Source organism: Salmo salar, chromosome ssa27 (genome assembly GCF_905237065.1).
Source record: "Salmo salar chromosome ssa27, Ssal_v3.1, whole genome shotgun sequence".
NCBI classification, from domain to species: domain Eukaryota; kingdom Metazoa; phylum Chordata; class Actinopteri; order Salmoniformes; family Salmonidae; genus Salmo; species Salmo salar.
The window spans coordinates 21,044,838-21,102,065 of NC_059468.1; the positions used below are offsets into that span (position 1 = coordinate 21,044,838).

Genomic DNA, 57,228 nt, shown 5'->3' on the forward strand with positions numbered 1-57,228 from the left:
CCTTTACACTGCTTCTACTCTCTGTTATTATCCATGCATAGTCACTTTAATAACTCTACTTACATGTACATATTACCTCAACTAACTGGTGACCCAGCACATTGACTCTGTACCAGTACCCCCTGTATATAGTCTCGCTGTTGTTATTGTCTATTTTTAAACTGCATTGTTGGTTAGAGGCTTGTAAGTAAGCATTTCATTGTATTCGGTGCATGTTACTAATACGATTTGATTTGATTTGAAATCAGGCTACCTGATGGCACTCTGAGAAATACAGAAAATTGCCAATCAAAATAAACGTTCTACCACAGCGACTATGATATTTTTGGGAAGCATATTTGATTCTGAATTCGGAGGTACAGTATAACGTTTGTATGTGAAATCTACGCTACATTGTGGGGGTGCAACTCAATAATAGGAAGGTGTTCTTAATGTTTTGTACACTCAGTGTAAGTGCAATCCAGCCTTAAGTCTAAGTATAAGTCATTTTTTTGTTACCCTGGAGTTGTATTGGATGTGTGTGAGTGAATCTTAAAACATCTATTACTCCTGAAAGCATTGTGGTTCTAAGAGGCCAGTGGGTTAGAGAGCACAGTGCTGGAAACACTAGGTGTTTGATTCCCACATAGAGGACACATATCAGGGTTTGGGTCAATTCCATTTCAATTCCAGTCAATTCAGAAAGTTAACAAAATACCAATTCCAATAAAAAAGTGTCCTAACTGAAAAGCATTGGAAGATATTTGGAATTGGAGTTGGAATTTAATTGTACTCCCTGAATTGACTGAAATTGAAACAGAATTGACCCCAAACAATCCACCTACTGAGGAAAACTACTCAATTTCGCAATTGCACCTTGTGCATTCTACTATTACAACTTTAAAAAGTAAGTTGAAAGCCGGACTCAGTTCGGGAGGAGGGGGGGCGTCCTCTCAGTTTGGGAACCACTGTGCTAAATTACCACAATTTTCATTAATTATCTTTAAATGATCTCTTCCAGATGAGGACAGGAGTGTTGCAGCCAACCTGTCCCAGAAGGTGCGTCTGCTATGTTGGATCATGACTGGGCCTAAGAACCTGGAGTCTAGAACCAAACACATCCGGGCCACCTGGGCCAACCGATGCAACAAAATCCTCTACATGAGTTCAGTGGAGACAGATTTCCCCACAGTGGGGCTCAACGTAACCGAGGGACGAGACCAGCTCTACTGGAAGACCATCAGAGCCTTCCAGTACATCTACCAACATCACCGCAATGACTACGACTGGGTCCTCAAAGCTGATGATGACACGTTCGTGGTCATCGAAAACCTCCGCTACATCTTGTCCAAACAGGACCCGGAGAAGCCTGTGTACTTTGGGCGAAGGTTCCGCCCGTTCGTCCACCAGGGTTACATGAGCGGTGGAGCCGGCTATGTCCTCAGTAAAGAAGCCGTTAGAAGGTTCATCGAGGGATTCGACATGGCAAAATGTACCCACTTTTCCATCATAGAAGACATGGCTCTGGGGAAGTGTATGGAGACAATGGGTGTGGAGCCGGGAGACTCCAGAGATGTGAAGGGAAGGCAGACGTTTCATCCCTACCCACCAGACAAGTACCTGATCAAAAAGCCACCCAGAAAACGGCCTTGGTTTCTCTTGTACGACTACTACAAACCCAGAGAGGTAAGCATACCCTACCACTAATCAACTGTTCACTTACATCAAGTACACTCATATCATTCTATTCTATTCTCAACTCTCTGGGTGGTTGTGATGCTCTCTCAATCATATGTATTATAGGAGAGTTGTCATAGGTGCTTAGGGTTTGGCATTCACAGTGTTATGACTGACTAGCTAAAGTAAATCTTTACTCATAGATTTACTCATGGCTTTGTACTTATTACAAATAAGTAGCCTTGCACAAATCTTGGCTTACGTTAGTGAGCATTTCTCATTTGCCAAGATTAACCATCCAAATGACAGGTGTGGCATATCAAGAAGATGATTAAATAGCATGATCATTACACAGTTGCACCTTGTGCTGGGGACTATAAAAGTGAACTCTAAAATGTGCAGTTACACAACACAATGCCACAGATGCCACAAGTTTTGATGGAGCGTGCAATTGGCATGCTGACTGCAGGAATATCCACCAGAGCTGTTGCCAGATAATTTAATGTTAATTTCTCTACCATATGCCGCCTCCAACTCCGTTTTAGAGAATTTGGCAGTACGTCTAACCGGCCTCACAACCGCAGACCACAAGTAACCACGCCAGCCCAGGACCACCATATCCGGCTTCTTCACCTGCAGGATCGTCTGAGACCAGCCACACGGATAGCTGATGAAACTATTGGTTTGCACAACCAAAGAATTTCTTCACAAACTGTCAGAAACCGTCTCAGGGAAGCTCATCTGCATGCCTGTCGTTCTCACCAGGGTCTTGACCTGACTGCAGTTCGGCGTCGTAACCGACTTCAGTGGATAAGTGCTCACCTTCAATGACCACTGGCATGCTGGAGAAGTGTGCTCTTCCCGGATGAACCCCAGTTTCAACTGTACCTGGCAGATGGCAGACAGCGTGTATGGTGTCGTGTCATCGTTTTGAACAGAGTGCCCTATGGTGGGGTTATGGTATGGGCAGGCATAAGCTATGGACAACGAACATAATTGCATTTTATTGATGTCAGTTTAAATGCACAGAGATACCGTGACGAGATCCTGAGGCCAATTGTCGTGCCATTTATCCGCCGCCATCACCTCATGTTTCAGCATGATAATGTACAGTCCCATGTCGCAAGAATCTGTACACAATTCCTGGAAGCTGAAAATGTCCCAGTTCTTCCAGGGCCTGCATACTCACCAGACATGTCACCCATTGAGCGTGTTTGGGATGCTCTGGATCGACTGACATGTACGACAGCGTGTTCCACTTCCCGCCAATATCCAACAACTTCGCACAGCCATTGAAGAGGAGTGGGACAACATTCCACAGGCCACAATCAACAACCTGATCAACTCTATGTGAATGACCTGTGTTGCGCTGCATGAGGCTAACGGTGGTCATACAAGATACTGACTGGTTTTCTGATCCACTCTCCTACTTTTATTCGGGTATCAGTGACCAACATATGGATATCTCTATTCCCAGTGTTAGGTTCTGATCTTTAAGAGTTAATGACTCCACGGACACCAGAGAAGCTTAACCAAGTTTAATTCTTCCCAAAGGGTCGATACTGCTGTAATTCAGACACAGACATGGCTTACCCCGTGGTAGTATTCATACCCCACTTTGGGTGGAGTCTCCTCCTTATCGCTAAACATAACATCATTCTTGCTAAGCAGGGAGCTAAGTGATATGAGCCTTCAATGGTTTCTCCCCTTATCAGTACTGCCACATGCGATTGTCTTCCCTGCACTCAGCACCTCCCAAGCTTCATTATGGCACCCCTCATGTCTCTTTTGTAACTAATGTTCCTATAATTCTGAGTATAACAATGTTCAAAGTTTCACACCGAATCCAACACCAGTCAAGTGAAATCCATACATTAGGGCTTAATTTATTTATTCCAATTGACTGATTTCCTTATATGAATTGTAACTCAGTAAAATCTTTGAAATTGTTGCATGTTGCGTTTATATTTTTGTTCAGCGTATAAAGTTTTATACAGGCTTAATACAGCCTTTCTTTCTCCCAGGGCCCAGAATGTTGTTCAGATCACACCATATCATTTCACTACATCCACAATGTACAGATGTACACGCTGGAATACCTCACCTATAATCTACGGCCCTATGGATACCAGTACAGGTACAAGCCTGATTCTGCAGCAACTGAAAGTAAGAGTAACACCATCATACCTGTCTCTGCCAAACACAGAGATAACACAGACAGACTACTGCACTGAAGAAAGTATGTATTACCGTGTAATGTTTAAATGCCAGAAACAACAGCTGACCCTGCCACTTTGTTATGGTATGCTGAGCGATGAGACTGGGGAAATGTAACCACTCAAATTCATCGACACGGTAGTTTTAAACATATTTTGAAACTATACATTGTTTGTTTACAAAGACTCAAATGACAACAACTATATTAAAAATAAAGTTCTAGAGTTGTTGTGAAAGGGTGAGACAGTTGTACTAAGCTCATAAGGCATTTGCTATTTATTGTATATCATTAATGAAATTTGATTTGAGAAGCAGGGAATCTTCCAGACTGTGCCTTTACGTGTAGGTTTGTAATACTGTCAAGTGTCAATCATTTCCCCTGTTTATGTCATTCAAAAGTACATATGATACTTATTGTAGCTGAAAGTGCTTATGATTTAAGGGCTCCATATGTTTTATTTTATTATATAGTTATTAAAACAAACATGTTTATTCTGTTGTGTGAGCTTCACATTTCCTTCTTTGCTTTTGTTGTACAATATTAAACAAAAATATATTTTACAGTCAAGTGTTCATTTTTTTACAACTTACAGTAAAAGAAAGGTTAACATGGTAGTTTGTTTATATGAAAATAGAAGTATCTATTTTATGTCTTCTACAGATTTCTGGAGGTCTAGCACGATATATTACATTCAGTTTGTTAGCGAAAGATGAAACTGAAATAGAACTGGACTAAATACAGCACACACATACAGTAGATATGTCATTTTATGTCATGAGAATCCTGACCTGTGAGAATCTGTTCAGATCACAGGGTTTATGGTTTGGAAGTTATTAAGGTGTCTTTTTATTGGACAGTTATTTGAAGCAACACAATGGGTAAAAACAATAGTGTGTGGAAATATACAAAATGTAAACAGGTTGAACATTTGTACAGTACAGGGGGTGGTTCACAGACTACATAAAGAACATACCAGAAATAAAGAGACAGTATACAGGTCCTCTTGGGAGCATCAGTGTAGCAGTGCTGTCGTTCGCCTGAGCTTTGGTCGAACTGTAAGTGATAGAAAGCCTATGTCCCGATTCTCCACCGTTCTGCGAAGTATGCACTTACACACTCCCCATCCTCAGGAGAATTGGGACGCAGCCATAGATAGATATGAGCCCATGTCCTCAGTGCATCCCTCTGACATTATCATTGGGGAATTTGCACACAGCCCTTCTCTCTTTAAACAAAGCACAACTGTCTGTTACGTGCGGACGCAAACGCTCCTGCACCCGGCCTCCGACTCAAACTGGTTTCCGTTACCCTGGCAACCTCCGTACCAGAACTGGGCGCAGGAGTTGGCTTCCGGGTCGTAGTACCACCTGACCACATACTGACGACACGGCCCAGGGTCCAACGGCTGTCTGCACCCCACCACTGGAACAGACAAGAGGTTTTTGTAATACTTTTTAATTAATTAATTTATTTTTAGGGGGTAGATCAGCTTTAATATTGCCGATAGATTGTAGCTTCCATCAATGTAATCGTCTGCATCATTTCCAATCGCCCATATATATATTTTTTTCCTTTATTATTTTCCCCTAACACTACCATCCCTCCCCTAATTGGAGTAAACTAATGGACAACAACTCTTAGGCTTCTCCTTCCAGATTATACACACTAAATACATTTTACGGACACAGTATATTTTACAATAGTTATCTTTTGTTTGTTTTTAGTCCCAGCCTTCAGCTCCACTCAACCCTCCCAACTATCTCTGAACACCATCCGGTTATGATTTCTATTTGTCATATATTTTTCAACTCTTCTGTGATGTTTCAGGAAAGTTCTGATTCTAAATGAAAAAAACATTTTTGCTAAGAGTATTATTATATTATTGATCGATTGACTATGACTTTTTAAATCACCCAGCAGTGCTATTTGCAGAATTAGCTCCAGGTATATGTTGCAGTTCTTCAGCCATTCCGGAAGCTGCCACCAACAAAAACTACATATGGACAGTAAATGATCTAATGATTCTCTTCTCGTCTCTTCTCTTCGGTTTTTGTAAGACTTTAAAAAGGCTTCTTCATCCTAATAACAAGTTATAAAGCATTACACTTGTTTTATAAATGCTTATAGGACTTTATACTTCAACACCATGGACTAACAGAGAGACAAACGGGTTAATACGTCTGTTTGTTGAAGATGTGACAACTGGTTTTGTAACATTTTGACATACCCTGAACAAGTAAACAGATCTGAGTCTACCAGGGGCGGCAGGTAGCCTAGTGGTTAGAGCGTTGGACTAGTAAACCAAAGGTTGCTAGACCGAATCCCCGAGCTGACAAGGTAAAAATCTGTCGTTCTGCCCCTGAAGAAGGCACTCTTCCTAGGCCGTCATTGTAAATAAGAATTTGTTCTTAACTGACTTTCCTAGTTAAATAAAGGATAAATAAATACCATAGATAAAACATTTCAAAGGAGTAATGAGGAAATGTTTCCCAATTAATTGTTTGTACAGTTCGAGATGTATCCTCCATAATGTAATTTCTCAAATGGTCATTCAAAAAAGAGACTCACCTGGTACAAAGATGTCTGGCAGAAGCTGGGTGGTCTTGGGGATGTACTGCCAGTTGGTGGGTGTCTGGGGGGTCTGGGGTCCCACCATAGAGATAACAGGGGGTTGCTGCTTTCCTCCTTGGCCCCCTGATGCTGCTGTCATGATGTCTGGGAGCTTGTTCAGGGGTACCTCGAAGACCGATGTCGTCTTGCCAGTGTCGATTTCGTTCTCGTTGAAGCCAGGGGATTCTGGGGCCCGTGAGGAGGGAGGGCTCTCGGTCTCAAATATTGGTGGTCCAGGCTGGAGAGGGAGAAATACACAGAGGAAGAAATATCAAATGACTACGCATTCCAGACATAGTGATCACTGCAGCAGTCATGGTAACAGACTGGATGGTAGAGTCTTATGCAGCTATTTACAGCCCTATGTAGTTTGTTAGAGTGTAGTTTATTAGCGTGTAGTTTGTTAGAGTGTAGTTTATTAGAGTGTAATACATAGTTCGTTAGAGTGTAATTTGTGTATTGGTATTGGTATGATAATGTGAAATGTCTACTTTCATGTGGTTTTGGCCATTGTTTGTAATGTCTACTAAACTTGTCCATTTGTTCGTCTTAAGTGTCTTAGTAAGTTCACCCCGTAAGTCCTAAAAGTGTTTTCTCTTACTCTTCTGTAATCGTCCTCAAAGTCGGGTATGCCCCCCCTGTCTGGGACTTCTCTGTAAACCTCAAGGGTGGGCATGGGGTTGGGGATGAAGAGGGTTCCATCGTTGTGCTCACAGATCTGGCTGAGCAGCGTTCTCTCCAGGGCTGTGCCAAGACAGACAGTTTAAAAGACTGTAATCAACCTCAAGTTAATTTCAAGCTATTAAAGGATTAAATAGTCATCCAGGGAGTTTCAAAACATAGAACATCAATCATCACCAGTCATAATAGAATGTCACTGGCCTGTTTCTCTAGCTAGTGTACAGGAACTCCACCACTCGGTTATGTATATAACCTTTGGTTTAAACTTTAAAGAGCGACTGAACACGTCGATTGGCACGTGTGTTTTTCTGTTGCTCATTAGAAAAATGCGATTTCAGTCTTGGAGGTGTGTTTTCTGACCGATTCTTCATTTGGTTAATGATGTTTGTCCCCCATAAAACACTTTATACGTGGAAGCCCTCCTCAAAATCCGCAGAATGAAGCTAAGATACAGTAACTCAAGAAATCTGTAATGCATTTTGAATTTTTTGCCGAGGATGTTTTAGTTGCACAATTTTACATCTAACGAAGGTGTTTGGTGCAGTATTTCTCAAGTTAAATGTGTGACATGTTGTCTTATGTTAACAAAGTCGGAGCTGCTGGGCAGGTCTGTCTCACTGTCTATGCTCCATTTTAGACGAGACTGACTTTATGACCCAAATGATCCTATTTTGACTTTGTAATCAATTTTGACACTAGAATAACTGTTTCTGACTTATATCGTTGACACAGGACATTTTCAAATGGATTTGTTGCTTTTTAAAGGCATCCGTTCTTTAAAGTATCTTATGGCAGTGATGGAAGGCATCACGATTAAGGGTGACATTTTCCCAAATGTAATTTTTAAACAGGCCATGCAGTGAGCATAGTTGGGATGTGATGAAACATGATCTATAACACTTAAAGACATTACAACTATAGTGCAACTATAGTGACAGCGTTTTGTGCAATGCATTTTCACACTGTTTGTTTATACTCAAATACTTCAATTTTAAATATAAAAGTAATAGTATTATCACGTTATTGTTATAAAGCAATTTTGGCACTGTTCCGTGCCGATCTACAGAAATCAAGATATCTCCTTCAGAAACCCCTTAATGGGGCTCTTCAGTAGAGTTGTTAGAATAGATCTGTTGTCTGTTCTTTTATCAATTTAAGCATATGTATTTAGATAGGCCGATGCCATTTAGATGGATTTAATGTTGTATTGACTGCTATGACTGTGGATGTAAATAAAACCGAACTAGAACCATATACTAGGCAGAGTCTAGCACTTTATCTAGAGTCTAGCACTTTATCTAGTCTAGCATTTTATCTAGTCTAGCATTTTATTTAGAGTCTAGCACCTTATCTAGAGTCTAGCACTTCATCTAGAGTCTTGAACCTCATCTAGAGTCTAGCACTTTATCTAGAGTCTTGAACTTCATCTAGAGTCTTGAACTTCATCTAGAGTCTTGAACTTCACCTAGAGTCTTGAACTTCACCTAGAGTCTTGAACTTCACCTAGAGTCTTGAACTTCATCTAGAGTCTTGAACTTCACCTAGAGTCTTGAACTTCATCTAGAGTCTTGAACTTCACCTAGAGTCTTGAACTTCACCTAGAGTCTTGAACTTCACCTAGAGTCTTGAACTTCATCTAGAGTCTTGAACTTCATCTAGAGTCTTGAACTTCACCTAGAGTCTTGAACTTCACCTAGAGTTTTGAACTTCATCTAGAGTCTTGAACTTCACCTAGAGTCTTGAACTTCATCTAGAGTCTTGAACTTCATCTAGAGTCTTGCACTTCATCTAGAGTCTTGAACTTCATCTAGAGTCTTGAACTTCACCTAGAGTCTTGAACTTCACCTAGAGTCCAGCACTTCATCTAGAGTCCAGCACTTCATCTAGTCTTGAACTTCACCTAGAGTCTTGAACTTCACCTAGAGTCTTGAACTTCACCTAGAGTCTTGAATTTCACCTAGAGTCTTGCACTTCATCTAGAGTCTTGAACTTCATCTAGAGTCTTGAACTTCACCTAGAGTCTAGCACTTCATCTAGAGTCTAGCACTTTATCTAGAGTCTAGAACTTCATCTAGAGTCTAGCACTTCATCTAGAGTCTAGCACTTCATCTAGAGTCTTGAACTTCATCTAGAGTCTTGAACTTCACCTAGAGTCTAGCACTTCATCTAGAGTCTAGCACTTTATCTAGAGTCTAGCACTTCATCTAGAGTCTAGCACTTCATCTAGAGTCTTGAACGTCATCTAGAGTCTTGAACGTCATCTAGTCTTGAACGTCATCTAGAGTCTTGAACTTTATCTAGAGTCTTGAACTTCATCTAGAGTCTTGAACTTCCCCTAGAGTCTTGAACTTCCCCTAGAGTCTTAAACTTCCCCTAGAGTCTTCCCCTAGAGTCTTAAACTTCCCCTAGAGTCTTAAACTTCCCCTAGAGTCTTAAACTTCATCTAGAGTCTAAAACGTTCTCTAGAGTTTTGAACTTCATCTAGAACCACATACTGGGCAGCGTCATGAAGTCTTCGATCAGATACATGTGTTCCTCGTCTGGGTCAGAGGCGATAGCGATCATCTCAGATTGGAACTCTGCGTAGAGCGGGTCTTTCTTATTCACCACCCCGATGACAAACATCTCAATGCCGGCGGTGTGGGCCTCCCTGGCGGCGTCCTCAGGCTGCACTGCGTCACGCCGGTCTGCCTGCCCGTCTGTTAGTACCACGGCAACTTTACGAACACCGGGCCGCGAGGCCTGGAACAGCTGGTTGGCTCTCCCAATGGCACTACCCGTAAAGGTGCCCTCGCCCAGGTACGGCATCTTCCTCACCGCAGCCTGAGAGAAATTACACGGACAGACAGACAGACAGACAGACAGACAGACAGACAGACAGACAGACAGACAGACAGACAGACAGACAGACAGACAGACAGACAGACAGACAGACAGACAGACAGACAGACAGACAGACAGACAGACAGACAGACAGACAGACAGACAGACAGATAGATAGATAGATAGATAGATAGATAGATAGATAGATAGATAGATAGATAGATAGATAGATAGATAGATAGATAGATAGATAGATAGATAGATAGATAGATAGATAGATAGATAGATAGATAGATAGATAGATAGATAGATGATAGACATACCAGGGGATGAAAGAGTGAGTGTAATTAACATCAGACAGAAAAAGGATACAGCAGAATAAACACAGATCTGCTTCAAGCATATCTAGGCTTTAGCTCAGAGGGCTAATACAGTTGTGACATGCAGGAGACCCGGGATTCGAACCCAGTCTGTGAAAGGTACTCATCTGCTTCAATACTACTGACCTTGATGTCGTTCTGGCTGGACTGCTGCGTCAGACTGACCACCACTATGTCCACATGACTGTAGAGGACCACACCAATCCTGCTGGCCTCGCGGTTCACAGACACACGGTCAATCAGGGTGTTCACAAAGTCCTTGACCACCTCGAAGTTCTCCGGTCCAACACTCTCTGAGCTGTCAATCACAAACACCAACTCCAGAGGACTCTCTCTGCACTTCACACCACAGCCTGAGAACATAAACATAGACTGTCTCTATATCAATCAATCAAATGTATTTAAAAAGTCATTTTTACATCCGCAGTTATCACAAAGTGTTTTCAGCAACCTGGACTAGAACCCAAAGAGCAAACAGAAGCACATTTGATTTATTCATGTTTATCTATTTAGCAAAGGATTGTCCAGCAATAGTAACAATTGCCCGTGCACTCTGTGCACAGTTCCTGTCACGTCCTGGCCAGTATAAGGGTTAATTGTTATTGTAGTTTGGTCAGGACGTGGCAGAGGGTATTTGTTTTATGTGGTTCAGGGTGGTGTGTTAGTTAGGAGGGCGTTTGATTTATTATTTCCGGGTTTTGAGTTATGGTCTATGTTTATGTATTTCTATGTGTAGTCTAGTGAGTGTGTTTCTATGTTGAGTTAATTGGGGTGGACTTCCAATTGAAGGCAGCTGTTTGGTGTTGCCTTTGATTGGAAGTCCTATATTAGTTGGGTGTGTTTGTCTTGTATTTGTGGGAGATTGTTTTTGCATTGCGTGTTTTGTTAGCCTGCAAAACTGTCATTTTTCGTGCTTATTGTTTTCTTGTTTTTTTCGTGTTCAACGTTGGTTAATAAATTAAGAAAATGAACACCAACTCTGCTGCATATTGGTCCACCTTTTCAGACGACGATTTCGCTATATCGTCCTCCGACGAAGAAAGCCGTGACAGTTCCTTAGAAATAATAAATGTTGGCTAACACTTTAACAATGGTGTTTATGTTCTGTAGATATGTATAGTCAATGAGCTGTTTTAACTCACCACAACTTTCCCTGATAATTTTGATGACTTCCTCTCTCTGTGGGTGGAAGAGGAAAACATTAATATATTAAAATAGGGTTGAGAGACATAACAAAGGTGCCATTATGAAACAGTATGGATTTTGTGCTCTACTCACTGTCAAGCCAGGATCCCCCTTCTCACCAGATTTCCCCTGCAAGTTTGAACACACGTTAGCGATCAACATATAAATGAACCATGAAATACGTTATTTTATAACCATGATGGGACCAGAAGACTATCATACCATGGGTCCTATAGATCCTGGCTCTCCAAATTCTCCCTTGTCTCCTTTCTTCCCACGGTCTCCAAGAATCCCCATGTCTCCCTGTGTACAGTAATATGACATCAGTATTGTTAAGAACATCAACAAGAACATTTATAGTGAACAGCAAATGGTTGTGTGTGTCCATGTTGGCATTGAACCGGTCTGTGTGTGTTTGGCAGTTACAGTCCTGTGTGGCTCAAGTTGTTGGTTCAATTCCTGCAGGGATAAAACATTGGTTAAGTTTCTACCTTTTCTCCTGGAAAGCCGTCCCCTGGAGGCCCCCGGGGGCCCTTTGGCCCCTCGAACCCAGGCTCTCCCTGAATGTCGAAAAAATACAAGACTAATGATTAGTATGATTAATCATTGCTAATGTTAAAACAGCTCACAATACTGTATACAGCAGCACACAGAAAATTGTGCCACATGTCAGATTGATAGTACCAAAACCAATTTCCCTCTAAACATACAGGTAGCTGCCAAAATAAAATAAACACTTGAGTAAAAGTATATTGAAAGCAAGTGCTTCCACACAGGTGTGGTTCCTGAGTTAATTAAGCAATTAAAACATCCAATCATGCTTAGGGTCATGTATAAATATGTACAGTTGCCCATTGTCTTGGCTACCATGGCTAGAAGAAGCATAGGGGGGGGGTTAAAGGGTGTGTGCCAGTCACCAGATCTCAACCCAATTGAATGGTTATGGGAGATTCTGAAGCTGCACATCAGAGAGCGTTTTTTCACTATCATCAACAAAATTGAATTTATTGTGGAAGAATGGTGTTGCATCCCTCCAATAGAGTTCCAGACACGTATAGAATCTATGCCAAGGTGCATTGAAGCTGTTCTGGTGGCGCGTGGTGGCCCAACGCCCTATTACCTGTAGTTCCCCACTTGAACATAGCACAGTCTTTTGTTTCTGGCACCATGAATGACATACTGCACTATAATTACATTGGCATTTAATTAGAATTGCAGTTGATATATTGTCACTATGACATAAGTATCCAATAAATTGTCATGCCCTGATCTGTTTTCACCTGTCCCTGTGATTGTCTCCACCCCCTCCAGGTGTCGATTATTTTCCCCAGTGTATTTATCCCTGTGTTTCCTGTCTCTCTGTGCCAGTTCGTCTTGTATGTTTTCCAAGTCAACCAGCGGTTTCCCCGTTCTACTGCTTTTTGCTATTCTCCTTTTTCTAGTCCTCCCGGTTTTGACCCTTGCCTGTTTCTGGATTCTGTACCTGCCTGCCTGACCTTTCTGCCTGCCTTGACCACGAATCTGTCTGCCACTCCTTCTGGACTCTGATCTGGTTTTGACCTTTTGCCTGTCCACGACCATTCTCTTGTCTACTCCTTTTGGATGAATAAACATTGTAAGACTCCAACCATCTGCCTCCTGTGTCTGCATCTGGGTCTCGCCTTGTGTCATGATATAAATATCACACCATTATCATCATTATGATCATTATCGCAGGCCCTACCAAGCCAGTCCAGTGTGATAATGAGGCCCTACCTTGGGCCCCTGGATGCCCTCTCCTGGGATTCCTGACAGACCAGGTGGACCTGGCTGACCCACAGAACCCTGCAAACACACAAACATTAGTTCAGTTCCACATTACAATTTTTTTTAAAGAAACTGGCATTGAAAAGAAACAAGAGATGTTGACAAAAGGTGTGTACAAGAAGATCTACAGCAGATGAAGGATCTATGCCGGGGGTAGGGGCTAGGCTAGGGGTTAGGTGTTAGGGGGTAAAGGGTGGGGGCAAGGGGGTAGGAGTAACTTGATACAGGCTGTTTCTGGACTAATCCTGTGTTACCAGTCATCACTGACCTTAAGTCCCAGCAGACCAATGCCAGGAGGTCCTGTTGGCCCTGGAAGTCCTGATGAACCTCTTTCTCCCTGAAACACAAACATAATATGAATTAATGTTTCATTGTACACATACAGTGCAGTATATACACTCATGCGAGAGAGAGAGTATGTATGTAAAACCGTGCATGTAAAACCGTGATTTATTGTGTGAAGGATTAGAGTTAACATTGTGTGTATAAGCTAAGTTCAGTGCTTACCTTAGGGCCAGGTAATCCTTTCCCTTCAGGTCCCAACTCTCCTGGTTGCCCTGGCAACCCTGGGAGGCCCTGTTTATCAACAAGAACAAGACTGGGTTCATGTGTTGCGTTTTCATTTTCAGTGCATACTAAATCTCTTATGAAGGCTATGAGGATCCTATGTAACTTAATAAACAAGGGATACTGGCAAACAGAGTGTGCAGTTTATAAATATATATTTATAATATTTCCCACACATCTGCAAGTAACTTCAGATATTCAAAGGCTTTTCTTATTTTGAATCCATTAATGTTGCCATTCGTATTTTGATAGCTTGGCTTGCCAGGCTTTTAGGGAGCGGTGCAAAGATACAGGGCTGGCGAACTAGACTAGGGTTTTTAAATAACTAGCAACATCAATAGTCCTACCTGAGGTCCTGTGTAGCCGTCTCCCTTCAACCCTGGTGGTCCAACAGGTCCAGGGTTCCCCCTCTCACCCTGAACAGGAGAGAAACACACACACAGAAAAATGTGTCATTGCAGTACTAGCTTGCTGCCAAAACCTTGGCAATAATGTAATAAAGCTAGGCTATGTTCTAGCTGTCCGTTGAGGTTACCTTCAGCCCAGCGATGCCCACTCCAGGGTCTCCTACAGGCCCAGACTGCCCCACTGGTCCAAGGTCGCCCTGTGGACAATAGGGTTTTAGTGCTGTGTATGACAGAGCATTAAATGCATGGGTGTGTTACTCAGTAGTCACTTTATCTGAGACCTGAAGACTTGAATTAGTTCCTAGAGCTACTGGCTAGGCTTTAGTTTACCAGGCTTATGGCGCGCAGGGGACCATGGTTTCCAACCCAGGTCAAGAGCTGATATTTTTAAGACACTATGGTGTGTGTGTGTGTGTGTGTGTGTGTGTGTGTGTGTGTGTGTGTGTGTGTGTGTGTGTGTGTGTGTGTGTGTGTGTGTGTGTGTGTGTGTGTGTGTGTGTGTGTGTGTGTGTGTGTGTGTGTGTGTATACACCTGTGTGTTTACCACTGACCTTTGACCCAGGTAGGCCCCTGCCAGGAGGACCTGGTAGACCCATCATTCCAAAACTGCCAGGCTCTCCCTGAACAGAAGAACAGAGACGTGAGATACATGACACCATGAACCTCATGGATGAATAACAAACAATAGCCAGGTAACTAGAGCAAACACACACAACCTGTTCCTCTGATATGTTGAACAAGCAGTCAAAAGCCACATCTCATATTATGAGCCAAATCTACTGTAAAAGAGCTTAATGGGAGTTTACTGATATTGTCATTATAAATATCTGGTTAAAAAATACCTCTCATAGCCTAAAAGAGATGTAAAATACAGTTATGGGTGGGAGAGCTTACTGGTGTCATTATAAAGCATATTGTTAATCTGTCTTCTTTATCTTTAATCAAACAATATCACACAACAGCCCCAATAAAGTAGTAAGCAATACGTATTTTTTTTAATCTTTATTTAACTAGGAAAGTCTGTTAATAACAAATTCTTATTTTCAATGATGGTCTAGGAACAGTGGGTTAATTGCCTTGTTCAGGGGCAGAACGACAGATTTTTACCTTGTCAGCTCAGGGATTCGATCTTGCAACCTTTCGGTTACTGGCCCAACACTCTAACCACTAGGATACCTGCTGCCTGTGTGCTTTGAAATCTGAGAATTATGCCATGAAGGCAAACACTGATAGTAAAACAAACTGCACTGTATTGAAGTGACTTGATGCGAATTGATGACACTAAAATGCAACCTGGTCTGAGAGTATTTCATATTATTTTGTACGTAAATCCGAGACATCCCAGATACACTGAACAAAAATATAAATGCAACATGCAACAATTTCAACGATTTTACTGACTTAGAGTTCATATAAGGAAATCAGTCAATTTAAATAAATAAATTAGGCCCTAATCTATGGATTTCACATGAATGGGCAGGGGTGCACCCAATGTGGAGCGAGGCCCAGACAATCATAATCAGTTTTTCCCCACAAAAGGGCTTTATTACAGACAGAAATACTCCTCAGTTTCATCAGCTGTCTGGGTGGCTGGTCTCTGACGATCCCACATGTGAAGAAGTCGGATGTGGAGGTCCTGGGCTGGCGTGGTTACAAACATGTTCTGCGTTTGTTAGGCCAGTTGGACGTACTGCCAAATTCTCTAGAACGACGTTGGAAGTGGCTTATAGTAGAGAAATTAACATTAAATTCTCTGGCAATAACACTGGTGGACATTCCTGCAGTCAGCATGCTAATTGCACGCTCACTAAAAACTTGAGACATCTGTGGCATTGTGTTGTGTGAAAACTGAACATTTTAGTGTCATTTTATTGTCCTCAGAACAAGGTGCAACTGTGTAATGATCATGCCTTTTAATCAGCTTATTGATATGCAACACCTGTCAGGTGGATGGATTATCTTGGCAAAGGAGAACTGATCACTACAGCGATGTAATTTTATAATTTATTTTTATTTCACCTTTATTTAACCAGGTAGGCCAGTTGAGAACCCGTTCTCATTTACTACTGCGACCTGGCCAAGATAAAGCAAAGCAGTGCGACAAAAACAACAACACAGAGTTACACATAAACAAACATACAGTCAATAACACAATAGAAAAGAAAAATAGAAAATCTATGTACAGTGTGTGCAAATGAGGAAGAGTAGGGAGGTAGGCAATAAATAAGCCCTAGAGGCGAAAATAATTACAATTTAGCATTAATACTGGAGTGATACATGTGCAGATGCTGATGTGCAAGTAGAGATACTGGGGTGCAAAAGAGCAAGAGGGTAAGTAATAATATGGGGATGAGGTAGTCGGGTGTGCTATTTACAGATTGGCTGTGTACATGTGCAGTGATCAGTAAGCTGCTCAGACAGCTGATGCTTAAAGTTAGAGACGGACATATAAGACTCCAGCTTCAGAGATTTTTGAAATTCGTTCAAGTCATTGGTAGCAGAGAACTGGAAGAAAAGGCGGCCAAAGAAAGTATTGGCTTTGGGGATGACCAGTGCAATGTACCTACTGGAGCGCGTGCTACAGGTGGGTGTTACTATGGTGACCAGTGAACTGAGATAATGCGGGGCTTTACCTAGTAAACAAAGTAAACAACTTACAAAATTTGAGAGAAAGAAGCTTTTTGTGCATATGGAACATTTCTGAGAACTTTAATTTCAGCTCATGAAACATGGGACCAACACTTTATTTATATTTTTGTTCGGTATAGTACGATATGTTACGTTTCGTATGGTATGTATTAATTTGTGGTTGTCCATCATCCATTTAGTATGATATGTTCCGACAAACAATTCCTATGATATGTTACAAATTCCAATTTGTTGTGGTTAACGTTAGCTGGGTGGCTAGGTGGCTAACGATAACGTTAGCTAGCTGGCTAGCATTAGCTAGGCGAGGAGTTAGGGGTTAAGGTTAGGAGTTAGGCTAAAGGGTTAAGGTTAGGGTTAGTTAAAAGGGTTAAAGCTAGGGTTAGGGGAAGGGTTACGTAAGTAACTGCAAAGTAGCTAAAATGTAGTAAGCAGTTGAAAAGTTGCTAATAAGCTAAAACGCTAAATGAGATTCGAACACGCAACCTTTGGGTTGATAGATGTTCTCGTTATACACTGACCAATCCACTACGACCAACCATCCTCCTTTCATTTTTGCTTTAAGTGACCTTCTGTCTTCTGAACCATACCAAACATAACATATCATACTAATTTGAGTGTCCCCGGATTTACATTTACTATGTTACGTCTAGTCTATGACACCAGGCTGTAAAATGTAGTGATGGAATACAATGGTTGCTGGCTTCTTGTCAATGTTTCTGGGACCCGTTGAGGAAACAGAGCACATATTTGGAATTTGGGCAAGCGTTTGCATAGAGGGCCTGATTGAGTGTTGAGATATGTACAACTCAGACTTCCTTGATGTCAATGGGAGACTTGCTTAAAAATGTGTGAAGATCTCAAGTCAGAATACCACCCAGACTGAACATGAAGTTGAAGAATTCCAAGCAGCATTCCATTCATGTAACTTGAACCATGACATTCCCTAACATATCTAACTACAGCAGGGATGATGGGGATGGTGTCCACAAAAAAACACATTTTGCCATGGGACCTAGAGAAAATGTTGCTATTTTAAAGCAAGTTTGCGGCAATTCTACACATTTTGCCATGGGGAGGAAAGATAAATGTGCAGTTTTACAGCTAATTTCCTGCAATTCTACAACTTTTTGCAATAGGGTGGAGACAAATGTTTGCAGTTTTTAGTATGATAACTGATGATGAATGGGGGTAATTTGACCATGCATTCTACAAGTTTAGATATCTGGCCACTAGACTAACTTACCAATCTAAAAAATGTAAGCTGACATGGGCTAATTGACTGATTGCTGATGCGCAACCAAATTTCGAAATTACACCTTGTTCGATGAGAGTGCAGGGGACCACTTTTTAAGGGTATGCACAAACTAAGAAGTGTGGCTTTAACATACCTTGGCTCCTGCAGGTCCCACGGGCCCTGGCGATCCTGGTAGTCCCCTCACCCCCCGGTCACCTCGATCACCCTGTAGACAAACACACAAGTGAAATAATTCAAAAAATAAATGTAGACACAAAGACAGGGAAAGTATGTACCAACCTATGTTGTGCATACCATAGAGCTATGGTCTAAATTAGTGCACTATATAGGGAATAGGGTGCTATTTGGGATGCTGACACTGTAAGGATTCTCTGGAATGCACCAATACTGTGTTCGCGCTTCCGTTTCCAATGCCGGTGCCTTCATATCTTATTGTATTTTGATGTATAATATTGCTTGGAATTGCTTTTCAAAGGTGAAGCACCGGTCAGGGAGTCTAGTTGTATTCTTTGTGAAAATGTTTAGTAAATGTTTATTCATCCAGCCTGGTCTATACGGCATGTTTAATATGGCGGTAATGATGCCGATTTCTCTGTTGTCACACCCTCCCTTTGACCCGGTAAACTTACTCAATTCAATTGTGTAAGGCCCAGCGCAATATTTGTCCATCCTGTACTTTGAAGGTTGACCATTCAGGATGTCCTCTCCTGTATTGCTTAAGGTGGAGTTTAATAATCGGTCACACTCCTATACTGGACGCAGGTAATCCTGTGTTTAATGTAGGTGTATGCAGGTAAGCCAGCACTACAGTACCAAAGGTTTCTATAGGACTGTGGGTGGTTGTCTGGGTAAACATTCTAGATCCAAAACTTTAAAAAAAAAGAACTCTACCTTTTCTCCAGGAATTCCTTTCCCAGGCTCACCCTCTGTCCCTCGCAGTCCTGGCAAACCAATCTCACCCTGGTTCAAGACACCAAGGAGAATACAAAAATGCAGACAATGAACCAGTTAGCAAATGAACTATTTCAAATGTCTGTGCTCTGTGCGTTTGCGTGTGCATTTTAAAGCAGTTGGACGAATAAAAATTACTTAAACTTTAGAGCAAATCATTCCTGACTTTACACTCTAGTAAATATACAATGGGGCCCAATGAACTTTGACCTCTAAATGAACTTTGACCTCCTTTGACCCCTTGCTTACCTTAGGTCCGACCGCTCCATCTTCCCCGGGTATACCAGGTATCCCAGAAGATCCGTCAGGTCCTGGTTCACCCTGGAGACGACCAAAGACCAGACACTCACCTCCACATTCAACACCTGCTCATCTCAGCTGTACATACAGTGAATGTTTATAATATCTGGTGTTATATGTTTCATTGGGGACCTTTGCCATCAACTCACCTTTGACCCTGGCTCCCCGACTCCTCTCTCTCCCTGTGGTCCGTGCTCTCCTGGGAAGCCCTGGTCACCCTGTGGAGAAGACAACTGGATCAGTCCCTGATTAGAGGTGAAGAATGAAAACCAGCAGTACTACGGACCTCATGGTCTGGATTTGAGAAAGGGGGCAATGTACCATGTCACCCACCACTATATTTAGTTCCACCCACCTTTGGGCCGACTATTCCCAGCCCTGGTGGCCCTCGAGGGCCGGGAGATCCAGATGGACCACTGTCTCCCTGCAAGGAGAGAGAGGGACAGAGATTAGTCAGTTTAGTTATAATTGAGTGATAAAACAAACCAGAATGTCAGTTGGATACAAATTGAAATAGTGGAACACAGTGGAAACAATGGAATAATTTAATAGGCCTGCCTTTTCTCCTTGGATCCCTGCACCTGGAAAACCCACCAATCCTGGCAAACCTGGAGCTCCTGTGTTTCCCTGGAGGTCAGAGGTTAAAGGGATCAGGGGATAAGCGGTAGTCCCTTAGTGCAGGGGTTCCCAAATTTAGTTTTTTTTGCTTCTGGGCCCCTTTTATGATTGCAACTTCATCAAGGACCCTGTCATAATACCAGAACACAGTGCTTCTGAAGTGCATGGCCGGACTTACCAAGTCTCGGCCCCTGGGAATTAACATTTAAAAGGCCCCCCTCTTGGCATCAGAGAGACAATTTTGATGGTTTAGGGTCAGGGTTAGGGCCAACATACCTTGTCACCTTTGAACCCTGAACCCGGGGTGCCGCGGGTGCCCTTAGGACCCTCGTAACCCCTGTCACCCTGAAACACATAATACACCCTGCGCCATTAGCTAGGTACACACTTTACTGTATAAATAAGGAAGATATGTAATTCCTACATGTCATATCTCACGTACAGCACACTATAGCCTACACATACAGAACATATCCAAGCTAGACTATTCAGTGGTATGAACAGCTTGTGACGGTGTCTCACCTTAGGCCCTTGTAGACCCTCTCCTGGGAACCCTTGTGTTCCCTGAACCCCTGGAGGACCAATTGGACCCTAGTAGACATAATAAAGAGGATAAAAATTACTTATATCCATCAGCAAAGAGCAAAGCTCAATTATTAACAATATGTCTCCACCTAGTGGATATCCTGACACACTGCAGGGTAATTCTACAATTGTATTTTTATTTTTATTTAAACTTTATTTAACTAGGCAAGTCAGTTAAGAACAAATTCTTATTTACAATGATGGCCTACCAAAAGGACAAAACACACATCATAACAAGAGAGACAACACAACACTACATAAAGAGAGAGCTAAGACAACAACATAGCAACACAGCATGGTAGCAACACAACATAACAACAACATGGTGGCAACACAACATGGTAGAAGCACAAAACATGGTACAAACATTACTGGGCACAGACAACAGCACAAAGGGTAAGAAGGTAGAGACAACAATACATCACACAAAGCAGCCATAACTGTCAGTAAGTGTGTCCATGATTGAGTCTTTGAATGAAGAGATTGAGATAAAACTGTCCAGTTTGAGTGTTTGTTGCAGCTCGTTCCAGTCGCTAGCTGCAGCGAACTGAAAAGAAGAGTGACCCAGGGAAGTGTGTGCTTTGGGGAACTTTAACAGAATGTGAATAGCAGAATGGATGTTGTATGTGGAGGATGAGGGCTGCAGTAGGTATCTCAGATAGGGGGGAGTGAGGCCTAAGAGGGTTTTATAAATAAGCATCAACCAGTGGGTCTTGCGACGGGTATACAGAGATGACCAGTTTACAGAGGAGTATAGAGTGCAGTGATGTGTCCTATAAGGAGCATTGGTGGCAAATCTGATGGCCATATGGTAAGGAACATCTAGCCGCTCGAGAGCACCCTTACCTGCCGATCTTTAAATTATGTCTCCGTAATCTAGCATGGGTAGGATGGTCATCTGAATCAGGGTTAGTTTGGCAGCTGGGGTGAAAGAGGAGCGATTACGATAGAGGAAACCAAGTCTAGATTTAACTTTAGCCTGCAGCTTTGATATGTGCTGAGAGAAGGACAGTGTACCATCTAGCCATACTCCCAAATACTTTTATGAGGTGACTACCTCAAGCTCTAAACCCTCAGAGGTAGTAATAACACCTGCGGGAGGAGGGGCATTCTTCTTACCAAACCACATGACCTTTGTTTTGGAGGTGTTCAGAACAAGGTTAAGGGTAGAGAAAGCTTGTTGGACACCAAGAAAGCTTTGTTGTAGAGGGATATGTCAAGCAAGCATTGACGTAAGAAAGATATCTTGTCATGCCTGCTCCCGCTCTTCCTCCCCCTGGCGCTCGAGGGCACTCAAGCCACCATCAGTACGAACACCTGCCTTCCCCCCGTCGCGCGCATCAGCGATCATTGGACTCATGTGGACTCAATTACTTGTGTGATTACCTTCTCTATATCTGTTTGTTCCAAAGCTCTGTTCCCTGCTTCGAAATTGATTGTTATATGTCCGTGTTACCCATGTTCTGACTCTGTTCCTGTCGTGTTCTATGTCTGTTCGCCAGTCTCCCACACCCCTTCCGGTTCGCGGGGAGTTTACCCCAAGCCGGTTTGCCCAGCCGGCTCGCCCAGGTGGGACACCGGGTGGCGCCCCTAGAGGAGGGGTTGTGTCACACCTGCTCCCGATCTTTCCCCCTGGCGCTCGTGGGCACCAGGCTGCCCTGCATTCCGCACACCTGCCTTCTCTCGTCACGCGCTTCAGCGATATTGGACTCACCTGGACTCACTCAATCGCCTGTTTATTACCTCCCCTATATTTGTCAGTTCCCCAGCTCTGTTCCCCGCTGCTGCATTGTTTGTCATATGTCCGTATACCCATGTTCTGACGCTGTTCCTGTCTTGTTCTATGTCTGTTCCCGAATAAATGTCTGACTACCCGTACCTGCTTCTCCTGTCTGGCGTCGGCCCTTACATACAGTTGAAGTACGAAGTTTACATACACTTAGGTTGGAGTCATTAAAACTTGTTTTTCAACCACTCCACAAATTTCTTGTTAACAAACTATAGTTTTGGCAAGTCGGTTAGGACATCTACTTTGTGCATGACACTAGTAATTTTTCCAACAATTGTTTACAGACAGATTATTTCCCTTATAATTCACTGTATCACAATTCCAGTGGGTCAGAAATGTACATACACTAAGTTGACTGTGCCTTTAAACAGCTTGGAAAATTCCAGAAAATGATGTCATGCTTTAGAAGCTTCTGATAGGCTAATTGACATCATTTGAGTCAATTGGAGGTGTACCTGTGGATGTATTTCAAGGCCTACCTTCAAACTCAGTGCCTCTTTGCTTGACATCATGGGAAAATCAAAAGAAATCAACCAAGACCTCAGATTAAAAATTGTAGACCTCCACAAGTCTGGTTCATCCTTGGGTGCAATTTCCAAACGCCTGAAGGTACCACGTTCATCTGTACAAACAATAGTATGCAAGTATAAACACCATGGGACCACGCAGCCGTCATACTGATCAGGAAGGAGACGCGTTCTGTCTCCTAGAGATGAATGTACTTTGGTGTGAGAAATGCAAATCAATCCCAGAACAACAACAAAGGACCCTGTGAAGATGCTGGAGGAAACAGATACCAAAGTATCTATATCCACAGTAAAACAAGTCCTATATCGACATAACCTGAAAGGCCGCTCAGCAAGGAAGAAGCCACTGCTCCAAAACCACCATAAAAAAGCCAGACTACGGTTTGCAACTGCACATGGGGACAAAGATCGTACTTTTTGGAGAAATGTCCTCTGGTCTGATGAAACAAAAATATAACTGTTTGGCCATAATGACCATCGTTATGTTTGGAGGAAAAAGGGGGAGGCTTGCAAGCCGAAGAACACCATCCCAAACGTGAAGCACGGGGGTGGCAGCAGAATGTTGTGGGGGTGCTTTGCTGCAGGAGGGACTGGTACACTTCACAAAATAGATGGCATCATTAGCAAGGAAAAGTATGTGGATATATTGAAGCAACATATCAAGACATAAGTCAGGAAGTTTAAAGCTTGGTCGCAAAAGGGTCTTGCAAATGAACAATGAGCCCAAGCATACTTCCGAAGTTGTGGCAAAATGGCTTAAGGACAACAAAGTCAAGGTGTGGCCATCACAAAGCCCTGACCTCAATCCCATAGAAAATTTGTGGGCAGAACTGAAAAAGCGTGTGTGAGCAAGGAGGCCTACAAACCTGACTCAGTTACACCAGCTCAGTCAGGAGGAATGGACCAAAATTCACCCAACTTATTGTGGGAAGCTTGTGGAAGGCTACCCGAAACGTTTGACCCAAGTTAAACAATTTAAAGGCAATGCTACCAAATACTAATTGAGTGTATATAAACTTCTGACCCACTGGGAATGTGATGAAAGAAATAAAAACTAAAATACATCATTCCCTCTTCTATTATTCTGACATTTCACATTCTTAAAATAAAGTGCTGATCCTAACTGACCTAAGACAGGGAATTGTTATTAGGATTAAATGTCAGGAATTGTGAAAAACTGAGTTTAAATGTATTTGGCTAAGGTGTATGCAAACTTCCGATATCAACTGTATCTAGCCATAACACGTAACGAATATTGTAAACTTACCGGCAGTCCTGGATCACCCATACCCATGGGACCGGTGGGTCCAGGCCTTCCCTGGTTTCCCTTATTGCCCTGGGATACCGGAGAAATTAGGATTAGAGTCTGAAAGATCATTAGAAGGATTACTAGAGAGATCACTAGAGAGATTGCATGACAGAAAACAGGCAGAAGTAACACCTCCAAAAATAAAGAATATCTAAACTAACTTTAGGTCCAGGAAAGCCGATGCCAGTATCCCCTGGAGGTCCTGTCACTCCACCAGGTCCACGGTCACCCTGGGAAAGAGAGGGGCATCATTCACCTTACCCCAACTTTCTCAATACATTTTAGCTGTATTTTTATCAGGAACATTTCTGGAGGTATTGGAAGTTTAACGTCATCCTTACTTTGGGTCCTACAAGTCCTTCAGGGCCCTGGTCCCCAGGGCCTCCACTAAGACCCTGCAACAGAGACAAGAAAACACCTCGGTCAATGCCTGAATTTAAATAATCTGCAGTAGACTAAATTCACAGGGCTTTGAGTTTTTCCTGGATAGAACCCATCCCCCCCAAGCTTATTTTGTAATTGGAAATGCGTGTGAGCAGCGATGTGTGAGTTAAACCAAAGTAAGCTTTAGTTACACATTCTCTGGTCACTGTTATGGTATGGCAAACAGATCATGTATAGTTTGGAGGGTCAGGGTGTGCTCAATCAAATGATGTTTCCACTAGCCTCATCCTCCTTAATTCTACAATTATTTGCATAGGTACTCCCTAGTCCCCATGGGAACATGATCTAGGACCAGGACTACATTTTTTTATCTAAAAACCACCAGGGTATTCAGGTGATGGACTGCTATTGTCATGCTAACGCTGGAGGGGCATGAAAAGCGTTTAAGGAGGAATTAAAGGGGGTGGATAACGTGCCGAAACACTAATCCTGCAGGACAATAGTCTGGTGGGAGATAATAAACCGCAGGCTTGGATTGACTGCTTTAGATAGGCTCCATTATGACGGGATAAGGACTAAGCCAGGACTCACATTCCATAAGTGCAGACTGGGAGAAGAGCTTCATACTCAGTGTGCATCTCCATGAGATACTGATGGTTCCGGTGGAGGGTCGGATGTAGGGGTGTAGACACAGGAATCGTTCAGTTTGACCACTCACTCATTCACACACAGGTATGAATGGGCAGTGTTGTATGAGGAGTGGGATTCTTCCAAATGTATAAAGCCACGGGGATTTCTCCTCAGTACGTAAATTCAAGACATTCATTATGAACACGTGCGAGTACATATACTGGATTCTAAAGATACTCAGGGCCTTATTCAATTAAACCTAGTTGTTTTACTGTTTCCAGCAGAGGAGGCTGGTGCGGAGAGCTATAGGAGGACGGGATCATGGTAATGGCTGCAATGGAATATTGCAATGGAGTCAAACACATCACACATACGGAAAACACGTTTGACTCCATTCCATGGATTCCATTCCATGCATTACAATTAGCCGTCTTCCTGTAGCTCATCCCACCAGCCTCCTCTAGTTTCCAGGGTAAGTCAAATATAATATTTTCCCTGTACAGTGCTAAAGTGGGTTAGAAAGAATCCATATGAAGTTGAGTTCTTTTTGTTTCACAAGCAGTACAGACATAATGACTTTGACTTATCCCTGGGACTTGGCTATCTATTTTGATCTATTTTGTAGGGCCCCAAGTCTGTATCAACAACTAAACAAACATTGTCTGAGGCCTCTGGGAAAAAACATTGATCTGCATGTCTCCAAAATGGCCATGCCACCACCATATTGACCATATTGTTCGCTGTAACATATGGACAATAAAGTTGTATTATATTATATTGAGTCACCTGCTCTCCTCTGGGTCCCCGAGGGCCTGGAGGTCCGTCTGGCCCCTGTGGGAACAGGTCACAGTAAGGCGGGGAAGAGGGACATAACAGCCTATTGAGGTTGCAGCCAAAAGTCACAAAAACTTTAAAAGGACATGTGCAACTCTCATTCCCAGTTACAAGCTTGCAAGCTGTTGAGTCTAGCGTATAGCTATCTCTTCACAATGCAGTTAATCCTTAGTCAGCAATTCATCCGAATGCACTGAGCAGTAGTTAGTGGGGGGACAGCCATTTACAATGAACAGAGCAGAGGCATGGAGAGAGCGGAGAGAGTCATTCAGAAAAAACCTACTTGATCTCCCTTCATCCCGGGGACGCCACACTCGCCTCTTTCCCCCTGGAAAACATTATAATCAGAGAAGACTGCTGAGCGTTTTAAACCGTGGCGTGCCAGAGGGCCAGGGTACTGATTAAAACTGATGTTATCTAGCTAGCATGTAGTGTAGAACAAACACTACAATCTACTGTTTGTTGTCAGGGTAGAATGGGGATCTTGACCAGCTGTTTCACTATGATTCAGTATCTAATCCATCATGGGTCAATTATCTTTGCACAATTCATTTACGGACACCAAGTAGTACTGGTATCTCACCTTTTCCCCTCTAGTGCCGGGCCGACCCTAAAACAACAGGAGAGATCTCAATAAAAATCTATACATCAGTTATAAGTCAACAATATACCAGTATAGATTGGTTTAGTCATCTATGCTACAGTACCTCGATACCCTCCATCCCAGGCCTTCCGTTGATGCCAGGTTCCCCCTACAGTGACACCAGAGACCAGACAGTGAATGCATCCATATATCCATCAATGTATATAAAAACATTCCAACGAACATCAACATATATAAAAATATTCCAACGAACATCAACACATATAAAAACATTCCAACGAACATCAACATAAACAAAAACATTCCAACAAACATCAACATATATAAAAACATTCCAACAAACATCAACATATATAAAAACATTCCAACAAACATCAACACATATAAAAACATTCCAACGAACATCAACATAAACAAAAACATTCCAACAAACATCAACATATATAAAAACATTCCAACGAACATCAACATAAACAAAAACATTCCAACGAACATCAACATATATAAAAACATTCCAACAAACATCAACGTATATAAAAACATTCCAACAAACATCAACATATATAAAAACATTCCAACAAACATCAACATATATAAAAACATTCCAACGAACATCAACACATATAAAAACATTCCAACAAACATCAACGTATATAAAAACATTCCAACAAACATCAACACATATAAAAACATTCCAACAAACATCAACATATATAAAAACATTCCAACAAACATCAACGTATATAAAAACATTCCAACAAACATCAACATATATAAAAACATTCCAACAAACATCAACACATATAAAAACATTCCAACAAACATCAACACATATAAAAACATTCCAACAAACATCAACATATATAAAAACATTCCAACAAACATCAACATATATAAAAACATTCCAACAAACATCAACATATATAAAAACATTCCAACAAACATCAACATATATAAAAACATTCCAACAAACATCAACATATATAAAAACATTCCAACAAACATCAACGTATATAAAAACATTCCAACAAACATCAACATATATAAAAACATTCCAACAAACATCAACACATATAAAAACATTCCAACAAACATCAACGTATATAAAAACATTCCAACAAACATCAACATATATAAAAACATTCCAACAAACATCAACATATATAAAAACATTCCAACAAACATCAACATAAACAAAAACATTCCAACAAACATCAACGTATATAAAAACATTCCAACAAACATCAACACATATAAAAACATTCCAACAAACATCAACGTATATAAAAACATTCCAACAAACATCAACGTATATAAAAACATTCCAACAAACATCAACACATATAAAAACATTCCAACAAACATCAACATAAACAAAAACATTCCAACAAACATCAACGTATATAAAAACATTCCAACAAACATCAACACATATAAAAACATTCCAACAAACATCAACATATATAAAAACATTCCAACAAACATCAACATATATAAAAACATTCCAACAAACATCAACACATATAAAAACATTCCAACAAACATCAACATATATAAAAACATTCCAACAAACATCAACATATATAAAAACATTCCAACAAACATCAACATATATAAAAACATTCCAACAAACATCAACGTATATAAAAACATTCCAACAAACATCAACGTATATAAAAACATTCCAACAAACATCAACATAAACAAAAACATTCCAACAAACATCAACATATATAAAAACATTCCAACAAACATCAACGTATATAAAAACATTCCAACAAACATCAACGTATATAAAAACATTCCAACAAACATCAACGTATATAAAAACATTCCAACAAACATCAACATATATAAAAACATTCCAACAAACATCAACATATATAAAAACATTCCAACAAACATCAACGTATATAAAAACATTCCAACAAACATCAACGTATATAAAAACATTCCAACAAACATCAACGTATATAAAAACACTGCATTCTTTCTGTCACTACAAATGAACATGGTGGGATTATCTCAGGACAAAACGAAGAACTTACATGAAATCCTTTTGGACCGGGAGTACCGTCAGATCCAGGCTGGGCTGATTTCCCCTGCAGATTTCAAAGGAATGGAGAGATCGTTCCATCAGAGGAAAGAATGGACAGATCGTTGGCCAGAATGTGACTTTTTGGGGCCCTTCTTCATCCCTGGTTGTTCCCATAACATCCCCATGGTGTGTGTAGATTTGTGCGTACAGTAGGTGACCGTGGTCGTTCGGTGCGTGTCCCTGTCTATGCTCTTCCTGTGACCTCTCTATGTATTATCAGCCTCAAACCTTAAGTGGTAGCATATACAACCTCAGTCAACTCAATAGTGTCAGGGGCCTCTGTGCCGTATAGCTTCAAATAACTCAATATTGTCACGGGCCTCTGTGCCGTTTAGCCTCAGTTAACTCAATAGTGTCACGGGCCTCTGTGACGTTTAGCCTCAGTTAACTCAATAGTGTCAGGGGCCTCTGTGACGTTTAGCCTCAGTTAACTCAATAGTGTCAGGGGCCTCTGTGACGTTTAGCCTCAGTTAACTCAATAGTGTCAGGGGCCTCTGTGCCGTTTAGCCTCAGTTAACTCAATAGTGTCAGGGGCCTCTGTGACGTTTAGCCTCAGTTAACTCAATAGTGTCAGGGGCCTCTGTGACGTTTAGCCTCAGTTAACTCAATAGTGTCAGGGGCCTCTGTGACGTTTAGCCTCAGTTAACTCAATAGTGTCAGGGGCCTCTGTGACGTTTAGCCTCAGTTAACTCAATAGTGTCAGGGGCCTCTGTGACGTTTAGCCTCAGTTAACTCAATAGTGTCAGGGGCCTCTGTGACGTTTAGCCTCAGTTAACTCAATAGTGTCACGGGCCTCTGTGACGTTTAGCCTCAGTTAACTCATAAGTGTCAGGGGCCTCTGTGACGTTTAGCCTCAGTTAACTCAATAGTGTCAGGGGCCTCTGTGACGTTTAGCCTCAGTTAACTCAATAGTGTCAGGGGCCTCTGTGACGTTTAGCCTCAGTTAACTCAATAGTGTCAGGGGCCTCTGTGACGTTTAGCCTCAGTTAACTCAATAGTGTCAGGGGCCTCTGTGACGTTTAGCCTCAGTTAACTCAATAGTGTCAGGGGCCTCTGTGACGTTTAGCCTCAGTTAACTCAATAGTGTCAGGGGCCTCTGTGACGTTTAGCCTCAGTTAACTCAATAGTGTCAGGGGCCTCTGTGACGTTTAGCCTCAGTTAACTCAATAGTGTCAGGGGCCTCTGTGACGTTTAGCCTCAGTTAACTCAATAGTGTCACGGGCCTCTGTGACGTTTAGCCTCAGTTAACTCAATAGTGTCAGGGGCCTCTGTGACGTTTAGCCTCAGTTAACTCAATAGTGTCAGGGGCCTCTGTGACGTTTAGCCTCAGTTAACTCAATAGTGTCAGGGGCCTCTGTGACGTTTAGCCTCAGTTAACTCAATAGTGTCAGGGGCCTCTGTGACGTTTAGCCTCAGTCAACTCCCTAACACCCTAATGCTCATCCCCTCCCTGTGTGTTTGCCCACACCTAATCTCCTATCCTTGACCACTGCTTCCAGCCTAAAGCCTCTCTTCAAAAGGCCTGCTAGTCAAAACACACAAAGTCCCACTACGCTATTCTTTTATTTTACGCCATGACCCTTCGACCCCTCTCACAGTACAGGCCTGCTACACTTGCAGTGTGGGAAACACTTCCTACTCTTTGATGTGATGCCCAGGACCACTCTTGTATACACAGAGGCCAGATACACCTCATCCTATTCACAATGAGGCCAGATGCCCCTGCTATGAGCACCTGCTATGAGTATTCAGGGGTGTTACAGGGGCGTTGAGTAGTTAGGGGGGGTTAGAGACAGGGGGGCTATGACTGGAAAAGCCCCTGGTTGCATACAAAATGATATGTAGGGGGGTTACAGCCCATGGTTGTCCAACTGGTGAACATGCCAGCAATAACACAGGCCTGTCTGAGGACTACTGCTCCTCTGTACTGCAGAGTAAACCACTGTCAACCTGGACACATCAACCTGGACACATGAGGTCAATTCATCAAACCAGTCAGTGCTTTTCAATGACCAAAATTGGAATTAAAATGTCAGTGTACTTCCTGAATTGAATGAATTGACAAAAGACAGAAGAGGACAACAAAATGAAAACTGAAGAAGAGTTATAGCGTATGGTATGCACTGGCTACTAGAGGGTGCTTTTGAGCAAAAACAAGAATGGGTTAGACGATGAGACAGAAGTGGACTCACTGGGCTTCCAGGGGGACCTCTTTCTCCTTTATCACACAGACAGGACTTCGGCTGTGGGCACTGGAACCAAGAGAAGCAACATTTGAGTATACACCTCAGAGATAGTCATCTTTACATTCCAAATGGATGGTTACCAGAAAAAGGCACATACTTACCCCTGTGTTGACAAGCGCGCTCTAAAAAAGAAGAAATAACAGCGCTTTATATTTTGATAGCTCACACTTAGGTGCTCAGTAATGTACATGTTTAAATTGAGTAATTGCAATCCTGGTCAGGTAACTGACTGCATGAGCCCAACTGAATTGGGATTTAGGGGGTGAAGGAAAACATAAACATCTAGAATTGTATGGGAATCTCAAGACATGTTGGCATCCTTGAGGACAGCTCACTCCCACTACCACTCACCAGTTCTCTGAAGAGTTTATCCTCCAGCAGGTTGTCTGTAAGGCTGAGGACGTGCTGCTGTGGCGGGGCGCTGGCGATGGAACGTAACCTGGCATTGGTGGGCATATCCCTGGGTAGACCCGACAGCCCGATGGTGAACAGACGAATGTTGTGGTTCTTGGCCTCGGACGCGGCGGTCACAGCACTGGGGCTACGGGGATGGTCCACGCCGTCAGTCATCAGCAACATCACCCTCAGGCTGTTGGCCGCTGTCTCACGGCTAAACATCTGGGTGTTATAATCATTTGATTGTACTTTGGTATTGGGTCTAATACTTGTTTTTTGGTGTGGTGCACTTTGTTCTCAATTGGGTTGACTTTTTTTTGGATAGTCCTCTATGGACAATCCAACTATCAACAAACTTTCATATGCAACCCTATTGGCTTGGGGCTAGGACTAGGGTTAGGTTTAGTGGATAGTTAGTTTAACAGCCATCAACCATCTGCAAGGGACAATCCAAATAAAGCGCTACTAGATAATGATATGCAGACCTGTGTAGCGTTAGTGATGGCGAAGGCTGAGTAGGTTCCGTGTCCGATGTAGGCCATGGACGCCACTCTGCTCTGGAACACATCCACATCCTGCCAGTCCCGGAAGTTGTGCTCCAGAGAAACAGAACTAGGAGGAGAAGAAAAAGAAGAAGAAGATGGAGAGCAGTTAGAGTTAGGTGCCTTGCTCGAGGGCACAAGGCTGTACTGCAGCACGGTCAGCCTCATCCCTCTAACCTCTACAGTACCAACCTGCTGTACTGCAGCACGGTCAGCCTCATCCCTCTAACCTCTACAGTACCAACCTGCTGTACTGCAGCACGGTCAGCCTCATCCCTCTAACCTCTACAGTACCAACCTGCTGTACTGCAGCACAGTCAGCCTCATCTCTCTAACCTCTACAGTACCAACCTGCTGTACTGCAGCACAGTCAGCCTCATCTCTCTAACCTCTACAGTACCAACCTGCTGTACTGCAGCACGGTCAGCCTCATCCCTCTAACCTCTACAGTACCAACCTGCTGTACTGCAGCACGGTCAGCCTCATCTCTCTAACCTCTACAGTACCAACCTGCTGTACTGCAGCACAGTCAGCCTCATCTCTCTAACCTCTACAGTACCAACCTGCTGTACTGCAGCACAGTCAGCCTCATCCCTCTAACCTCTACAGTACCAACCTGCTGTACTGCAGCACAGTCAGCCTCATCCCTCTAACCTCTACAGTACCAACCTGCTGTACTGCAGCACAGTCAGCCTCATCTCTCTAACCTCTACAGTACCAACCTGCTGTACTGCAACACAGTCAGCCTCATCCCTCTAACCTCTACAGTACCAACCTGCTGTACTGCAGCACGGTCAGCCTCATCTCTCTAACCTCTACAGTACCAACCTGCTGTACTGCAGCACGGTCAGCCTCATCCCTCTAACCTCTACAGTACCAACCTGCTGTACTGCAGCACAGTCAGCCTCATCCCTCTAACCTCTACAGTACCAACCTGCTGTACTGCAGCACGGTCAGCCTCATCCCTCTAACCTCTACAGTACCAACCTGCTGTACTGCAGCACGGTCAGCCTCATCCCTCTAACCTCTACAGTACCAACCTGCTGTACTGCAGCACGGTCAGCCTCATCCCTCTAACCTCTACAGTACCAACCTGCTGTACTGCAGCGCTGTCAGCCTCATCCCTCTAACCTCTACAGTACCAACCTGCTGTACTGCAGCACGGTCAGCCTCATCCCTCTAACCTCTACAGTACCAACCTGCTGTACTGCAGCGCGGTCAGCCTCATCCCTCTAACCTCTACAGTACCAACCTGCTGTACTGCAGCACGGTCAGCCTCATCCCTCTAACCTCTACAGTACCAACCTGCTGTACTGCAGCACGGTCAGCCTCATCTCTCTAACCTCTACAGTACCAACCTGCTGTACTGCAGCACGGTCAGCCTCATCTCTCTAACCTCTACAGTACCAACCTGCTGTACTGCAGCACGGTCAGCCTCATCTCTCTAACCTCTACAGTACCAACCTGCTGTACTGCAGCACGGTCAGCCTCATCCCTCTAACCTCTACAGTACCAACCTGCTGTACTGCAGCACGGTCAGCCTCATCCCTCTAACCTCTACAGTACCAACCTGCTGTACTGCAGCACGGTCAGCCTCATCCCTCTAACCTCTACAGTACCAACCTGCTGTACTGCAGCACGGTCAGCCTCATCCCTCTAACCTCTACAGTACCAACCTGCTGTACTGCAGCACAGTCAGCCTCATCCCTCTAACCTCTACAGTACCAACCTGCTGTACTGCAGCACGGTCAGCCTCATCCCTCTAACCTCTACAGTACCAACCTGCTGTACTGCAGCACGGTCAGCCTCATCCCTCTAACCTCTACAGTACCAACCTGCTGTACTGCAGCACGGTCAGCCTCATCTCGCTAACCTCTACAGTACCAACCTGCTGTACTGCAGCACGGTCAGCCTCATCCCTCTAACCTCTACAGTACCAACCTGCTGTACTGCAGCACGGTCAGCCTCATCCCTCTAACCTCTACAGTACCAACCTGCTGTACTGCAGCACAGTCAGCCTCATCCCTCTAACCTCTACAGTACCAACCTGCTGTACTGCAGTGCAGCCAGCCTCAACCTCAGTCTCCAACCTGCTGCCTGGATCTGCATGAGCCGCGTGCTGAAACGCAGGACGAAGTCTTTCTGCTTCTCAAACAGCAGCAACTTGGCCTTCTCTGAGCTGTCCAGGATGAACATGATCTCCACGGGGCAGATCAGAACTATTGGGGAGGGGGGAGAGAGAGAGGATGGAAAGAGAGACAGGGTGGAGAGGATTGCAGGTGAGTGAATGAATACATGAATGAATGAATAAATTGATTAATTAATGAATTAATGAATTAATGAAAGCCACTTACTTTTCCCTTCATTTTGGAGGACCTGGTTGTCGTCTCTCTGGCCCTTCCTCCTCCTGCCCTGACCCCTGGCTGTGTGTGTTAGTACCAACACAAGGAGCAACAGCTCCACAACCTTCCTCATCTTCACCTCTTTTCCAGCAGCTCAGCCTGGAACCAACCAAACATGAGTTTGAGACACCTTCTCCTAATTCAGCACACACACAGCACACACACACAGACACACAGACAGACACACACGACACACACACTGACACACGCCTAGTCACAGAAGAGTGCTATGAATTCTGTACACACTAGAGGGCGGCAACACCATAATACAATTTTAAATGACGACAGATCAATTTGGGCTAATGTGATATCATAGTTTGTTAGCAAGCAAAGGGAGCAGGTTGTACATGAAGCCTCCAGTGAGGGAATAGCTGCAGCTGTAACATCATAATGACTACCCAGGGAACCAGAACCACTGTTCTCTGTGTGAGGTCATCTGTTTCTTTTACCAAAGTTATTGCCAGTTACTTTTTGCCTTTATAGCAGTAATGTGCAGGATATGGTCAGACATTTTTTTTCTTCAGAAAATGTTCCCATTTAGTTACAAAATATTTTTTTGCTTCATGAATTTCATTTTAATCGAGTTATTTGAATTGGAATTTGTCCCAGCCTTATTCATAATATTTAGCTGCAAATATTTCCTTGTAAATGTGTGATTATAAATGAATAATTCCTGAAAATTATTCAGAGAACAGGTTAATGCTATCAAATCAACGGATTGATTGATTTAAAAGCGCACACAAAACCGAACTCATCATTATTATCACTATTTATCCAAAACAATAAATACATTTCATTCTGGAATACAATATGCAAACAAATGCGATTGTCATTGGATTGTCTACAACAATATTCTCTCTACATGTTCAATAGCTTACACTTGACACGAATGTGTTACGTAACATCGTTTCAAATCAATTAAACTTTACCTTGATTCTCATTTAAATACAATCGATCACAGTAATAGTCCGCTCATTTGGTCTCAATTACATAATCCGGTGGGCGAGTTTTTATCCCCGGTTTAGTTCTAAAGCAAGAGAGAATAACGGTGATCAACCCGCTCGAATCGATTCAAACCTGCACGAGGGGGCTGCACTGGGAACACTGAATATTTATGAAGCGCACCTATCATCGCACTGTTGTCAAACAGCACGGGGATGCCTCCCTTTACCAGTATTTTATAAAGCTACAGGGCTGATTATTATCAGATTGATGGGAAAAAAGGAGTTTAGGTTATTGCACATTTTTCATATTGATAACATCAAAAGTAAATCATTTTTTTCTCACTCTACAATATTGAGGTCAGTCACACCACCTTGTTTTCTCAGTCATCATTCATGCCAACTATTGGTCTATAATATTTATTGATAGGCCCTATGCATAAACCATATTGTGGCCTATCAACCTTCAACATCCTTTCCACCCAACCTCTAATGTTATTAACGTGTCACAATCAAATAAATAACCTTGGTGGGACTACTGTATATGTTTATATTCATAGCTGTAGGCGATTGAGTCTTATTGAACCCACAGACACCCCCCTCCAACCCCCCGGAAGGGTTTTACTACTCCATCTTTGAAGATTTTAATGTGAGTACTTACTCATCCAGCAATCAATGCATGGTTCAATGTTCAGAGTGACTGAGTTTCTACAATGATCCACTGAGTCAAATACCAACCCTCACCGACATGCTACTAAAACTCAACAGGGCCAATATGGCACTAAATATGACTTATGGGGTAAAACACATGAGTACTGTAGACCTGGATCAAATATAAGTCAAATCCTTAAAAAAACCTGAGGTGCACTTGATTTAGCTTGACCGGTAGGCTAGCCTACAATGAAACCAGTGTAATAATCCCAAAAGTGCAAACTCAGCCCACCTTGTATGTTGGTCAAACCAAGTAAGCAATGTGCATTTCAAGAGTTCCAGTCACAATTTTGACCTAGGTCTGGAGTACATGTAGGTCAGCGATTTACACCAAAAGGGTTCTATCTGGAAACAAAAATAGTTCTTCAAAAGGTTCTCCTATGGGGACAGCCAAATAACACTTTTAGGTTCTAGACAGCACCTTTTTTTCTAAGAGCGTAGGGATGGAGTGAATTATCTGTTAAAGGAAAGGAATAGGAGGAAAACATCATTGACCAATGACCATTGAGTTACATCTTGGACCCACTCCAAGCAGCAACCCCACAAGTTCATGGAATAGCAAGTACCAGACCTCATCTGGATGTCTGCAATATGAAAGAAACATCCTCATTGTACCTGTCTCCTTCCTATAACTCACAGTACAGAGACATGACCGACAGGGTTTTTATGGCAATTCTAGACGACGTAAATCAAAAGTGCCTGAGAAAGAGGGGTTGCTCTAGCTGAAAAGGTTAGCAACCTTCACGTGAGATATGTCAGGTTGGTGCAACAGGCCAGAAAGACTACAGATGTTGACACAATGTGTTTTCTGAAGATGTAACAAAAACACCGAGCGACTTCATCAAGGTCACTCACTATCACAGGAACCCAAGAGTGCAAACTTCATGACATATTATCAAACACAGTCTAAACTACATTACGAACTGTTAAAATGCTCCAATTACCAACCTATATTCACAATAGGACACAGGAGTTAGTTGCATTAGTAGCCTAAAATATTTGTATTTCACACTTAAAATGTCCTCCTGAGGAATCGGCCATAAACTTCCCTAGTTCCCTAGTTGAAGGGTGCCTAGGAGGGTGCTCACTAGCTGGAGGGGGGAAGTGATCTACATCTACACTATGTGACAGGGATCATGATGCTTTTCCTTCCAGGCACTACTAACCCTGTGTCACGGCACAGTAGACTATAAAGATGTCAAACCACAGAACATGCCTGTCAAAAGGTTCTGCTTCCGAGAATGTTGAAGGAATGTTCCTTGATAACTGCCTGGCTGGAATGGAAGTCCTGTGTTGCTCTGTTGGTAAGAGCAGGACACTAGCTAAATCCAAGGTTGTGGCTTCAATTCCCACAGGGATTACAAAGGCCTACACTTACAAAAAATGTATGCACTGTACTGTGCTGTAAGTCGATTTGGATGGAAGTGTCTGCTCAGTGGCATGTAGTGTTATTATTATTCAGTGTGGTGCTGTGAAAGCCATGCTCTGGCACTGTGTGAGTGGGTACTGGGTCAGTGTCTGGGCTCAGGCTGGGTGTCTGGGCCAGGCTGTTAAACCAACAGAGCCTGGCGGCAGGACCGATGCCAGCCCCGCCACCACCGGCCAGGGAGTTTGGAGGGCGGCTTCCTGCCATCTCTCCTGGTGCAGCAACTAAACATGCGACTGAGATAATGAAAGACAAACAACATTAGACCATATAGAAAACAACTCCACGGAAGCGGCAGGCTCTGATGGAGAGACTCTAACACAGGTTGTCTTGTCTTTCCATCAGTTTGGAGTAAGAGTCTGTCATCCGTGAGGCCAAAACACCAAATAGTGTTATGACTAGATATGGGGGTGTGCTGTTCAACACGGTCCAATGGTCAGAGCGTTGCTGCGGATATAAATATGGCAACATTCTAATCGTTCCATGTTCTATCAGACACATTCTTAAGGTTCCATGTTCTATCGGAAACATTCTAAAGGTTCCATGTTCTATCGGAAACATTCTAAAGGTCTGTGTTCCTTCTGCAACCTTCTAAATGTGCCATGTTCTATCTGCAAGTCTAAATGTTCCATGTATTATCTGCAACATTCTAAATGTGCTGTGTTCTATCTGCAAAATTCTAAATGTTCTAATGAATAAGCCCTTGATAGGACTTGCAGTGGCATCCATGGTATTGAACTAGATGAATTCCAAAAGGCCTGTTATTTAGGGAGATGTGAAGCTGCAGAGAAGCTGGTGTGTGACCTTTTCCCTTTTTTACAGCATTTGCCTTGCAGCTTGTGTACAAGCACCAACGAGGCTTGGTATTAAAACTGTAAAACTAAATTTGGCCGGCCTGAACTGTGGGTGTTCAGTTTAATAAAAAAGAAGTGCTCAAAATGTACGAAACGTGACTTCAAAGTGTTAGATGTATCTGCAGCAGCAAGCAGAACTCAGGAATAACCGTTTTATGCCCTTGGGTGCTCATACATGAGTGGCCTGCGGGTATGTAGTTTTCCTGAACCCGCCATACTTGGATCATTTGTTAAACATGTGGCAGTTTTCAGCTTCAACTTTGACTGATTTGAGTGCTTCATGTGGTTGTATCAGACCTTTTAGATGGGTACCTGATAGGCATGCTGGGATAGATATGTGAAACTGGGAAAGAGGTTGTTTTGAACATAGTTCATATTGTATGATGGAGAGTCGTTACATTCATGAAAAAGAGCAACATGAAGTTAATTGAAGAAATGTCTGCCTTGGTATGCAAACTATTATAAAAAAGAGTTAGTCAGAGTCTCTCTATCCCTCTCTCTGACAGACTGTCTCTGATTGGGAGATGTGATATCTAGTGAAGGTGATAGGCTAGCAACTTAACAATCTTGTATGTATCTACAGTATGTCTGAATATGCCATAATATGCAGCTGTCCTGCCTTCCCCTAGGCTACTCTTCTCCTTTCCCACCCATCAAGAAGAAGAATATAGCAAGCAACATATCGAATAATAGTACCACTATCAGACAATCATTACAGCTCTTGTGCCATTAAGAAATATTTTATTTATTTTTCATTTCAAAATCAAATACAATTTTATTTGTCACATGCTCCGTAAACAACAGGTGTAGGCTAACAGTGAAACGCTTACTTATGGGTCCTTCCCAACAATGCAGAGAGAGAAAATAGAGAAATAGACCCTTTCCTATAAAATATCTTTATTTTTTATTTAACCTTTATTTAACTAGGCAAGTCAGTTAAGAACAAATTTGTATTTACAATGATGGCTTACACATAAAGATGTAATAACACGTAATAATAAAATGTATAATAAATATGCAATGAGTAACAATAACCTGGCTATACACGGGGTACCAGTACCGAGTCGATGTGCAGGGGCACAAAGTATTTGAGGTAGATATGTACATATAACTAGGAATAAAGTGACTAGGATAGATAATAAACAGTAGCAACAGCGTATGTAATAAGTCAAAAAAGTTAGTGCAAAAAGCGTCAATGCAGAAAGTCTGGGTAGCTATTTGGTTAACTATTTAACTAACTATTTAGCAGTCTTAGGATTTGGGGTTAGAAGCTGTTCAGGGTCCTGTTGGTTTGAGATTTGGTACATCGGTACCGCTTGCCGTGCGGTAGCAGAGAGAACAGTCTGTGACTTGGGTGGCTGGTGGCTGACAATTTGTATGCCCTTCCTCTGACCACGCCTAGCAGAGTGGTCCTGGTTGGCAGGGAGTACAGCCCCAGTGACGTACTGGGCCGTACCCACTATCCTCTGTAGTGCCTTGTGGTCGGATGCCAAGCAGTTGTCATACCAAGCGGTGATGCAGCCAGTCAAGATTCTGTCAATGGTCCAGCTGTATTAACTTTTTGAATATCTGAGGCCCCATGACAGAACTTATCTGAGGCCCCATGGCAGATCTTATCTGAGGCCCCATGACAGATCTTATCTCAGGCCCCATGACACATCTTTTCAGCCTCCTGAGGGGGAAGAAGCATTGTCATGCCCTCTTCATGATTGTGTTGGTGTGTGGACCATGATAGATCCTCAGTGATGTGGACACTGAGGAACTTGAAGTTCTCCAACCCGCTCCACTACAGCCCCAAAAATAGGTCTTCCATATGACTCGATTGAGAAATGAAACTCCTTTGAGAAAAGCACATAGTCTGTGCAGCTTCTACAGATGAGAACATTAGTTTGAATATTACACTAGTGATGTTCACTGTTAATTGTGTACCTCAGATTAAGTCAAGAATGCAAACCATTCATAGATGTCATATTTTAGAGAGCGTTTGTCAAAACAATGTGAGGAACACAATCCCAACTCCACCCATGAATACATTCCTGTGATACAATAAAAGAAAAGCAACACAAAGTCTTGAAAGTTAACATTCAGTTTATTGTGTGTGGGGAAACTTCACTTTTTGCTGATAAGTGTGTTGCTGAAGCTTATTTTAGTTCCTACCTCACCACTTGGTGGCAGGGTAGAGAAGTGTGGTTACAGCAGTACAGTAGCTTGTGTTGAACATTTGTACCAACAGAGGGTACTATAACACAGCCATTTCAATTCAGATTTGAAATACAGTTTATATCAATTATACTGAGAAAGTAACTTGGTTGAGTTGAGATGTCAATAAAGCACAGTTCAGTTGATGCTAATAATCTCAAACTCTGTATCATAGGTCATTTTGGGTTTATTTATGAAGAAATTACTAAACACAGACAAGTTAAAGGCTTTAATTTTCAAAACAAAGAAATAGAAAAAAACTATACATATCTATTTAGAACTGATATATATATATATATATATATTTTTTTTTTTAACAAGGCAACAAGTCAATTGAGGTTCACATTGACAATGATCTGAATGAATATTTGGATAGTGCTCATCCACTGGTGGATAATTCAAATGGATAGTGCTGGGGGTATTCATGGATGACTTTCAGGGCTTCATTGTACAGCTCCAGGTCTGGAAAGGAAAAATAAACAAATATGTAAAAAACATAGATCTGTAAAAAAAAACCTAAGAGGTCAGACCAGCTAAACAGTCTTTGGCAAGTTGAAAAATACACTCAGCAATATCATCCCGCCGTGGGGCAACATCATCAACAAGAATTCAAATATGACTACCACTACTGTTTCTCCCAAATCTGTGCTCTCCCTTGAGGTATGCTGCACTGCCCACATTGGCAAGAAAGCATATTTTTTTGATTTTGTTGCAGGAAGTCACTCTGCTGTGTATAATGATGTAATTTTGCAGAGTGTACCTTCGAGAAAAAATTCCTGTTTGCATAGGAGAGATGACATACTTACCGAAAGGAATGCCTTGGTCTTCTCTGAGCATGTTGTATGCAGAGGCCATTATTGCCCCTTTGTTGGACACTACACCAACCACCTCCACCACCCCACTCAGCTCCTCATCAAGCTGGGAAAGAGAAACAATGCACTAATAGCCATATGCCTTTGATTCTCAAGTACAAATGTTCACTTTCAGTTTAGTGATGTCATGTTGTCATTGTCAGATCTTTTCATTCCTAATTCCTAGAAGATAGCTACTGTTCAACCAGTCTACTGTAGTTAGTTGGTTACGTCTTGCAACTGTACTCACGGGCTCGTTAAGTTCCACTGATGCAGACTTCCCTTCTCCATCCGAAAGAGTGAATGATTTTCCTGTTGGATGGACCTGTCATAGACGACAAACAATGAATTGCGATTTAGTCATGCTAACTTGCTAGTTAGTTATAAAAGTAGCGAATTCCATTGCCATTTCTGGCTGTGTACCACGACCCTTTCGTCAAGACTGCCATCCAATTTCTAGTGCTGAACTAACGTTAGACCCAATAAAAACACTAACATATTACCTTCTCAACACGTCCAACAAAGCAAATCGGTCTGCTGATATATTGAGACAGCATAGAATAGTTTATTCTTGGTTTTGGTGACTCGAAAACTGCCATTTCGATAGATTTTGCAGAGCACAACTTGAAATTCTAGCTACGATTGTGTAAAACAAGCAAGCGATAGCGCGGGAAATACTTTGTTACGACGACGTTTCCTCGTTGTTCTATGCTACATTCTTTCCCCCGACCGAAGCTTATATTAACTATCGTTCCTCATATTAATATTCAAACGTCACATGAACGGATAATTTCATATAAATAAAAGTTCAATATTTTAAAGTGGAGTATAATAAAAAACACCAGATTCAAAGCCACAGATTGCGGTACAATCATTATAAAACTGATTAGAATAAAATTGTTCTCGACATTGTTTCTAAACGGACCATTTACAGAACAGGAATGACCGGAAACAGATAAGACAACAGCAACAACACACTGGTCAATGGCTAACTACACGAAATTGAATAGATAATCTAACAACAAAATTGTATATGTTACTTTACTCTACTTTTTAACGAAAAGAAAGACTGGTAGGGTAAGTAATTTGTTTTGGTTTGACGAAAACCTAGCTAACCAGCTAGACACTAACGAACATTTAGCTAGTAGAGCATACGTGACATTCGATAGTTCGGAAGTTAAAAGAAATCAAACTGAAAGTCAATTTCACTTGTATTCAGTTATGATATTGCGATATGTGATCAACTTTCAGGCACACTTCTACGTTCTACATAACAAAAGGTAAACACAACATGATTTCTTTATGCATTTTCTCATTCCAAGTGCCGTGATGATGTTGCCATATGCTTGCTAACGTTTGTTTTTTCTCGCCTTTGCAGACCCAGTAAGGAGTCAGTATGTTCAGTTTTTTCGGACATCGCAATAAAGACTCTTCCAAGAAGTCATCGTCAGAGGGCAGTACAGATGGGTTCGTGATAATAGGTGAGAAACAAATAATCAAACGTCAACCTGCTGACTAGATACTCAACGTCTAGGTGTTCAACAGAACTTGACGTTTCAGGTCGTCCTATTGCTCAGTAGGCTCAGCTCAGTTCTGAAACTACCACATTTACCGAACATGTAACAAGTTGGGCAGAACACACACACATAAAGTAATGCTGTGATTTGTTACTGAATCCATGAAATGTGTGGATTCCACAATGCTCTACTGGTTGTACCAATCTTGTTTCATAATTAAATGACCAAGCCTCTCCTGGTTGCCTATTGATATCACCCAGAACAATGCTGTGGGGGTTGTGTGTCAAGTTGCACACAATGACATGTCCAGTGCAACTGTATTATAAAATTGATTTTTAAATGTTTCAAAGCACTGTACACATTCAGTCAATAACATTGGTCTATATTTTTTAGTTTATCTTGTTATTTTTTACATTTCTATTAATCATTTTAGTCAACAAGACTAAATCCTGAACCTCTACCTCTACTTATAGTAAATACTATAAGCTTAAAAAGTCCACATGTAGTTTTAAGTTTGTCACCAGCATTGTCACCAGCATTGAATAATGTCTTTCACCACTTCCTTGAGGCTGAAATGAACCTGAAATGAAAATAAAGAGTTGCGCAAAAAATAAGTTTCCTCGTGCTCATGGGTGTGGTAATAAGTCATAACAAATTAGCATATGTTTATCATGAAGTTCAAAACGATAATATAGGATTGCTACTTGTTTTATGACGATAAATCCTGCCAATTTTAAAGGTCCAAGGCAGAAACGACCTCCTTTGGTACGTTTTCAAATTGTAAGTCCAAAATAATAAAAATGTTATTGTTAGTCAGGAATCTCCCTCCTCCCTCTTTCCTATACCAGGAAAGTGCAGTGTAATTGGCTCTTTATCCCATGGCTTTGACTGGGAGCACTGCTGGTGGACCTGGGTTCAAATAGTACTCAAAATAATTTCAAATACTTTAGCTGGGCTTGATTGCACTTGCCTGGCACTATGGAACCAATAAAGTAGTCGCAAAAGTGCAAACACTGTTCATCTGGCACTCCAGGCAGGCTGAAACTAACGCCAAAAGTAGTTAAAGTGATTTCAAATAGTATTTGAAACCAGGTATGGCTTTTGGTGAAGCAGTAGACACAGATGGTCAGGAGTTGTATGTTTCTCTTGGCAGACAGAAGAGAGCCAGCCTCAGAGCCAGCGTTTCTTCCCAGATAAAGGCGAAAGAGTTTGACTGAGCTCACAGATGTTTTAGTGTAAACCCAATGACTGTGCTCTGTTTAATCACATTCTCTGATTTAAAGATGCCAATGATGAGAGAGAGAGTGTGTTTTGTAAGGAGGGATCAGTCAGATAGCTGATGAAACCAGTGAGTTTAAAAAGCAAATCACCAAAACTGAATTCATAGATTTACTCTGGGTGTAATCGACGTTGATAGGAGTTGTTACAGTGCGCAAATCGAACAATGTAGGACTATGCTTCAGTCAGAGTTGGGGTAGTGGCTTTCAATTTAGGTACAGTTAGGCTAGTTTGTCCCGTTGCATTGAATGAATATTCGAAGATCATTTTCTGTGAGGATTTAAAAATATATAATTTTAAATAGTTTTTACTGTATAAACTGTAAAGTGTAGCTACGTGTTTCCCTGAAAGCTGCCATTACATTTGACATCTGCACCACAGCCTCTTTCCACTTTTCGAGCATTCCTGCTACTGATGGCTCCAGACCAAAGGGAACAGATGTTCTTACAAAGCTGATCTGTGGGGCTCAGTCTGTGTCCATATGACAGGGGGCATATCATGTGCCACTCCACTACCCTTTCACTTCCCCAGCCAGCGGCCTGCCGGTTGAGTATGTTGGGGCCAGGGCAGGGCTGTGGGAGAGAGCCAGTGGAAAATCCCAGTGGGCAGGGAACTGGGTGGCTGACAGCCTGATCTTCTGTGGCCCTTCTCGCCTCCATCCACATTTAGTTATTCAGACCAAGAGAACTCCTATTGGGGAAAGAGCAAGAAGGAGCAAGGCAGTGCAGTGAAAAAAATAATATTTTCAATTTTCTTAATGATATTTCAACACCATAAGGTCGAAATAACACTCTGAAATTGTGAAAATGACAATGCCCTTTTAGTGAAAGAGTTTTTTTGGATGTAAAAATATACACATTTGTGTCAACACACACACATGATCAGACTGAGCATTTCAATGGCAAAATAAATGATAAAAAGAAGACTTTTTTGGGGGGGGGGTGTTATTTTCATTAAATTAACACACAGTAATTATATTAGACACACAGTGACGATTTAAAAATAACATTTATAAAGACTGCATGGGGGCTTTAAGGGAAAACAATCTGCAGAGTCCACCCCTGATGCTAGATGGAGTGATGGCTCACATTTGTCAGGGGGGTCATGGAGTCGAATCTCATTTTACCTCAGAAGATTAGTAAATTAGCTATTACAATAATGTCCTTTGACAAGCTTTGTATCCTACATCAGGCAAATCTCTCCCCAGTCTAAGCTGTTAATTTGTAACACCTCATATTTTCGCCTCCATTCCGTCAGATGGAATCCAATAAGAAAGGATTTGTTTTATCTCTGAAGTCATGAAGTCATCTCTGTGATCCAAGTCTAGGGCCTTCAGTCCCTCAAAGTGTGTGTGTGTGCACCTGCCTGCAGCTGACACTCTTGAGGAGTAGTGCTGGTTGACTGCTGAAGTCATGAGCAGCTGCCTGTGCCTCTTCTGGGAGCCCATCTCCCTCTCTCACAGGCTCTTAACCCAGCCGGCAGACAGACAATAGCCTCACTTGTATTTGGATGGCTGTCAGTGTCTACAAGGAGTCTCTTTCACTAACATCGTGTTCAAAGGCCTACACCCCCACACCACATTCATTTTAACATTTGTCCTCAGATATTGCTTTTCCATGTCTGATGTCTTTATTTAGCCAGGATAGTAGTCCACTCAGTAACAATTGCCATTGTTTTCCAGGGAGTCCTAAAGTCATTGCAGGTAATGCAAGGATGGGTGTGGTGTGCATGTGTGCATCATGCATGCGAGTTCATAAGTGTTTTAGTAATTGATCACTGGTCATTACCAGAAGATTGTGAAATAAATGTGAGGCTACTAACAGTGTCCAGCATTAATAGAGCTGGTTTGTTCTGCACTGGCAAAGATGTTTACGAGAAGCCTGCTAGCCTGACAAGCTGCATGTCATTGACAATGTCCACGCTCTGAGCAGGTCACACAACTCCAGCACGAATCATGACATAACGTGATGTCATTGACAAGATCCACACTGCACAGAGCAGGTCGATGCGGAATGTAATGAGCTCCTTTTCATTCCTCTTCACTTGATCAGCACATGATCCAAGCCAGAACCTTAGGCCTCTCTCCTGACCTGACATTTTATTTTAAACATTAAAATATATATATATAACACACACACACTACCGTTCAAAAGTTTGGGGTCACTTAGAAATGTCCTTGTTTTCCATGAAAACATACATGAAATTAGTTATAGTCAAGACGTTGACAAGGTTATAAATAATTATTTTTAATTGAAAAAGTAATTGTGTCCTTCAAACTTTGCTTTCGTCAAAGAATCCTCCATTTGCAGCAGTCTAGTTGGCATTCTAGTTGTCAATTTGTTGAAGTAATCTGAAGAGATTTCACCCCATGCTTCCTGAAGCACCTCCCACAAGTTGGATTGGCTTGATGGGCTCTTCTTACGTACCATATGGTCAAGCATCTCCCACAACAGCTCAATAGGGTTGAGATCGGTGACTGTGCTGGCTACTCCATTATAGGCAGAATACCAGCTGACTGCTTCTTCCCTAAATAGTTCTTGCATAGTTTGGAGCTGTGCTTTGGGTCATTGTCATGTTGTAGGAGGAAATTGGCTCCAATTAAGTGCCGTCCACAGCGTATGGCATGGCGTTGCAAAATGGAGTGAAAGCCTTCCTTCTTCAAGATCCCTTTAACCCTATAAAAATCTCCCACTTTACCACCACCACAGCACCCCTAGACCATCACTTTGCCTCCACCATGCTTGACAGATGGCGTCAAGTACCCCTCCATGTTCTTCTTTGTGATCCGAACACCTCAAACTTAGATTCGTCTGTCCATAACACTTTTTTACAATCTTTTTTTGTCCAGTGTCTGTGTTTTGCCCATCTTAATCTTTTATTTTTATTGGCCAGTCTGAGATGACTTTTTCTTTGCAACTCTGCCTAGAAGGCCAGTGTCCCGGAGTTGCCTCTTCACTGTTGACGTTGAGACTGGTGTTTTGCAGGTACTATTTAATGAAGCTGCCAGTCTGTTTCTCAAACTAGACACTAATGTACTTGTCCTCTTGCTCAGTTGTGCACCGAGGCCCTCCTACTCCTCTTTCTAGAGCCAGTTTGCTCTGTTCTGTGAAGGGAGTAGTACACAGCGTTGTACGAGATCTTCAGTTCTTGGCTATTTCTCACATGGAATAGCCTTCATTTCTCAGAACAAGAATAGACTGTCGAGTTTCAGAAGAAAGTCCTTTGTTTCTGGCCATTTTGATCCTGTATTCGAACCCACAAATGCTGTTGCTCCAGATACTCAACTAGTCTAAAGAAGGCCAGTTTTGCTTCTTTAATCAGAACGACAGTTTTCAGCTGTGCTAACATAATTGCAAAAGGGTTTCCTAATGATCAATTAGGCTTTTAAAATGATAAACTTGGATTCGCTAACACAACGTGCCATTGGAACACAGGAGTGACAGTTGCTGATAATGGGCCTCTGTACGCCAATGTAGATATTCCATTAAAAATCAGCCGTTTCCAGCTACAATAGTCATTTACAACATTAACAATGTCAACACTGTATTTCTGATCAATTTGATGTTATTTTAATGGACAAAAAATTTGCTTTTCTTTCAAAAACAAGGACATTTCTAAGTGACCCCGAACTTTTGAACAGTAGTGTACACACGTTTGCTAGTCCAGGTTCACTTGCAGTTATCCAAACACAGTCTTTTCACGATGTTGAATGTGAAAACATGCAGCCTTACAAGTACAACTGACATGACCTGTCCTCTGTATCATCAAGCAGAGGTGTGTGTGTGTGTGTGTGTGTGTGTGTGTGTGTGTATTTTCTTGCTTTTTTCCTGGTTATCTCCCTCTCCTCCTGAAGGATTTAGTGATTGGGAGGGATAAACTCCTGCACGCTATTGAGCAGATGACGGATGCATGCTCTGTGTGTTACTGACTGAGAGAACAGGAAGGAGGGGCCTCTGTCTAACTGACTGAGCCCAGAAACAAGGCCATGCATGTACAATGCTGACGACACATAATGAGGAGAACACAGGCTAGGCTTACTTTACATGGCATTATTTAGATGCCCCTGTTATCCTAGAGGACTTGCTCTGGAGGTGAACAATACCTACCATGCCAAGAATTCATTCACAGATGTGGATGGAAATGTGGGCTAAATCTTGTGATGAAATTGTGGGAACTTACTTTTGTAAGTTACTTTTTTGTACCTGTTGGACTAAAGGGGGCAAATCAAAGCTTTAAATAGAATGAATTAATGTTGCATACTTATATGCCTCAAACATTGATGGAAATATGAAAATGATAATAGCAAAGTAAGACAAGACAAAATATTTTTATTTAAACAGATTTTAAAGCTGCAATATGTAGAACTTTTTGGGCAACCTGATAAAATTCACATGCACAATGTAAGTTATAGATCTGTCATTCTCATTGAAAGCAAGTCTAAATAACTGTAGATCTGTTCTATGTCCAGTATTTCTGTGCTTCCGTTTTTAAGTTCAGTTTTTGTGTCTTTTACATTAGGTTTTGTACACAAGCTTCAAACCGCTAAAAGAAAATACAATATTTTTGGTTATGGAAAATATATTTCACAGCGGTTTAGGTGGTACAATTATTCTCTACACAATACGTGCTTGTTTTGTCACAAACTGAAATTAAGTGAACCATTTAGAATTTTAGCTACCAGGAAATGATTTCTGCATAGTGCATCTTTTTAAATAAAAAATAATCTGAATTTGAGGTTACTGAAGCTGATGGACATTGTACTACTAGACTAGAGTAAGCTGACAGATCCCATATCGATCCTGTGCAGAGTAACGCAACCTCTGTTTTATCATGGGGCTCTGGGCCTCCGGTCCCTTTCATGGAGATCATTTACCCTCTATACAGAGAGACATTGGGTGACTGGAGACACTGAGCTCAGATCAAAGGAATCTGGTGAGATCAGGGAGGATGACGTCATGCTGCAGAAAGAGTTCAGTCCCAGAGGAAAGGGAGAAGAGGAGTGGAGATGGCAATGGTTACAGAGGAGACGAAGGAGTGAGTGAGTGAGCGAGGGAGGAGAGGACATTGACAATGTGCAGTTAATTAGTCTAGTTACTAAGGTCCAATAGTTGTCCCCCAGATGACATGATGCAAGAGGAATGGGGTTGGGAACACAGGCTAGGCTACACCAGAGAGAGGAATGGGGTTGGGAACACAGGCTAGGTTACACCAGAGAGAGGAATGGGGTTGGGAACACAGGCTAGGTTACACCAGAGAGAGGAATGGGGTTGGGAACACAGGCTAGGTTACACCAGAGAGAGGAATGGGGTTGGGAACACAGGCTAGGTTACACCAGAGAGAGGAATGGGGTTGGGAACACAGGCTAGGCTACATCAGAGAGAGGAATGGGGTTGGGAACACAGGCTAGGTTACACCAGAGAGAGGAATGGGGTTGGGAACACAGGCTAGGCTACACCAGAGAGAGGAATGGGGTTGGGAACACAGGCTAGGCTACACCAGAGAGAGGAATGGGGTTGGGAACACAGGCTAGGTTACACCAGAGAGAGGAATGGGGTTGGGAACACAGGCTAGGCTACATCAGAGAGAGGAATGGGGTTGGGAACACAGGCTTGGTTACACCAGAGAGCTGTAGGCATGCTCTGGTCCACATAGTGCTCTGTGGAACAGTATTACTGTGTTACTAACTGTGTTAATGCTGTGTAATCCATTATGTGATCAGAATGCCACTCCACTCGTTAAACCACATCTAATCACCCAACTGACCTGCTTTTCCCGAAGAGGGAAAAAAATACTAATGACTTCTGTTCTGAAGACCACAGGGCAAGTAGGCCATTGTAGATGGGGCTTGTAGTGGGTCTCGTGTACGTTGATGAAGAATCCAGGCCTAGGCCCGTGGTGTATAATGAAAGATTCTTTCATTTTTTTTCCTCTCCAGGAGAAACTGTGGAAGAACAGAGGAAGAAGATCCAGAACGCTAACATCGGCAAACCATCATGTAACGTTATTGTGCAACCATCAAAGGTGATTGTCTTTTATAACCAGGGGGCAGTGCTCTGCAGAACATGCAGTATAACACTCTTTATGGGCTCTGGTCTAAACTACAACACTATGTAGGAGAAAGGCCAATGGAGTGTCATTTAGGACCCAACCTGGGTGATGTTACTCAAAACTACGAAGTGGTTCGTCTCTCAAATGCTGTCCTCAGTACCAGGAAACACAACTGTTGTAGACTTAGACAGACAGCAGTGAGACTAACTGACTGGCTCATCCTCCCATCATATAGTCTGTCTACAGTCTGCTGCTGCTGTGTTGGTGACAGATGCTGAGTGGCATGGGTGTGATCCTCGCACACACACACACACACACACACACACACACACACACACACACACACACACACAGAGACTTGAGGACCATCACATGCCACTACCATTCAGCACGCTCCATGCCTGCTACACTGGGTCTGGACTGAAGTCTGGACTGAAGTCTGGACTGAAGTCTGGACATATGGCGGCTGTAGAAAAGCTCTATTGTGTTGCTGCTAGTTCTCTGTCTCATCTGGTTGGTCCTACTAGTCCTTGACGTCGCCTGTGGTCATTATTATGGGTTTAATCAAGGCCAATATGTCAATGGCAGCTGTGTGTGTGTGTGTGTGTGTGTGTGTGTGTGTGTGTGTGTGTGTGTGTGTGTGTGTGTGTGTGTGTGTGTGTGTGTGTGTGTGTGTGTGTGTGTGTGTGTGTGTGTGTGTGTGTGTGTGTTGAAGCGTAAGCTGCATATGGTGACATGGCACTGCAGCTTGGCTCCCATTCAATGAGTTATCTACAGTGCTTTTGCCCCCATGTTGCGCACCTTTCACCTACATGATGTACAAACTCCTACCTCCACCAATATAAACCTGTCCTGCTTCACACACTCACCTGTGTTATGGGCAATATATGAAAAATAAGGAGGGCCAGATGGCAGGACCACTACCTACAGCATTTTGTATTGGTTATTACACAGTGGTTAAGATGTAGCGTTACTTTCTGTTAAGTGCTAGAAGTCATGAAAAAGGAAAGCACCACACATTGCTTGCTGATCATGCTCCCAGGTGAGTCCTCGTCACCACCGTGTTTGAGAGAACAAACACTCATTCCTTTAAGGATGTTTCCGTGGTTACGTCCCAACCGAATGCTCTCTTAATTTAAGAGGAATAAGCCATTTCCTGTAACATCTTCTCTGCATTTAAGCTTTTATTCCAAGGCCCGAAGCACTGCTTAAGTCTCCAATCTAGTACTTTATGTCTACACCAAATCCTTTTGAATCGAATAAGTCAATTGAAGAGTACAAATAGTAGGCCGATTTTAATATCATGGTAGACAGGCAAGAATAATTGTATTGTGTGATGCTTGCTTGTGTTTAGTAGTACACTTACTGGTACACTAGTTGAGTTGCTAAGGTTACGGTTTGGGACAGCACCCTAGTGACTTCCTTCCGTGGACGTTGCCGAGTTCTGAAACCTCATCGGCATCACTCTGTTTTCATGTTTGAAAAAAGTTAGCCAGGTTAAGTGTTCCTTTTTTATTGTGTAGCCTACACTTGTTTCTAAATGCAATGTCTGAAGGTGGATATTTTCTCACCTCTTCTCCTTAGTCCTCCAGTACGACACCTACCCAGGCCCACCACTCTCCAGCCCCTGCTCCACCTTCAGTGATCGCCCCATCACCAGGGCCTATGTGGAAGCCCCCCGCGCCCATAGTGGAGGCAGCCCCGTCTCTCCCAGAGCTACTAGGAGATGTCCCATTCACCCTGGCCCCCCATGTCCTGGCCATGCAGACAGGGGGTCCTGGGTTCCCCCTCTTCTCTGAGATGCTGATGTCCCCCCAAGACATCCACCACAACCTGGCCTCCTTCACCTACGACTTCACCCTGGAGAACTCTGTGCTCGGTGACCATTGACCTGTAGATGGTCTACTTGCTGACTATGACCGCTGACCTTTTGATCTTTCAATCTCCCTTCCAATACCAGCCCTATGTCAACCCTGGGTCGTGTTCATTGGGCAGTAAACAGATAAATGTACTGAAACAAGGCGGGACTACCTGGGCTTGTCCAATAAGAAAGGCACATGTTTGTTTTTCTTTCCAAAGTGTTTAGCTACGTTTGCCCTACTGAACACTACCTTGGACTGTCTTGGCTCGTTACCATTCAGTTCTAGTTTCAGTTCTATAGGCTCTGTCTGAGAATGGTAGTACTATAATTAATGGTAAACCTGGTTCTGGTGATGAACAGAGTTAGAAAACAGGTGTGAGTCAGGTGGGGTCAGAACTGCACCTGCTGGCAGTGATGTAGGTTACACACAGTATGTAGGTAGATGGGTACGCAGAGTTCCACCATTAAGATTGTAGACTACTAGATCAAGGCGAATCACTTTCTGATGTGCATGTCATAGTAGTGCTGGTTCACTGTTTTCAGAACTGTGTGTATCAGAAGAGCGCTAGCTTCATGTCTGATTGGCATGCTTCATCATAGCTTTGTGTTTTCATTTCAACAGTGTCTGGGTCTGTAGATTCACCTGTTGTTGCTGTTAGTTTAGAAGTCACTGATTGACCTTTGGGTTTGCACTAATGTACAGATGAGACAGATTTCAGATAGTTTTCAAATCTTAAAGGAAATTACACGCATTATATTCTTTATCTGGTTACGATTTTGTTTTCTTTCTCTGCTGTCCTCACTTTTGCAAATGAAGTTAAGAACGCTTTAACAAGACATTTGAAAAAAAACATTTGTGTAGCATAAGCATTTCTATAGAGGAACTATGTAGCTTTTTGATGACCTATTTTAAAATGTTAGAATATATATCCCCTATTTTTCAACATGTATTATTAGGACTCACTCGATATGGTGACTCTTATGTGGCCTTTCTCTTGATCATCATCAGCATGGCTCTAATGAACGCATCATGTGTTGTAACTTCCCAAACGTTGTATTTATTGTTATTTATTCTGAACAAACCACGTTTCCCCCCAGTCTTCATGGCACAGTTTAGATTTGACAGTATTTCATGGTATCCTGTCACGTATACTGCATTCATTGCACACTGGTGAACAAATTATCTTGTGAACGCATGCGTTCAGTTGCCTCTGACTGCTGTACAAATGTGAGAGGGCAAAAAAATGCCAATTATATTTAGTTAAAATACTTTTTAGGACTAATTTTAAGTAAACTCCTTATGAGTTAACTCCTAAGACAACCACTCAAGAACCTGAAAAGATGGCTCATAAGTTGCTGTTATTATCAGTGCAATGTTGTGGTATTCCACATGTGAAATCATCCATAGAGGCTGCATTTACACACGCAGCCAAATTATTCTTTTATTTGATCAGTTCTTTTGCCAATAATTGTGCAAGAAAATCTGAATTGGGCTGCATGTGTAATCGTGGCCTTACTACTGCATACATTATGAAATATTTGGGATTTACCCTTTCTGGACAATCCTTTGCTGTGTATACCTGGAAACCAAGTGTATTTATATCTGTGTGATAAACGATACTGTGGATTTCCCCAGGCCTCTTCCTCTCTTTGTAATTCAATCACTGACCTAACATTGCATTTTTGGGGGTGGGGGATTCACTGGCGTGGAAGGCTACAGTTGTTTACTTTGTATTTTGGGAGGGGTTTGAGTAACTTAGTTTGTTTGGTTTACTTGGATGTATTTTGGTGGGTTTAGTTACGGTGTGGTTGTTGTGCATGTTTGCTATTAACAATACAATGTTTTCATTTATCTTGTCATTTTTAACTGAGGGGTTTCCCTAAAGATGGTTGACATGTAAAAGCACGAGTACTATGTTTTTATTAGTAGTAGCTGGTACATAGGAAATACAGTGCATTCGGAAAGTATTCAGACCCCTCAGCCATATTCTAAAAGTAATTCAATAGTTTTTCCACCCTCAATCTACACACAATAACCCATGATGAAAAACTGATCACATTTACATAAGTCTTCAGACCTTTTACTCACAACTTTGTTGAAGCACCTTTGGTGGTGATTACAGCCTCAAGTCTTCTTGGGTTTGACGCTACAAGCTTGGCACACCTGTATTTGGGGATTTTCTCACATTCTCTGCAGATCCTCAAGCTGTGTCAGGTTGGATGGGGAGCATCACTGCACAGATATTTTCAGGCTTCTCCTGAGATGCTCGATCAGGTTCAAGTCTGGGCTCTGGCTGGGTCACTCAAGGACATTCAGACACTTGTCCCGAAGCCACTCCTGCGTTGTCTTGGCTGTGTGATTAGGGTTGTTGTCCTGTTGGAAGGTGAACCTTCACCTCAGTCTGAGGTCCTGAGCACTCTGGAGCAGGTTTTCATGAAGGATCTCTCTGTACTTTGCTCTGTTTATCATTCTCTCGATCCTGACTAGTCTCCCAGTCCCTCCAGCTGCAAAACATCCCCACAGCATGATGCTGCCACCACCATGCTTCACTGTAGGGATGGTCCCAGGTTTCTTCCAGACTTGATGCTTGGCATTCAGGCAAAAGAGTTGCTTTCATCAGACCAGAGAATCTTGTTTCTCATGGTCTGAGAGTTCTTAAGGTGCCTTTTGGCAAACTCCAAGCAGGCTGTCATATGCCTTTTTTTTTTTACTGAGGATTGGCTTCCTTTTGGCCACTCCACTATAAAGGCCTGATTGGTGGAGTGCTGCAGAGATGGTTGTCCTTCTGGAAGGTTCTCCCATCTCCATAGAAGAACTATGGAGCTCTGTCAGGGTGACCATCGGGTTCTTGGTCACCTCCCTGACTAAGGCCCTTATCCCCGATTGCTCATTTTGGCCAGGCGGTCAGCTCTAGGAAGAGTTTCTTGGTTAATTCCAAACTTCTTCCATTTAAGAATGATGGAGGCCACTGTGTTCTTGGGGATTTTCAATGCTGCAGACATTTTTTGGTACTCTTCCCCAGATCTGTGCCTCAACACAATAATGTCTTGGAGTTCCATAGACAGTTCCTTCGACCTCATGGCTTGGTTTTTGCTCTGACATGCACTGTTAACTGTGGGACCTTATATAGACAGGTGTGTGCCATTCCAAATCATGTCCAATCAATTGAATTGACCACAGATGGACTCCAATCAAGTTGTAGAAACATCTCGAGGATGATAAAAGGAAACAGGATGCACCAGAGCTAAATTTCAAATCTCATAGCAAAGGGTCTGAATACTTATGTAAATAAGGTATTTCTGTTTAAGTTTTTATAATTTTGCACAAATGTCTAAACCTGTTTTGCTTTGACATTATGGGGTAGTGTGTGTAGATTGAGGAGGGGGAAAAATGCATTTGATCCATTTTAGAGTAAGACTGTAACGTAAGTGAAGGGGTCTGAATACTTTCAGAATGCACTATATGTCATATTGGGTTAGCATGTAAAACATATCCTCTATCTGCCCTACTTACCTGCTTCTGTTTTCATAATGCTAGTACCTGACCATCAACCAAGTATTTACACGTTATCCTGGTATCATGTACTCAGTGTTGGGGAATCTACTTTGAAAATATAGTTTACTTCACACTGGAAGAAGTTAAGTTACGCTTAAACTATATATTTAACTAAAGTTTATTTTGAGGTAGTTCACTACATCCAAAGTCCTTTATCATATGTAAATCTGAAATGCCATAGACAACAATTTTCAAGAACAGATCACTCTGTAGTCAGATGTTAAAATATGTCATTTATCCAATGAATCACAACAACAACAAAATTCAAGTGAGAATTTGGGAGGTCTGACGCTGAAAAAGAAAGGAGATGATTGCCTATTTCACCCATATTTTATTTTTGGAAAAAGTGTAGTAGAACGTAGTTCCAGTAGTTTGCCACACCACTAAATGGCAAAAAGGTACTTAGCTACTGAAAACACTACCTTGATTTGAATTTAGTTCAACTACCACCAAGCTACTGCAAAAATGTAATTAAATCACTAGTTGAACTACATGTACAGTACTTCACTACTCCCCAACACTGCAAGTACTGTAACTTCAAATTGATATTAAGAGTTGGAGGATGTTACATGCAATAGTACATCCGGTAAACCTCTGAACATGCAGTTGTGCATACTTTGAAAATGTGCCTACCTCTGAAGAAGTTTGAATGCCACTTAAAAAGCAAACCATTTTACCTTGTGGTATATCTGCCAAGTTTTACACCCCATTATTCTGATCCCTGTCTTCAGCTTTACTTCCTTTTCAGTCCTTGTCCAATGCCTTTATTTTGGTTGTGTATCCTCTTTGTGTTTTAATTGTATATGCATTTGATTGTGAATCAGCTATACATAATCTTATTTGTTTGAATGTGGGTGAAAGAACTTGATCAAATTTGTACAAAAGCAGACTATTAAAAAAATATGTAAACTTGTGATGATTCTTGTCTTGTTGGTAGGGAAAATACATATGGTGCAGGTTTACTACTTTGTAAATCTGTAATAGATGTGTTTGAACAGCAATATGTGGATTTTTAGGAAGGATCTAGATACAATAGTTTAAACTTTAAACTGTGTAGTGGTTGTTTCAATTTACTCAAACTTGTCAATGCCATGACGATGACTGGTCTAAAGCCGCGTCAAGAAAAATGGATTTGATTGGTCATCGAACTCGGGAACTCTGCGTCTTTCTAGAGCTCTGACTTTCAGGCTTGAAAATCACTGACTTCATGATTTGACCTCATTTTTCAGAGTTCCCAGTTGTTTTTCACTCGACATTAGGGCAACAGTGAAGTTGTTAACAGAAACCCAGACAACCTTTCTTTTTTTTACTGAATATTTTGCACAACCCATTTCTCTGAGATTTAACTTCACATCAATTTAACTCCGCGCCACTCAGGGCGGTCTAAGGTACTGCATCTCAGTGCTAGAGGTGTCACTACAGACCCTGGTTCGATTCCGGGCTGTACCACAACCGGCCGTGATTGGGAGTCCCATAGGGCTGCGCACAATTGACCAAGGGTGGTTAGGGCTTATCCGGGGTAGGCCGTCATTGT

The 57,228-nt window shown here is 42.3% G+C and overlaps 4 protein-coding genes across 5 annotated transcripts; 2 read left to right on the plus strand and 2 right to left on the minus strand.

The window, feature by feature from the left end:
- Positions 1-1,006: 1,006 nt before the first annotated feature.
- Positions 1,007-3,890, plus strand: LOC106588683 (glycoprotein-N-acetylgalactosamine 3-beta-galactosyltransferase 1-like). The gene is made up of 2 exons (XM_014177915.2): positions 1,007-1,665; positions 3,681-3,890. The coding sequence occupies exons 1-2, from the start codon at positions 1,060-1,062 to the stop codon at positions 3,888-3,890; spliced, it is 816 nt and encodes a 271-aa protein (XP_014033390.2). The 5' UTR covers positions 1,007-1,059.
- An 810-nt stretch (positions 3,891-4,700) lies between these two features.
- On the minus strand, positions 4,701-35,588 carry col28a1a (collagen, type XXVIII, alpha 1a). The gene is made up of 38 exons (XM_014177914.2): positions 35,382-35,588; positions 34,405-34,551; positions 34,098-34,269; positions 31,994-32,120; positions 31,464-31,730; positions 31,214-31,234; positions 31,059-31,118; positions 28,817-28,870; positions 26,872-26,916; positions 26,748-26,774; positions 26,448-26,492; positions 26,117-26,161; positions 24,658-24,711; positions 24,478-24,546; positions 24,275-24,343; positions 20,629-20,697; positions 20,383-20,451; positions 20,047-20,115; positions 19,844-19,912; positions 19,638-19,706; positions 19,438-19,509; positions 19,129-19,197; positions 18,371-18,442; positions 14,885-14,953; positions 14,462-14,530; positions 14,274-14,342; positions 13,867-13,935; positions 13,628-13,696; positions 13,309-13,377; positions 12,045-12,113; positions 11,776-11,856; positions 11,647-11,682; positions 11,511-11,547; positions 10,495-10,721; positions 9,661-9,988; positions 7,086-7,228; positions 6,443-6,722; positions 4,701-5,296 (listed from the first exon to the last, which is right to left on the minus strand). Exons 2-38 carry the CDS (start codon positions 34,523-34,525, stop codon positions 5,124-5,126), a joined length of 3,522 nt encoding a protein of 1,173 aa, XP_014033389.2. The 5' UTR covers positions 34,526-34,551; positions 35,382-35,588; the 3' UTR covers positions 4,701-5,123.
- Positions 35,589-40,454: 4,866 nt separating this feature from the next.
- rpa3 (replication protein A3) lies at positions 40,455-42,224 on the minus strand. The gene is made up of 4 exons (XM_014177920.2): positions 41,938-42,224; positions 41,685-41,759; positions 41,390-41,501; positions 40,455-41,045 (listed from the first exon to the last, which is right to left on the minus strand). Exons 1-4 carry the CDS (start codon positions 42,031-42,033, stop codon positions 40,963-40,965), a joined length of 366 nt encoding a protein of 121 aa, XP_014033395.1. The 5' UTR covers positions 42,034-42,224; the 3' UTR covers positions 40,455-40,962.
- A 132-nt stretch (positions 42,225-42,356) lies between these two features.
- Positions 42,357-53,769, plus strand: umad1 (UBAP1-MVB12-associated (UMA) domain containing 1). 2 transcript variants are annotated; one of them, XM_014177917.2, is made up of 6 exons: positions 42,357-42,511; positions 42,686-42,714; positions 42,813-42,915; positions 45,911-45,931; positions 50,165-50,250; positions 51,862-53,769. In XM_014177917.2, the coding sequence occupies exons 3-6, from the start codon at positions 42,831-42,833 to the stop codon at positions 52,165-52,167; spliced, it is 498 nt and encodes a 165-aa protein (XP_014033392.1). In that variant the 5' UTR covers positions 42,357-42,511; positions 42,686-42,714; positions 42,813-42,830; the 3' UTR covers positions 52,168-53,769. The 2 variants fall into 2 exon arrangements, with proteins under 2 accessions (XP_014033392.1, XP_014033394.1); XM_014177919.2 differs by lacking the exon at positions 45,911-45,931.
- Positions 53,770-57,228: the final 3,459 nt, after the last annotated feature.

Bases quoted from the DNA above. Each gene is read 5' to 3' on its own strand.
- LOC106588683 (XM_014177915.2), top strand. From the start codon at position 1,060: ATGACTGGGCCTAAGAACCTGGAGTCTAGAACCAAACACATCCGGGCC. The intron at 1,666-3,680 runs GTAAGCATACCC...TCTTTCTCCCAG, and splicing joins ACTACTACAAACCCAGAGAG to GGCCCAGAATGTTGTTCAGA.
- rpa3 (XM_014177920.2), bottom strand. From the start codon at position 42,033: ATGGCAGTTTTCGAGTCACCAAAACCAAGAATAAACTATTCTATGCTG. The intron at 41,760-41,937 runs GTAATATGTTAG...CGTCTATGACAG, and splicing joins TTGTTGGACGTGTTGAGAAG to GTCCATCCAACAGGAAAATC. The intron at 41,046-41,389 runs GTAAGTATGTCA...TTTCCTTTCCAG, and splicing joins AGACCAAGGCATTCCTTTCG to ACCTGGAGCTGTACAATGAA.
- col28a1a (XM_014177914.2), bottom strand. From the start codon at position 34,525: ATGAGGAAGGTTGTGGAGCTGTTGCTCCTTGTGTTGGTACTAACACAC. The intron at 31,235-31,463 runs GTGAGTGGTAGT...CTTCTTTTTTAG, and splicing joins ATAAACTCTTCAGAGAACTG to AGCGCGCTTGTCAACACAGG. The intron at 19,913-20,046 runs GCAGGCCTATTA...CTCTCCTTGCAG, and splicing joins CAGGGATCCAAGGAGAAAAG to GGAGACAGTGGTCCATCTGG.
- umad1 (XM_014177917.2), top strand. From the start codon at position 42,831: ATGTTCAGTTTTTTCGGACATCGCAATAAAGACTCTTCCAAGAAGTCA. The intron at 45,932-50,164 runs GTAATGCAAGGA...TTTCCTCTCCAG, and splicing joins GAGTCCTAAAGTCATTGCAG to GAGAAACTGTGGAAGAACAG. The intron at 50,251-51,861 runs GTGATTGTCTTT...TCTTCTCCTTAG, and splicing joins TTATTGTGCAACCATCAAAG to TCCTCCAGTACGACACCTAC.